Source organism: Fundulus heteroclitus, chromosome 11, assembly GCF_011125445.2.
Source record: "Fundulus heteroclitus isolate FHET01 chromosome 11, MU-UCD_Fhet_4.1, whole genome shotgun sequence".
In the NCBI taxonomy this organism is placed as follows: domain Eukaryota; kingdom Metazoa; phylum Chordata; class Actinopteri; order Cyprinodontiformes; family Fundulidae; genus Fundulus; species Fundulus heteroclitus.
In genome coordinates, this window is record NC_046371.1 from 3,526,371 (window position 1) to 3,587,318 (window position 60,948).

The 60,948-nt window shown below is 40.5% G+C and overlaps 3 protein-coding genes across 5 annotated transcripts in view; 2 read left to right on the forward strand and 1 right to left on the reverse strand.

The window, feature by feature from the left end:
• The window catches only part of htr3b (5-hydroxytryptamine (serotonin) receptor 3B), a 12,196-nt gene extending 3,107 nt beyond the window's left edge, over positions 1-9,089 (reverse strand). Inside the window, exons 1-6 of the mRNA XM_021318550.2 lie at positions 8,852-9,089; positions 7,971-8,134; positions 5,378-5,422; positions 5,166-5,275; positions 3,913-4,082; positions 1,719-1,876 (exon numbers count right to left, since the gene is read on the reverse strand). Of these exons, the coding sequence (XP_021174225.2) occupies positions 1,719-1,876; positions 3,913-4,082; positions 5,166-5,275; positions 5,378-5,422; positions 7,971-8,134; positions 8,852-8,903 (699 nt within the window). The 5' untranslated portion in view covers positions 8,904-9,089. The remainder of the gene's footprint in view (positions 1-1,718; positions 1,877-3,912; positions 4,083-5,165; positions 5,276-5,377; positions 5,423-7,970; positions 8,135-8,851) is intronic.
• A 3,097-nt stretch (positions 9,090-12,186) lies between these two features.
• Positions 12,187-47,354, forward strand: usp28 (ubiquitin specific peptidase 28). 3 transcript variants are annotated; one of them, XM_021318555.2, is made up of 26 exons: positions 12,187-12,362; positions 16,834-16,908; positions 17,490-17,610; positions 18,772-18,859; positions 21,183-21,345; positions 25,836-25,922; positions 26,029-26,166; positions 28,054-28,124; positions 28,217-28,293; positions 28,378-28,526; positions 28,609-28,736; positions 29,478-29,573; positions 29,786-29,965; positions 30,046-30,254; positions 31,871-31,941; positions 32,535-32,763; positions 35,329-35,661; positions 37,173-37,297; positions 38,423-38,719; positions 39,559-39,654; positions 40,648-40,826; positions 41,106-41,184; positions 42,128-42,207; positions 43,599-43,722; positions 45,328-45,526; positions 46,448-47,354. In XM_021318555.2, the coding sequence occupies exons 1-26, from the start codon at positions 12,318-12,320 to the stop codon at positions 46,621-46,623; spliced, it is 3,615 nt and encodes a 1,204-aa protein (XP_021174230.2). In that variant the 5' UTR covers positions 12,187-12,317; the 3' UTR covers positions 46,624-47,354. The 3 variants fall into 3 exon arrangements, with proteins under 3 accessions (XP_021174230.2, XP_035998633.1, XP_035998634.1); XM_036142740.1 differs by having other exon boundaries at positions 37,176-37,297; XM_036142741.1 differs by having other exon boundaries at positions 35,332-35,661.
• Positions 47,355-50,822: 3,468 nt separating this feature from the next.
• Positions 50,823-60,293, forward strand: orai2 (ORAI calcium release-activated calcium modulator 2). The gene is made up of 3 exons (XM_012866627.3): positions 50,823-51,103; positions 57,113-57,348; positions 58,250-60,293. Exons 2-3 carry the CDS (start codon positions 57,118-57,120, stop codon positions 58,844-58,846), a joined length of 828 nt encoding a protein of 275 aa, XP_012722081.2. The 5' UTR covers positions 50,823-51,103; positions 57,113-57,117; the 3' UTR covers positions 58,847-60,293.
• The last annotated feature ends 655 nt before the right edge of the window (positions 60,294-60,948 follow it).

Consider the following 60,948-nt stretch of genomic DNA (forward strand, 5'->3'; position numbering starts at 1 on the left):
GTAGTAGTTGTAGTAGTATCAGTAGAAGTAGTAGTAGTAGTAGTAGTATCAGTAGTAGTAGGAGTAGTAGTAGTAGTAGTAGTATCAGTAGTAGTATCAGTAGAAGTAGTAGTAGTAGTAGTAGTATCAGTAGTAGTAGGAGTAGTATCACATTAACAATTTATTGGGGGAAAAAAGTAGTAGTTGTAGTAGTATCAGTAGAAGTAGTAGTAGTAGTAGTATCAGTAGTAGTAGAAGTAGTAGTAGTAGTAGTAGTATCAGTAGTAGTATCAGTAGAAGTAGTAGTAGTAGTAGTAGTAGTAGTAGTAGTAGTAGTATCAGTAGTAGTAGGAGTGGTAGTAGTAGTAGTAGTAGCAGTAGTAGTATCAGTAGAAGTAGTAGTAGTAGTAGTAGTAGTAGTATCAGTAGTAGTAGGAGTAGTATCACATTAACAATTTATTGGGGGAAAAAAGCACTAGTTTATTAAAAAGTGTTTCACCAACAAGGTTTCATTGGAAAACTGTAAGTTAAAAAACCACAACAAAAAGTTAAGTTACTTAATACAGCCACATATTCTCATCATTAGGAAAAAACTGAAACCACAAAATAAGCACTTCTAAATTCATTATTTAGGAATCAACCTGGTTAATAAGGAGCTGGTTATCTAGGCAGCTTTGCATTCTCCTGGCTGCTCTGTGTTCATTAATAACTGTAGTTGGTTAAGGAAGATTATAGTTAGACCCAGAGAGCAGAACATGAGAATCTGATAAATACAGCCTGCCTGTCTGAGGAAGATCTGTTCAAACAGTCGTTAGAGGAGCTGCTGTACTCATAATCTCTCCTGCTGTCCTAATCAAAGTTTAAAAAAATGAGCATTTGATTTTACAGTGGAGTTTCCAAACCAGCGGACTTTAAAACCGACTCAATTGTCGCTCTGCAAAAAAAAACTCCTCCACAGCGACTGATTGCTGTGAACGCTTAATAAAGGAGTTGCTGCCTGGGGGCACATTAGGATTAGGGGACACTCACTTTTACAGATATTTGATGATCTGAAACATTTAAATGTGCCCCCAAAAAAAGGGTAAAAACAGATCAAAGGGACCCATTTTTTTCATGTGAGCTATATATATATATATATATATACACACACATGTGTGGAAAGCTGCCACCAGCCCTACAATATCTCAGTGAGCCATGAAATGCTCCATTACTGAGAAGCCTTCGTTCTTTGAGCTGAATAAACAGCAGCCCTCCCTGCTCTCCACCTGCAATGGGCTATGGAGCCATTTTGCTCCCAACTAACAAGAGGTCCATTGATCAGGCAGCCACTGAGACAGTCTCATTATGGTTGCTCACCCTGCCCTGTCTATCAGCTTCTCTCTCCATCCGTCTCGTCGCCTGCCAGAAGCAGCCGCCGCCTCATCATTTGGAATTAGCTCCGTTGCTCAATCCGTGAAGGTCGCAGCCAATTGCTTCACGCTTTTACACTTCTACACGCTTTTAAAGGGCCGACACATGCGAGGGCCGCGCTTTATTACAACGAGCAGTCGCAAGTCGTGTCGGTGCCGTTACTCCCTCTGTTGTTCCAGACAATATGCAATAACCGCCAACATTAGGACCAGATTAAATAAGATTACTTTTTTTATGTGAACCACTTTATTGTCTTCCTTTATAATTACTTTAATAAAAAAAAAGCGTCTCCTCGGGGTGAAAAACAACGAAGATGCGTGTCTGCGTACATTGAACTGGATCTGAGCGTAGTCAGCGTCGTCTTGGCGGATCTGCCAGTACTGGGAAGGGATGGCCAGCAGCTCCCATTCTCCATCATTCATGAACTCCCTCTTATCGTTAGCTATGGCCTCTGCACTCCTCCACAGAGCCAGGTCGATTTCCTTCACTGCCGAGAGAGAGAGAGATAAAACAGGGAGGAAAATAAAAACCAGGCACGGGAAGATGGAAACCTAACAACATTTATTTTCTGCATTGTGTTTTTTGCTATTGTTGCACAGGGTGAGAAAGAGCCTGCGTGTTTAGATAAGCTTCGATTTGACATCTCGGGGTGTTACAAGCAAACATCGATGCTTCAAGGTACAGTTTATTTATAAAGCATCTTCTCAGGGCATTTTTAAACAGAAAATTGGAGAAAGCAGCACCTAAAATGTTCCCTAGTGGACTCTGTGCAGTCTTTGCAGTACAGTGCTCACTTAAACAGGATCCTTATTTGCTTTCTGTTGCTTTTTGGACGCCTTCTCCAGGTCATGCCCTCATTTCCTGCCTACATGATCCCATTTCATCCCTTCCGGTTTGTGTCTGTAAACGAATCATTTGGTGTCCATGTACTTAATCGCTGGTGTATCAGTTTTTCTTTCTGCCGCAGAACTAAAAACACACGGTCACATGTTTAAAATTACATTTGAGAAGATAAAAATGACGCAAACTATGACCCACAACAACAGTGATGTTCAGTGATGATCTGATGTAAAACACGTGGTTTCCCACATGTTTGATTGGGTGGAAACAGGCGGGAAATGCGCGGAAATCACCAGATAAAACGTGTGTTACAGAGAGCAAACACAAAGTTCCCGTGTGCAAAATTACACGCCAAATCGCATGTGGTGTCTCACACCACTTGTTCCACGCATGGCAACGCGTGGTGAAACGTGTGGCAGTCCACGCTCATTTCACATGTGCAATTTGGATCACACTGGAACATGTGAACCATGTGTTTTAGCACACGTGCAGACGGTACCGTGTTATAACATGTGAGACACACGTGAAGATCATATCACAGCAACATGGAACATCTGCTTTCTAGCATGTGTTTCACATGTGCTCTATGTTGCAAACATGTTTTTCACATGTTAAAACCTTGTTGGTTTTTTTTGGAACATGAGAAAATATCTGAACTTGATGCATTTATGCATCTCCAGCGGTGGGACACGCCCTGGACAGGTCGCCAGTCCATCACAGGACAAACTACGTCTCACAATCACCTAAAGCAGGGATCTGCAACCCGTGGCTTCAGAGCCGCATGTGGTTCTTTAATTCAATTCAATTTTATTTATACAGCACCAATTCATGAAACATGTCATCTCTTTACACCTTCAGTTTTGGCTCTTAAAAACTTAGAGCAAAAATGCAGGGGGTCAATGTTTCTAAATGTAAAGGTAATTTAAAATTCTGAGCTTTAGGATGCATTTAGTTCTGCAATATATGCATAACATTTCCAGAAAGAAAGAAACTAATGGTGTATAGAATATTTTACCATAGATAAATGAAGTATCTTTTTGTCAATAGGTTGCAAACAACCTGCTTTTTCATCAGTTTGATGTCATTTGCTATAAAAATCTAATGTCCTATTGAAAAAAAATGTGTTAAACCTAAACATAAAAATACTGTTGGTGTAAATAATAAAAAACTGTTGATCTTTTCTACAACAAATTTTCTATAGTATACTATAAAACCAAGCTCCTGTTTCAAAGAGATGTGTAACTTTTGTGGCTCTAAACAACATTTGTTTAGCTGTACTGAGGGCATAAATGGCTCTGCGGTTGTAAAGGTTGCTGACTCCTGACCTAGAGTCCCACCTAAGAGCAATTTATAGAGACTTATTAACCTAACATTCATGTTTTTGGACTGTGGGAGGAAGCCGGAGTACCCAGAGAGTACCCACGCATGCACAGGGAGAACATGCAATCCATGCAGGAAGGACTGCCAGACAACACCAGGGTGCAGCCCTCACATCAACATTGAAGTTGAAAGTGAATGCTTTGTGCATAAAACTTTGGGAACTGTCTTCTTTATAATGTTATTTGACTGATTTACTGATTTCAGTGTCCTTGCATGGAAGATCTTTTATCTTCCTGTCCTATAACAACTAATTCAGCGGTCTGTTGACTCCGTAAACAAGCCCAGAACCCCGGGGAGGCGAACCTGAGTGGAGCCAGCTGCGGAAGGTGAGGCTGCAGTTCTGCTTGTCAAAAGGAAAGGCGTACATCTCCAGGCTGCAGGCCAGCACCGCCTGGATGGGCCGGTAGTTCTTCACAGCGCCAGAGGAGTTGACATAAACGTAGGGGATCGGTGGGGACTTTCCCTCTTCCATACTGAGAAAATGCATGAAACAGAGCAATTAATCTCAACTCCAGTTTAAGCTTTATTGTTGCCCTGTTAGTGCAACGTGTTGCTCCTGCTGCAGCTTATTTAGGCTGAGAGCTCCCTGCACACGGCCATCAGACAGCTTAAAGACTATATTATCTTTTATTTTATGTCTGGACGTGAAAATATTATCACTACTGAGTTTGTTGTTGAATAATGTAGATCACTGCAGGGACTAAATAAAGAAATAAATCATCACTTCAACGCAACACAGATACAGATATACATAATCATTTAAATATAAATTCAAAAGAGATTTTAAAAAGGAAGCAGAATATATTAAATGTGGGCGATATTTAAAAAAATACAAAGTAAATTAATACCAGAATCTTTGATCAAAATTCAAAGTAGTTGCAAATCGAAATAAAGCTTCGCTGCAAAACTAGACAATTAGAATAATAAAGGGTTTTTAAGATAAATAATTATATATGCTTACATTAGTATATAACATTTAATTATTTTATTTTATTTTATGAAATACATGATTTAAGCATTACAATAATTAACAATAAATCCAATGTATTCTATGCAAGTACTCCCAGTTTTATTTAAATAGTTAAATTGTGTTTATATAAATAATTAATGATAGCACTTCCGGCCTAGATACAATTTTAGCAAGAAAACTATTTTATATCCTATCCTATACACTCTGAAGAATATTTAAATTTAATCAAAAGGTTTAAGGTTGTTGACATTAATTATAAAAGTTTACAAACACAAAATCAGGCTTTTATCTTTGCTTTTTTTTCCTTAATATTAGAACAAAGAAACGCTAACATATGTTAAAATGCTCCTAATTTGCACTATTCCTTCCATTCTAATTCAGTGCCATGTTTTTATTTTTTTTTTTTTGTTTTGTTTTTTTTTTTGCAGCTAATCATTATTTTAAGCGTTCAGTAAAGTGAAATTTCTTTATAAATGTAGCATTTTAAATGAATACTAGGCTTCAGTTCTGGACATTAGAGTCATGCTGTTTGTTTTAATCACTAAAGATGAGGAGCAGAGGTGAACAAAGAGAAAATCCATCTCACAATTCGGCGACGATGATATCAGGAACCCAAATAGCATCAGAGGACAGCGAGAGCTCAGTGATACCATCAAAGTCCTCTGGGTCCCAAACAAGGAACTCATCCCTCCAGATCTGAAAACAGCAGAAGAAGTCAGGCTTGGTCTAAAGGCAGGAAAAGCCTTTGACTTAAAGCGAACAATGAGAAACTAATTAAACAGCTGAGAGAACGCCTACCTGTCTGTACCAAATGCTTGTGGTGATGCTCTGAGTCTTTCCATCCTGGAAAACAGAAACAATTTGTGATTGTAATTATAGATTCATTAATTTAAAGTTAGACCTGTTAAAAAAATATTTAAAATAAAGCACTATAGCAACTGGCTTTGATTGACAGGCAGCCTGTCCAGGGTGTAACCCACCTCTCAACCAATGACTATTGGAAATAGGTGGGATGTATGGAACTTGTTACCTTCAGAAGGGATTTGGACATCATTTATTAATTATTAAATCTAGGTGGCAGTGCACATAACATCCGTTACTTTCCTTACAGAACTTACAGGTAACTTATACTTAAGTTATATGCTGTTTTAAAGAAATCAAGTGTTACTTTTACAGAACTTACATGTAATGCTATAGAGCTTCTAGATGACATTCAGTGAACTTTTCATGTTACTGTTAAAGAGGTAAACGGTTACTTTCTTGAATTTACAGGTTTTTTTTTTTTTAGAACTGATGATTACTTTTGAAGAATTTTCAGGTTACTTAGTTTAAAACAACATTTATACTATTATAACAGAGTCCACAGATTACTTTGTGAGACTTGATGGTTACTTGCTCGTTCCTGAAGCTGAACCTACATGGTATGTTAAAGAACTTAAACTTATAACTTGCTTTCGAGAATTAACAGGTCCTATTTACTCAACTTAGAAGACATTTTGCAAAACTAAAAAAATTATTTTTTCAAGAATTCGCTTGTCACTTAAAATTTTCAGGTCACTTAAAATTTTCAGGTTACTTTCCAAAACTTGCAAACTTTCCAGATTACTATTACAAAATTTTCAGGCGACTTTGTAGAACATACTGCTTGTTTTTCTAGAACTCCCGGGTTATTTTTACTTCAATTAAATGTTACTTCGCTGAACTTTCGTATTAAATTATATTTTTATTTCCAAAACCTCCTGATTGCGTTTATTGAACTTTGAGGTTACTTTTGCTTGACTTTCAAGAACCTACAGGCTGGTGTAATAGAACCCACAAGTTTATTTGTCGAACAAAAATCCATAGGTTACTTGTACTTTAGGTTACTTCAACTTCAATTTACAGGTACTTACAGATTATTTTTGCAGAACTTTTATGATTGTTCCTGAAACTAAGATATTAATTTCCAGTACTTACAGGTTACTTTCTGGAACTTACTCATTATTTTTAGTCTAGAACATAATAGAACCTTCTAGAAATTACAGGTTTCTTTCTCTGAACTTTCAGGTCATTTCTACAAGACATAAAACTTATTTACTGGAATTTGCATGTTATTTTTACTATATTCATCAATAAATCCTGATGAATCCAATCAATTACTTTGACTACAGGCATGTCTTAAAGACTTCAAAACCTGGAAATTTCCTGCTTTAAATTCTGACAAGACAGAAGCTGTCATCTTCGGAATATCGCCAAAATTAGAAATATTATGTCCAGAAGTGATGCTGAAGAACTAGTCCATGCATTTGTCTACGTCTCACATATGATGCCCTTAATAATAAAGCTCCATCATATATCAGAGCTCTGATTACCCCGTATGTTCCTAACAGAGCATTTCGCTCTCAGACTGCAGGTCTGCTGGTGGTTCCTAGAGTCTCTAAAAGTAGAATGGGAGGCAGATCCTTTAGCTATCAGGCTCCTCTCCTGTGGTACCAACTCCCAGTTTTGGTTCGTGAGGCAGACACCCCGTCTACTTTTAAGACTAATCTTAAAACTTTCCTTTCTGACAAAGCTTCTAGTCAGAGTGGCTCATGTTACTCTGAGCTACCTCTATAGTTGTGCTGTGATAGGCTTAGGCTGCTGGAGGACATCAGGGTCTATTTATCTCACTCTGCTGAGTTCTCCTACTGCTCTCCAATCTGCATTGTTTGTTGTTATTTCATCTTTTAACTTTTTGTTCTCTGTCATTTTTCTTTTCATAGAAGGTACACCTGGTCTGGTGTTCTGTTAGCTGTGACATCATCAGGGGAGGCAGATCGACCTCTATTACCATCTACCATAGAAAGTACTCCTGGGTCAATGTGAGCTTCTGTGCTTTCTGTGTCTCTGCTCTGTCTTCTCTAACATAGAAAGTACTCCTGGGTCAATGTGAGCTTCTGTGCTTCCTGTGTCTCTGCTCTGTCTTCTCTAAGCCCCAGTGGGTGGAGGCAGATGAGCGTTCACACTGAGCCTGGTTCTGGTTCTGCTGGAGGTTCTCCTCCCTGTTAAAGGGGAGTTTTCCTCTCCACTGTCGCTTCATGCATGCTCAGTATGAGGGATTGCTGCAAAGCCATCAACAATGCAGACGACTGTCCACTGTGGCTCTACGCTCTTTCAGGAGGAGTGAATGCTGCTTGGAGAGACTTGATGCAACCTGCTGGGTTTCCTTAGAGACGAAACTTTCTCACCAACCTGGAGGATCTGATGGAGTCTGACTTTGGAAAGAGCCTTGAGATGATATGATGTTAATTGGTGCTATATAAATAAAATTGAAAGGAATTTAATTTAATTTAATAAGTACTGGTCAGCCAGAAAAGAAAATACTTCATTAATCAGGGAGCGACCTAAGTTCAACCTGTTGAAGCTGACGTACCACATCGAGGACAGACTGCAGTATGAGGTCTATGTGGACCGTTGTGGTGCTGGTCCAGTTATGAACAGGTCGAACCCCGCAGTCATATTTCCTCAGGAGGGTTCTGGTCAGCTGGTTCAGAGTGGATCTCTTTGGCTTCTCTAGCACACATTCGGCCAGATAAACTGTAAAATAAAAGCAGATAACTAAGCAAAGGAACCTGACAGCTAATAGAAATATTTGTCCATGTTATTTGTAAATCTGTTGGTGACTTTGATTTGATTTGACTTCAATTAAGATATTCTTGCAGACTTCATGCATGCACAAACAAAAACAAAAAAAACAATCAAGATGATGATGCTAAAACATATTATAAAACTAATTTACTTATGTGTTTCTGTAGCTTTAGGCTAAATAATATGAAGTAATATGGACTATTCTGTGTAGTTGCCTAATGTTTTTTTTATTTTTGTTTGAAATATTGATCAGTCACTCTTATTATAATACAAGTAAATCCAAGACCAGGGTGTACTTTTAAAGAAATTACTTGTAACTCCTTGAAAACAAACAGCTTATTTTATGAGGCAAAATACAGGCGGTTCCACACAACAGCTTGAAAGTTGTGACACATAATATTATTTATAGGATGCTATTTCAGTACTAAGCTCAGCCAAAAGGGAGCAGTTTAATATTTCCTGGTTTTCCCGTCTGTTTACATCACCCAGTGCTTACTGCTTACTACTACAACCACAATGTGACTGTTTAAGGGTACAACATAAAGGGGAGAATCTTTACACTTTCTGTGTAGAAGCTCTGCATCTAAAATCTAACCAATAGATACTCCCTTTTACAGGTTTATACCTGCAAATTGTAATTTCTCTGATCTTAAAATAGAGTCTTACCTGAGGAAATCAACACGATCCAAACCAGGGACGTCATGTGAAAACCAGCCATCCAGACGTCAGATTTTATCCAGGAGTCACATCCAAATGTTTGCTCTGTTAACAGCAGAAATATCCGCTGTTTGAGCAAATAAGTTCAGCCGTGGTGGAACTGAGTGACGGGCAGGAACAACGAGCAGGATCGTGCAGACATTTTGATTTGGGCTCGTATTGATTTCCCCCAGCGCCGGTAAGATGATACAGATGATAAGGGGAACCTGCAGAGGAGAAAAAGCTCCAGGTTTGCTTTGCGCCGGTCCAGTACCTCGGAGGCTTAAAGGACACGGCTGCAAATTAATTCAAGAAGTTATAACTAAAGGATGAGTCGAACACAAAACTGATTAAGTGGACCAGTTAAACAAACGAATCACCAGTGCAACCGTTTTAGACCTTTAGCTTTACCCTAAAGATCTAGCCCATGGCACTGTGTTAAATATTCTGTTACCAGAAGATTTTAAGGAAATGTCAGGATGTTGTTGAAGCTTAAAAACAACATTGTGAAATTTAAGAATAGGCTTCCGTCTCTAAATTGCCTTTTGGAGTGCATTCACTCTTTCAATCTTTTAATATAGCTCCTACATGTTGTCTATTTAGGTATGTAGGTTCTATTTAAGGAGGGTCCCCTTTTAGCCGGACATGTCCTCTTTTCACATTGTGTCCGGGGCATCCGGGGGGATTCATGGATTGATAAAAATCTAGTTTTTATGATAAGTATATACCTTAATTGACTGAGGTGATGCTTGGAACAGGGCCGCCTTACTTTCCTGTGACGTCATCCCCGAGCTGCTGCCTGGTGGGTGGTGCTTCTCTGCTCACATGGGGACCCGCGGGGCAGCAATGGTTTCTCTGCTGCTGCTGTTTACAAGATATCAAAGCACAAGGGTAGCTTGAACCACAAAGTCAATTTCCTTCATACTGTCCCAATCAGAACAAATGGCCGGTGGAGTGGACTGTGGGCACAGCTGGCATATGTGTGAAGGTTATACACAGAAACACAAATGTTATATAATGTTTAGTTTTGATTTAAGACCTCTCATCAACAAACCTTTATTTCTAAGGAATGTACCACACTTATAATATAATAATAATTTAACTGATGAGTGCGATCCAGCAACTAGAGGTTTATTTTTAAGTGATATTAGTGATCATCTTCCCATATTTACGATTTTGCATAACTTGAAGCTAAGACCTTCTGCTGGTGTAATTTGCCAACTTACACTTTTATGAGAAAAAAGTATTGATTCTTTAAAGAAGGACATAACGCATTGTAATCAGAATGAAGTATATGTTGAAGAGCCCACTGAGGCCTTCTGACAGATTTCAATTTAGATGGTGCCAGGTTAGGGAAAAAAAAATAGGAAACCTTGGTTGACCAAGAGTTTGCACTCTGCTTTTAAAAAGCATGATTTATCGCATAGAAATTTTTTAAAGTTAAAAAAGAGAAAGTGAGGACACGCATTATAAGAACACTGGTTTCCATTAGGAGAAGACAAAAGACAGAGTATTCTAATAAATTATTATAAGATAGTAAAAATAACAATCAAAGGACTTGATATTATTAGAAACAGGACTAACTAAGTTATTTTTAAAATACTGGGGATACAGTGGATGGCTTAAAAAAATGTTACTGAAGAGTTTAATGGTTATTTTCTAGGTATTGGACATCATGTGGCCAGTGAAATAAAAGTGACAGATGCCAAATTAAATATGTTTGGTCATTTCATTAAAAGTAATAATAATACGATGTTCTCATCTTTAAAATAAATATGGTTATAAGTTGTCACTTTATACATGTCATATTAATTAATACTGTATATTCTGCAGTGATGGTATCAAGGCCTTACTTGATTGTATCTGTAATACTTTATCGACTGGTTGTGCTGCTCTTTTTACATGTCTCTTTGTAGGTATAGAAGCAGACTGAGGATGTATCATCGTCTCCCTTTTTTCTCCTTTTTTTCTCTCTTCTACCTTGGTAAAATGGTAAATGGCTTATACTTGTATAGCGCTTTAGCTAGTCTTGACGACCTCTAAAGCGCTTCACTCGACAGTTCTTGTTTCAATGTCCATATAACCTGAAATATTCCCAGAATTAATTATAATAAAGCTTCTTGCATGTATAAATCAAACGGAGCGCTATGGCGAATGTGGTAAGGCTTCACTTGTGAAAGTAAAATCTGTTGGTCTCTTTTTGGCATTAAGATAATAATTCTTATTTCCACATTGCCAGACAGGACACTATTAAAAAATAAAACTAAACAAACATGGTTAATCCACTGAGCTATATTATACACTGGAGTCCTAGTCGCCGGCTGTTAGAACGAGTCGCTTTGAAGCCACCCGCCGCCATATTGGTACTCCCTATTTTCCCCCAGTAAATAGGGAATATGTGCGCTACAGCATCGAATAACGAGGATTTTTTCATGTTCGGGGAGGCTTAAAACTTTTAAAATGTCAAATGCCATAAACTTTAATGTTATGTTCAACAACTGTCAAGTACTGAGAAAGTAATGTGCTGAAATATTTAGCATTTTATTTATTTAAATATATATATAACATTTATAAATATATAAATAACAATATACAAAAACATATATTTACATATATGTATACATATATATACATAAATACATATACACATACTTATATATATATATATATATATATATATATATATATATATATATATATATATATATATATATATATATATATATATATATATATATATATATATATATATATATATATATATATTTAATATGAAAAACATGAAAAATATTTCAGCACCTCATTTCCTAGTAGTTGATAGTGTTAGTACATCCACTGACTGTAGAATTACCTGTGAAACGTTTTCACACAGCCAGAAAACTGCTTGTTGTTGCAACCAAATCCTATTGGATTCTGTGAGAGTAGGGAGTAGCAAGATGGCGGCCAGTGACTTCAGTTTTTCTGCAAAATCAGCACTCCAGTGTATAATATAGCTCAGTGGGTTAATCCCAGTTAATTAATTATTTACAAAGGTGAGTAACTTTATACATACATATGGAGCCATTTTCTATTTTATTTATTTATTTATTTATTCATTTATTTATTTATTTTGTATTTACTTGGGTTATAGATGTCTGATATTAAAATTAGTCTGAGGCTCCGACATCTTTAAGTGTAAAAAAGAAGCAGGAGCAGGAAAAAAAATCCGTCTACATCAGAAATAAACTTTAGTTTAGACCTTTAGATCCACCCACTGGGTGGTGAGCGCGCGCACCTATCCTCGCGCGCGCTGCAGAAAGTGAGCGCGCGCATCGCAGCTGGCTGGCCACTCGTTCCCGGCGCGCGACAGATGGAGTCGGTTTGAGAACCAGAGAGAGAGAGGGAGAGCCTTTCTAAGGGAAAACGCGAAGAAATTCCTATTTTTCTTTTATCTGCAATGAGAGCGGAACAAAGTGAGAATGGAGAAAAGTCAACGCACTCGGTGAGAGGAGGATTAACGTGATCTGTGTCGTCATGGGAATGCCTACTAACGTTAACACTAACCCATTAACCCCCCTCAGCCCTTATTAAGCAAATTCACATCTAATCTAGACTTAAAGAATGACCTGTTCACGTGTTTTGACTGCGACTTAAATTGTAAACCTTTTAACATGAATAAACTGACTTTATATTCTGATTAAGACATTTGTAAATAAATACAGAGCAAATATGCAGCTGTGAAATCCAACATTAACCAGTCACACAGTTTTATTCTGTTCTTATTAAAGGAACGGATGTCTGACTCCCGTCATTACATTACAGTCATTTTCAGAGAGTCACATTTATATTTAAATCCGGCCCAGCAGCCATCCATTAATGTCACTGCAGTATAAACAGATCAGTGTAATTATTCCTGCACAGTGCATGAAATAACCCCCATTTATGGTGGATGTAAGCTCCACAGATAGCTTAAAGTGTGTGGTTTAAGCTGAGGTTAAAAAAAAACTTGAAGTTTTGCTTTATTTCTGTTGGTGTTGGTTGGTGGTGGTGGTGGTGTGTGTCTGGGGAGGAAAAAAAGGCTCCCGGTGCCCAGTGGCATGGTGAGTGGAATGATAAACAGAAGCTTGTGCTATCCATGTCAGTACCCTAAAATAGAGGCAAACCAAGTGGGTCTCAGATTGCCCCCCGGGCTCCATATAAGTCTGCTCCGCCTGATCCTGGCTTCCTCGGTGTGCGTTTGAGAGCGACAGAGATACAATGACATGAGCACCTGCTGTCGGGACAGCAAGCTTTATTTAGCGCCTCTCACTGCGCAGAATTAGGTGATTTATTTTTGAATCGTGTGCAACTCCGGGGTCACTGTATATGGTTTGTGTTGGCAAAAGTCTGGAGATGATGCCGTGTTTTGATGCACAGACTAGACGCCTCCAAGACCTTAAATAAATAATAAAATAAGCAGGTGTATAATGTGTATTTAATGTATTATATTTGGTAGCTCTTTGATCCAGGCTTGGGGTCTTTCTGCATGGAGTTTGCATGTTCTCCCTGTGCATGAGTGGGTTTCCCCTGGGTACTCCAGGTTCATGCCAAAAACATGACGTTTAGACATGTGAGCATCACTACATGCCTGGTTGTGTCTCTCTGTCACCTGCGGTGTCACCTGACCTGGATGAACCCTGCCTGTCGTCCAATGAAAGTCCTGAATAGCTAAATTCATTTTGAGATTTTAATGATTTATTTGAACTGTTCATGTGTCATGGCTGTATGATTATACATAAAAAAACAACTGCAATGACTTTTAAAAGCAGGATTTGGATGTTCGGTTTTGAATTTACTGTGGATTTTCTTGAATGCCCACAATATTAATTACACATACAGGCTTTTAAAGCGAAGAACGCGGTCCATTGTCCAGCCAGAGTTATGTCCTAAGCTTGTGGACGACTGCAAAAAGGATGTACGACATGATAAATGACATTTAACTAAATATTAAGGATTTTGCATGAATTGGTTTGATTCAGCAGCATAATTATGACTCTGTGGATTAGAAAAGTTCAACACCAAACAAAAAAACGATTCTTCCTGTTAAAAACTATTCTCAGAGCACCCCCAACAACCGTTGGTTCAAATAATTCATTAAACCCCCCAAATTAATGAATGTACAGATACATCTCAATAATATAAGTATTTTTACACAATTTGGTTTAATTGTTTGACAAATAGTTGAAACCAGATATTTTCATGCAACTTATCCAAACAAAAGTAGATACAAATGAAATCTTTCCTGTTTCAGCTCAGTTAGGATTCAGAACAACCAGTGTTTTTTATTGTTGGTTTTTCTATTAGTTATTTATCATATTTCAGGACATTACAACTTTTGTACGCTCTTTTGTACTATATACACTCTTTTTATATTGTATTTTATTGTCTGTTGTATTTTATCTTTAATGGCTATAATTCTGCCCTTTGTACTCTGCATAAGATACTGCAACCAGAATTTCCCTGAAGGAGCAATCCCAAGGGATAAACAAAGTTGAGTCTAAGTCTAAGTCTAAATTGCACTTTAATTACATAAGAGAAGCTTTTAAACTTTTATTACCACTGTATTTATGACTCACAATAGTTTGCTGGAGTTTAGGCCCATTCCTCCTGTTAGAACTGGCATAACTGGGTCAGGCCTTGTTCACACGCATCTTTTCAGCTCTGCTCATAAAGTTTCTGTAGGACTGAAATGAGAGGGCTGCTCCAAAACACAGACTTAGTCGTCTTCAATCCTCTTTGCAACTGATTCTACAGTAAGATTCGGGTCATCGTCCATTTAGGGAACCCATTTGTCCCCCAGCTTTGACTTCCTGGCTGAGATTATTCCTGTTTTGAGATTATTTCCACGCAATATTCCTTCCTCATGATGCAAGGCAGTGCAACTTTATTTATACGGCACTTTTTCAGTAACAAGATGGTGTTACACACATAATGCTGCCACCACCATACTTTAGAGCAGTGGTGTCCAAACCTTTCGCCTTCAGGGCCAAAATTGTTAAATCAATAGCGCTTGAGGGCCAAAAAATGAATAAAAATAAATAACCAAAAATACTAACCCTGCCCAACAAAATATGATCATTTTAAAAAAATATACTAAACAGTATTTAGCCTGTTTTATTAAATGCATTCCTATCAGATTTTAATGCACCAAAGTCTGAATTTGAGTCAAAGTCGCCCTATTTACTATGAAATTAAAGCAAATGTAAAAAAACAATTTGCGGTACAATATCTTTTATATTGTACCGAACATTCAATTAAGCATTTAGTTGTAAGATTTGAACTTGTCTATAATAGATTTAACCTAATTAAAAATAAAGTTTCCATCTACAAAAAAATCCACCAGCGCTGATCGACCAAATCTTTCCTGAAATTCAGTTGAAGGGCCGCACAAAATCAGCACAGGGGCCACAAATGGCCCCCGGGCCGCACTTTGGCCACCCCTGCTTTAGAGTAAGGATGGTGTTCTCAGGTTTGCAAACTTCCCTCTTTTCCCCCTTAAAATAACAATGATCGTTATGGCTAAAATACTTTAATTACAGTTTCATCAGAACACATGACGTTGCCTCTGTCAGTCCGCCCCAGGGCAGCTGGGGCTACTAACATCGCTCACCACCGTCAGGGTGTGAATGTGTGAAGCACTTTGGGGTCGTCAGATTTGATAAAACGCTTTAAAGGACAAGCCATTTACCATTTACCATGGCATGTTTCCAAAAACTACAACATTTTTCTCTAACCGCAGTGGTCCTCAACCTTTTTTGCATCATGGACTAGTTTGATGTCAGACGATATTTATATATACAATATATTTTAAGGTCTTGCGAATAAATATGATAAACTGATACAACCTGAATGAAAACTATAATATTTTCTCAATATAACAATAATGAACAACTAATTCACCATGTCCTCATATGCAACTTCATGAGCAGCGTCCTCTGCCTCTTAGTGCTCTATGCTCACTATGGGGATGTTCAAACATGCCTTCAAAATAAGATACACCAATGTTATGTTGCTTCTTCCTCTCTGAGTGGCCTTTCAGCCCGTGATATTTAGGCTGCTTGTAAATGGTTGAGCGGAAGAACGAAGCACCTTCAGGCATCTGGAAATTGAACCTAAGGTTGAACCAGACCTGTGAAGGTCCGTAGTTATCTCCCTGAAATCTTTGTGGAGTTGTTTGATGTCACGCAAAGAAGCAACGTGTTTGAGTTGGTAGCTTAAAATACATCTGCAGCTGCGCCTCCATTTAATTCAAGCGTTGTAAATAAACCTATCAGGAGCCCAAAAGTCTTTGACGTCATCAGTCGGGCTTTCCAAAATGGTTCAAAAGCACGGTCATCTTAGAGGATGTATTGAAAAAAAACACAATAGAAGAATATCTTGTTATTTTTGGCATTTGGAATATAGAAATAATTGTTGGAATCCTAACTGATCTAAAACAAAAGAAATAGTCAGAAAAAGTAAAAAGAAAAGAAAAAAGGATGTCTATTTTAATACAGTCTATTTAAATATCTGGTTTTACCTGTATGTTTCTAACCTCATATGTTCCTTCCCAGTTGTCTTTCCAGGTAGTTGTAAAAATTGTCTGGGGCAAAATGACTTTAGACTTTTCTAAGGTCTTTGTTATAAACTTTAGCTGCTATTTCTAACCTAATTTCAGTCCAGTGTGTGACAGAGGAAGGTTTTTTTTCTTAAATCTGACCTCTAAATCACTCGGGCACTTAAACATCTCTAGGAATAAACCAATGTTGCGTTCATAAACAAATGTAATACCTACTTTCTTCATATACCACATGAATATTGTGCAAGATGTGGCCCAGTGATTGGAAACTTTTGGTTCAGAGCACTTTGAAGTCCGGGTTTTCCCCATCTCAGAGTGTTTTTGGACATGTGCTTGATGGCTGTATAAAAGACCTCAAGTTGTTTTGTGTCCACAGCTCAAACTGCTAATGGAGCAGCTGAAGGAGATCACCGGCATCCAGGACCAACAGGTTCTCTACAAAGCCCTGAAGGTAACACACAGACAGCTGCTTCAATATAGAGATCCATAATATTCAAACCTACTGAGGTTTTCCCCAGATTGTAACATTACAACCAAAAAGCTTCAGTGCGTTTCAATTATGCAGAACAAATTAGTGCATAAATGTTATTAAGTGTGCTGCATTTTTCAGATTTTTATTTGTAAAATATTTTAAAAACCAATAATACTTAACTGAAAAACAAATCACGCTGTCAGAGGCTCGATTGCAAAAGTGTGCACAAACTTTTCACTTTTATATTGAATTCCATCACTCAGTCTTAGCAACATCTCACATGTTGACCTGGTCAAATTTCCCCACTCAGTCTCCAAAAGTCCTGCAGATCTGGAACGTCTGTCACGTTTCAAAACCTTCAGCTTTCAGAATCCTGACATTTTAACGTGGGACATTTTGGAAATACATTCACTAGAACACTGCATTCAAGCATTGAACACAAGAAGCGGGGTAAAAGCCAAATATTTGCATCAATAATGATGCGCTGTACATTTTGCTTCATCTAATTTCTAATCCATGACATTTTATGGGAAGGTTCTTTATTGTGCTCTGACTTTAAGGCCAGCCAGGGGGACGTTGGACATGCTGTGGGACTACTGACAACCCAGAGTGTGGAGGTTCAGGACTCTGCAGAGCCTCAGGACTCAGGGACGTCTGCAGAGACCTGGGACAGCCAGAGAGGTAAACTGGGAATAAAACAGACTCTGGCAAAATCTGACTGAATGATTCTTAAATATATCACAGTGCATGTTTCAATATAGTATAAAAAAAACATACAAAGACAGGATGAAGAACTGAAACACTTTAGAAATCTGAGCATGTTATTTATAAAGTTACGTCTTGTTTTTGTAATGTAAAGAGGACAGACCCACTCAAAAGGATTTAAAATAGAAAAAGCATGAAGCTCAAGCAGCAAAAGCTGAGACACTAACAACACTACTTTTAAGGACTTTAAATAATCGCAGAAATAATGCCATTTGTGCACTGTTTTTGACATTTTGATATTGCTGCATCCATTTGTGAATAAATATGTCCACCTTAAAGCAAAGCCAGCTGTTTTACCAAAGGTTATATTATGTAAAACATCTCGAGTGGCATCACCGAGAAAGGTAAAATATTTCTGGGTGATTTTATGTGACAGACCAACACAAAGTCATGCAACTCTGACAAGGATCCCATCTAAAGAAAAGCATCCCACAGCCTGATGCTGCCACCACCTTGTTTCATGTTGTCCTCTAAATATATCATTTTGCTCGGTGCTGGTTTGGCCACAAAGACTAAAGTCCCATCCAACCAGATGATCTTCTTCCTTGTTTTCTGTGTCCCCAATATGTTCAGTGATGACCTTCAATCGGTATTTCTTATTGCTTTCCATCAACAGTGTCTTTCTTCTTGCTATGCTTCCATAAAGATTAGTATTTTGCATGCAGGACTAACTGTTGGAATATCTGTGATGATACGTGGCAGAAATAAGAAAAACAAAAGGATAACCAACAGGAATAAAAAGTCATACTTAACGTATGTCTCCCAGTTCAGATTTTCAGAGCTAAGTTTCATTTTCATTTAATCTGACATTGATGGGGTGTTTTGTGTTGGTATTTTGCTTAAAATCCCAATAAAATACATCCAAGTTTGCAAAAAAATGTGAGAAAGAGGCATTAATGTGGCTGCAAGGCACCATGGCAGTCTCTGCTAATTTTATAGGCAATGTAAGAGATTAACGTATTGGATGCGTTTATATGGATGTTTTAAAATGTGTTTTTAAAATCAAACGGATATAAAACAGCATTGTTTGCCCACATGTGACATCAATGCTGATCCTTTGCTTCTTGTTGTTTTTAGGACTTCCCAAAGATGAGCTGCAGACGGCCATCGAACTCAGTCTGCAGGAATCTCACAACGCAGAGCAAGAAGAGCGTGAATTCCACCGGTAGGACGAAAAGAACTTAGATGCTCCTGTTTTAGGATGAAAAGCTCTGATGCTGTGGACCATGACAGGGTGCAGCTGATACTGTGAATTATAAACTGACCAAAAAAATACTAAACAGCAAATACACAGAGGGAAATAATTTCTAATGTACATCTGTGTAATTTATCTTTCCTGAATCTCATCTAAAACAAGTTTTCCCACAGGGACATAAAACGTATTTTGAATTTAATTAAATGGAATAAGACTGTAGTCAAATTTCTGGGTTGTCCAAACAAAAACATTTAAGCTTTAATTATTTTTGGGAGCCTCATAAAAAACAAACATGACAAAATACATTTAATTCAATGTTTCTGTTTCTGATAGAGTTAAGCTGCATTTTCTATTCTTTCATTTTTCTCAGATGTGTTTAAGCCACAGTTTGGTCTGATGACCTGATGGAGCAGATTAGTTTCCACACATATTCCCCCTTGTAACATTATTAAATGTGGTATTTTGCATGTATCCCCATAAATAGTTAAATGAATTACTGCTGAACGGGAACTGTATCCAACCAGGGATACAGATATCCTGGCAGGGATAAGTCGTTTGGCACAACGACACCTGTTGCCTGTGCTATTCTAGCGCAGCAGGTCTTGTGATATCACAGTAAATTGGGCAAAAGTCTGGGCTATTTCTGCCCTGCGATGGACTGGCGACCTGTCCAAGTTGTACTCCGCCTCTCTCCCATTGACAGCTGGAGATAGACACCGGCACCCCTCGCGAACCCAGCAGGGATAAGCGTGTTAGAAAATGAATGATGGATGGATGGATGGATGGATGGATGGATGGTCTGGGCTATTTCTTTTTCCTCGCCATCAAGATCTCTCTCAACTGGCACCAAAAAATGCTATTATTGGGCTTTCTTCGTCTGGAAACAGATGCATACAAACATCTTACGGATGCAGCCATGATGAACTGGTAAACTCGCACAGCTGACAATACAGCGGTCTGATTGGCTGAGCAGCAAAAATCGAATCACGTGACCTCTTGGACCGGAGCGCCACAGTTTAGATTTTTTTATCGGCTATAACTTATTAATGTGCAAGTGAAAACGTGGGAACATTGGTGTTTTGAGATCATTGCTATGTGTAGCAAGAAAGTTGCCCCCTGACAGTTCATACGAAAAGTCATCCTACAGATTCTGGCCCACGGCCTAAATTTTAGCTTCCCTTCATTGGCTTCCTGTTAAATCAAGAATAGAATTTAAAATTCTTCTAACGTATAAAGCCCTTAATAATCAAACTCCATCATATATCAGAGCTCTGATTACCCCGTATGTTCCTAACAGAGCACTTCGCTCTCAGACTGCAGGTCTGCTGGTGGTTCCTAGAGTCTCTAAAAGTAGAATGGGAGGCAGATCCTTTAGCTATCAGGCTCCTCTCCTGTGGAACCAACTCCCAGTTTTGGTCCGTGAGGCAGACACCCCGTCTACTTTTAAGACTAATCTTAAAACTTTCCTTTGTGACAAAGCTTCTAGTCAGAGTGGCTCATGTTACCCTGAGCTATCTCTATAGTTATGCTGCTATAGGCTTAGGCTGCTGGAGGACATCAGGGTCTATTTCTCTCTCTCTGCTGAGTTCTCCTACTGCTCTCCAATCTGCATTGTTTGCTGTTATTTCAACTTTTAACATTTTATTCTGTCATTTTTCTCTTCATAGAAGGTACACCTGGTCTGGTGTTCTGTTAGCTGTGACATCATCATGGGAGGAAGATCATCCTCTATTACCATCTAACATAGAAAGTACTCCTGGGTCAATGTGAGCTTCTGAGCTTTCTGTGTCTCTGCTCTGTCTTCTCTAAGCCCCAGTGGGTGGAGGCAGATGAGCGTTCACACTGAGCCTGGTTCTGGTTCTGCTGGAGGTTCTCCTCCCTGTTAAAGGGGAGTTTTCCTCTCCACTGTCGCTTCATGCATGCTCAGTATGAGGGATTGCTGCAAAGCCATCAACAATGCAGACGACTGTCCACTGTGGCTCTACGCTCTTTCAGGAGGAGTGAATGCTGCTTGGAGAGACTTGATGCAACCTGCTGGGTTTCCTTAGAGAGGAAACTTTGAGATGACATGTGTTTTTGAATTGTGGCTATATAAATAAAATTGAACTGAATTGTGTTTTTGTCCACTTCTGATTTAATTTAAACTATTTTAGAACCTTGAACAGATCAGATGATTTACACATTAAAGCGCTGGATAAAATGTGTACTTTATTCTTCTTCTTTATAAATCCACTTGTATTTCATATAGCAGTCAGTTTGATTCTTTCAAAAAGGGTAATTTGCTCTCCAACAGGGCTCTGGAGGCCAGTGCTGAAGAAAATACTGCCCGTATGAAGAGGAAGAGGTGTGAAGCACAGAGCGAGATGTGCAGCCCTGCAGACTGGATCCGTCAGGACGACTGGCCCGTCGGCATCCGCAACGTAGGGAACACCTGCTGGTTCAGTGCCGTCATCCAGGTGAGAGTAAACAGCGCCACCTGCCTTGTTAAAAACAGAAAACCTGGTGATCCACTGAGCATTTAGCTTCCAACGTGCTTCTGTACACACTGCCTAAATAGCTGCATTACAATTCAACTGTAATGATGACAATGATCAAATATTATTTCCCTAAAACAATAGCGTAAAGTTGAACATATGTTTTCATATTGTTGTTGTATTTTTGGCTGGATAATGAAATACGGGGCTGAATAGTTTTGCTTGGCAGGAATGTGGGGAGAAATTGAAAAAATTCAGTTTTATTCAATTTACTTTTTTAAAAAGCAAATTAGTCCCCATTTGACATGTTATTTGATGCGCAAGGTGAAATGAGAACAACATAAATACAGCAGCCTCCAGATTTCTTAGCAACACAAAAAGCCTTGAATTAAATTCCTCCTTCATTACAGAAACACGATCCAACCTTTAATTTGAGTGCAATTATCCAGTGGGAGAAAAATTATTTCCTATGAAATACATGTAACTGAGTCATTTTTAAAAATAATTTATTGCTTTCATTTTCAAACCATTTAGCAAATAATAATTAGAGATCCATGAATTCTTGTTTCCATGGAGTAAAACTATAACATTAGACCTTTTTAGAAAGAGATGGATGAGAGGCCGGGACTCCATAACAACCATTAGATTTATCTTTGTAACTCGATTCATTAAGTGAAACACATTATGGATGTTAATTGCACACAGAATGCTGGTTTTGAGCCTTTATTTCTGTTCGTTATGATGACTTTCTGCTGATAAAAACACATTTAAGATTAGAGGATTAGATCAAACCAATGCTGAACCGTTTCTTATAAAGAAATGTGGACTTAATGAGAAGTATATTTGATACCAGCTTAAAGGTTGTTATTTCCTAAAGGTACTTTTAATCAGACAGGTGAGCTTCATCTGGACACTCATTCTACTTCATTGAATATATGTGGAAACTATTTGTTTAGTAGGAAAAGCCTTTTCTGTCAGATTCTTGGGGGAGTGGTGGCCTAGTGGTTAGAGCACAGAGCTTTGGTCCCAGAGGTTCTGAGTTCAACTCCCACAAGCTGCCATTCTGGGTCCCTGAGCAAGACCCTTAACCCCTGATTGATCCCCAGGCGCCGCACAGTGGCAGCCCACTGCTCCCCAAGGGGATGGGTTAAGATGCAGAGGTGAATTTCTCCATTGTGAGATCAATAAAGTTCAATTATTTATTATTAAAACAAGACTAAGTTTTATGATTATTAATCTGTCCTATTACTTTTGGTCCCTTAAAAAGTGGCAGTCACATATACACACTGTTGTAATTCCTACACCGTTCATCTGATTTGGATGTAAATACCCTAAAATTAAAGCTGAAAGTCTGTAGATAAAGCACATCTTGTTTGTTCCATTTCAAATCCATTGTGGTGGTGTATATAGAGCCAAAAAGATTAGAATTTTGTTGATCTCCCAATATTTATGGACTTGACTGTACCTTAAGATTCTTCACACACAACATCCACCTTCTGCATGACCGTCTGCGACCGCAGACCCACAGAAACCGTCTGCGGCGAGGTGAAGAGACGGGATCATAGGAGAGGATCCAGGAGTCACACGACTTTTACTCGTCTCTGCTTCAGTCCACCTGACCCACAGAATGAGGCAGAACTCTGCAGAGTTTGGCTGCGTACTGATAGGGCTGGACGATATAGAAAAAAAAGCATATCGATAGAATAGAAATCATATCAATGGATATCGATAATTATCAACAAATTCTACACATATCTTTTAAGTGCAGCCCTGGCCATTTTATGCTGTTGCTCAGCAACCAATTTTTAGATAAAGACACAAACACTGAATTCAAACTCAACCCTTTATTCAACCACACTGCAAAATGGAACTAAAAGTAAGTAAAATGTTCTTGAAATTAGTGTCTTTTTCCTTGATTTGAGCAGCTAAATAAGACTATTTGCCAATGGAATAAGAGTTTTGCACTTAAAATAAGAACATTTAATCTCCATCATCTTATTTCAAGTGCCGGATATCTAATTATCTTATCTTAGGGGTAAAATTACTTATTCCATTGGCAAATAGTCTTATTTAGCTGCTCAAATCAAGGAAAAAGACACTCATTTCAAGAAAATTTTACTTACTTTTAGTTCCATTTTTGCAGTGCAACTTTTTACCAAAACTGCAATTTAAAAAAAAATTATAATAATAACATGTGCTCTTTGCACTCTTTGAAGGGGGCAGAGCTTCCTGGGTCTGATTGTGATTGGTTGGGAGGATGTAACGGCAAGGCAAGGCAAGGCAAATTTATTTATATAGCACAATTCAGTACAAGACAATACAAAGTGCTTTACATGATTAAGATATACCAAAATAATAAAATGTAGATAGAAAATAGAATAAAAGCAAGTAGGGATAGAATGTAGTAACAAAAAAGAACATTAAAAACAGTAAAACTGTTTAACTAGAACAGTCAAAGGCAATTTTAAACAGATGTGTTTTTAATCTTGATTTAAAAGAACTCAGAACTCAGTAACGACTGTTATATTAACTGACATGGCTAAAATGTAAAAGGAAGGAATTCTATTTAATTCAATTTATTCTATTGAAGTTTTTATTGAGTTTTTTTTATATCATCAATACACGTTTATCGATCATTGTATATTGTTGTTGAATTGTCGTCCAGCCCTACGTACTGATGGGAGGACATCGGCCTTGAGGGTATTATATGTATCAGTATCAGCTGGTAGCAGATATTGTTCAAAGTGTTGAGCTTATCTGGTTCAAACACAAGTTTGTCCTTGAGTCATTGTCATCGCATATTTTACGAACCTCCCAAATCCTTAAGGTTATCGTTGCGGTTTTGTTATTTTCAGGGGGGGGGGGGGGGGGGGGGGGTGTGCCCATTGTGACCTTAAACCATCGATGGCGCTGTGATTTAGGCAGTGATGTAGCTCAGATTTCCTTCTCAGTATTCTCCTGCTAATGAGGTTAAAAATCGACCTGAAAGGCGGACAGGAGAGGTCCGGCCCTCTGCTCAATTAGAGCCAACAGTTTGGATGTCGGCTGCTAATTGCATTATAAGTCCATTCCTGACTGAGCCCATCCAGGGCTATCAGGTGGCTCGACAGAAACCAGAACCCTCTCTGAGGTACGCAGGCTGAGCGGTTAATTAAGCAGCGAGCGATGCGAGGACGTCGGCGGCAGACGGAGAGGGGAGACGTGATTGTTTGTGTCTGTTACGCTGAGATATGCTCCGTTTAGATGTCAGGCGGTAATATCTGAGGAGCCGGCGTCAGAATACCAATGCTCTTCTGTTTTCTGCTGCTTCTTCTGGCTGTCACTACAGCAGTCTCATTTAAAAAAAAGGTTTCCATGCTGTCAGATCCAATGGGCAGCTCATAAATTACAGTAAAACGGAGATAAACCATAACTGGATTTCATTCTCAAACGGAAACGCTTAGAAGTTTCCATCAGGTCCCGACGCCAAGTATCCTGTTACAGACCTGCTCTGGTTGTTGGCTGCTGGAACAAAACTCTTTGACGTTTGACGAAAACATTATCAGCAAATCTGGGCTGATAAAAAAAAAAAAAAGTGGAGAAATTACGTGTTTTTAAATCTCCTGAGAGGTAAACAAGCTGTTTCCAGCAGGGTCCCAGTTTTTTTTTTAGCTTAAAGACAGTCGTCGAGTCAAATGAGACAAAAATTTTACGTTTTGGCCACTATGTGTGAAAACAAGTTAACATACGACACCCTGAATATAATATCCTCACTATAAAACATGGTAGTGGCAGCATCATGCTGTGGGAATGCTTGTCTCCAGCAGACAAGAGATTCTCAGACTGAAATACATTTAAAGTTTCTATTCAATCTTAATTAGATTTACCCCAAATGCAGTTTAAACCGCCTCAGCGTTTTCATACTGAGGCAGTATGAACAAAATTAACGTTTTGTATTATTTTATTTTTTTATATATATTATTTTTTTCTTTTATTTATTTATTTATTATCATTTTTTAATGTTTTATTTGTTTATATATTGTTTATATATTTTTATTTTTGTATTATTTTGTATTGTTTATTTGTTATATATATATATATATATATATATATATATATATATATATATATATATATATATTGCTTTTTCTTACCTACTCCTTTTGATCCATGGTATAACGAGGACACACTGTGTATATATTTGTCCTACTCGACTCCTCTTTCCTATGACTACTGATTACTGAGCCGATGTGACATGTGAATTACTCCAATGTGAGATCAATAAAGACTATCCTATCTTATATATATATATATATATATATATATATATATACAATAAAATAAAAAATAAAAAAATATATATATATATAGTAAAAAGAAATGTTTTGTATTTAGTGAAATCACAAGACTGCTTCACTTCTGTCCAATCCCCTGAATTTTCCATGTCTGGGCGTTACTTTAAGGTTGATTTAATGCTGCTCGTTTTGTCGCAGTCACTCTTCCACTTACCCGTCTTCAGGAGGCTGGTTCTCAACTACCATCTGTCAGAACAAGTTCTGGAGAAGTGTAAGAGCCATGCGGTGAGTAGCAGCACAGCTCGGGTTGTTCTGTCGCGCTCGGGTTCGCCGAGTCATGCTTTATTCTCAACACTCCCTCTAAAACCCGTCTTTGACTTTATGACGACAGGACAAGAGGAACATAGCTTTCATGCAGGAGCTGCGCTGCCTGTTCGCCCTCATGTTGGGATCCACTCGCAGGTTTGTGGACCCCTCCGCTGCGGTGGAGTTACTGCGAGACGCCTTTAGGACCAGCGAGGCTCAGCAGGTACAAAACACACACGCAGCTCCTGCCATGGAAACAGCGTGCATGGAGGATCCACCAGTGGATCCAACCTCACTTCCAGATAAAAAAAATACAGAGTTTTATATCTCAACAACACCTCATTATCAGCTGTAGACCAGTTTAGTGTTCTGCTTTCCCAGGAATAAGCCCCCCATTGCTGCTGCAGTGGCCGGAAATTTAATGCCTGAATACATTCCCAAATTGACAGATAGAGAAGAATAAATCCATAAATTAGATGCTAATTTCATATCTGACATAGCTAACAGAGCAAAGTAACTGTTGGAAAACAGCATCACAAACATTGGTAACATTAAAGACTCAAGAGCCAATTTAACTGCTTATTAACACGACTAGAATCAACCAATCACACGGCAGCAGCTCAGAGCTGAAACTGGCATCCAGGCGCAGCAAAGACAACTTTCTGAAGTTCAACCTGAGGATCAGAAACGGAGAAGAAAGGAGATGGAAGTGACTTTAAATGTGGCCTGGTTGTTGGTGCCAGATGGGCCGGTCTGGGTGATCCAGAACCGGCTGATCTTCTGGGATTTTCACCCATTCACAACAACCTAGAGCATATGTGTCAAACTCAAGGCCCCGCGGGCCGAATCCGGCCCGTCAAGGCGATTTATCCGGCCATCAAGAGCCAAAAAAAGGCATATCATGTCATAAAGTAGAGGCATATATACTTTTAAAGTGTATAAAGTGGCTAAAACTGTGCCTATTGTAGAAAAAGTGGATTTTTTATAACTGTGTAGTAACAGCATCCTGCCACTAGGTGTCAGTTTTCCCACAACACATTAAAACAACCCAGAAATGACCAAAGACAGAAAAAGTGATGCAGAATGATGAGTTTAGAGTGTAACTTACCCAAATATCATATTTTTTTGCAGATAAACCTTTTAAAGACTAAGGGTGCTACTTTTATGTTACTGTGCATTTTCTTTACATTTTTATGTGAACTTGAATGAAATTATGAAATCAAAATTGTCATCTATAGGTTCAACCGGCCCTTTTAATGATTTCATGACGCCAACATGGCCCAATGTAGAAATGAGTTTGACGCCCCTGACCCAGAGAACGTCTAAAGCTATTAAGGAAACAGTAACTAATATGACAGCTGTTAAGCTTTTAAACAGTTATGGCTGCTCCTCGTGGTATAAATGCATGAGGGATGTTTTCTTGGCACTCTTTGGGCCCCTCGGTACCGACACCATTTAAGCATCACAACCTACATTGGTGTTGTTGTGGATCGTGTGCATGCCTTTACGACCATGGTGCACCAATCTTCTGGCATTTACTTCCACCACGTCACAAAGATTTCCTAAACACCACAAGGACTTCATGTTACTCAAAGGTGTCTCTAGTTTCCTGGGATCAGTCCAGCAAAGCGGCTTTAACACCTGCTGGAACAGGAGACGGATGTGAGCCTTAGAGGTAGGGTGAGGAGCTCAAAGTAGAGCCGCTGCTTCTCCGCATAGAGAGGGGTCAGTTGAGGTGCTTTAGACATCTGATGTTTAAACCACTTAAACTGACTCCTTTCAGAGGTTTTCTGGACACGTCCCACTGGGACTATATATGTTTATATATATGTATATCCCGTCTGGGCTGGGAACACCTTAAATTACCCAGAATGAGCTGGAGGATGTTGCTGGGCAGAGAGGGATTTCTGGGGTTCCTTTCTGGACCTGTTGCCTCGGGTTAAGTGAAAGAGAAAGGACGGACGGACTACTGATTAGGTTTAGGGGGGCGATTACTTTTCACAAAGGGTCAGGATGGTTTAGAAACTTTTTTTCCCTTCATATATGAAATCATCATTTAAAAAAAACGTCTTTTTTGTAATTCCCTGAGTTATCTTTGTCTACTTTGCAGGATGTCAGCGAGTTTTCCCACAAACTGCTTGACTGGTTGGAGGACGCATTTCAACTGGCAGCCAATGGAAAGTGAGTCATCAGTTAAAGATGTCAGTGTCAGCCATTTTTATTTTATTTTTTTGTTACTTCCTAATGGCTCAAGTGTCCAAATCTACGTTCAGGAGCGCAGAAGACAAGCAGCAGAACCCACTGGTCCAGCTGTTCTACGGCACCTTCGTGACAGAGAGGCGACATGAAGGTACGCGCTTCATGACTCTTCACGCTCTCCTGGTTCTGGTTCTGGTTCTGTCTCAGTGCATCTGATCTGTGTGGCTGGGTTCAGGCAAGACGCTGTACAACATCGAGCAGTTCGGGCAGTACCCCCTGCAGGTCAACGGCTTCAGCAACCTGGATGAATGCCTGGAAGGCGCCATGGTTGAGAAGGAGATCGAGTCGCTGCACTCGGATCACACCGTCACCTCTGGACGAGAGGTGAGCCGTTCAACAAAATATGAAATGTGCTGTATACTCCCGACTTCCTGCTGAGACCCGCTGTGTCTCGTCTGCTTTGCAGAGGTGGTTCAAGAAACTGCCGCCGGTCCTGACTTTTGAACTTTCTAGATTTGAGTTCAACACTCAGCTCGGGCGTCCGGAGAAGATCCACAAGAAATTAGAGTTTCCACAAATCATTTACATGGACAGGTAAGCAAAAAAAAAAACTTCAAATTCTTCATAAATTTGAAAATCAAGGAATTCAGTTAAACTCGTTTTTGTAGATTTCTCACTCAGAGCAACATAGTTCAAGTGTTTATTTAATTGTTTTTATTTAAAAGTATACTATGCAACCGGTATTGATTTTCCAGCGAGGCTCCCCCCAGAGGGCGAAAGTGAAAGTGAAAGTGAAAGCCGCGGCCGCCTCGCCAACATTAAAAAAAAAATAAAAATAAATAATAATAATAATAATAATAATAATAATAATAAAAAACTTGATATGCTTGCATGTTTATTTGACGTTAACACGCGGTTCTTTGTTGTTGCTTTCGCGCTTGCATATAGTGAATGGCAGGGCAAAAACACATGGAGTTCTCCCCGTAAAGCAAGACCGACTCTCCTGGTCTTGCTCAGACTTCTGAGCCTGTGGTTGCGGGCTGAGGGCTCTTGCTATAGCAAGTACGGTATTTCCCCCACAGACCACCAGGGCGGCCGAGAAAACCTTTGTTCAACCTGAAATGACTCATTTAATCATCCAAAACGGTATGGAACACATTAATTAACTGAAAAATGTTGCATAGTATGCCTTTAAATTGGTCTGGTTTAATTTTCAGTGAGCCAAAATCAACCAAATGAACCAACAGTGTCACTCTGTGTGAAACGGACGAGATAAAATAACTTTTCTGAAGCATTTTAACCAACCGAGATGCACATGGATGTTTTATTACACAGATATCTGCACAAAAACATAGAACGGACCAATGAGAGGAGAGGCGAAGTGAAGAAACTCAAGGAGCAACTCGCCGTCCTTCAGCAGAAACTCGTGTGGTGAGAAATATCCACCTTTAATGAACTTTCTGAACAGAAAAATAAATAAATGTTGCTTTTACTGACAGTGATGAGAATCTGGCTCACTGTGTGTCTAAAGAGAAACAAGAAGTATGATGAGGTGTAAAAACATGAGATCTAACCGAATATGAAAGGCCAAGCAACAGACCATCGTAACTCGTTATCTAATTGTCTTTTGTCTCTTGTCAAAGTTATAAAAACTACGGCTCAGGACCGGTGAAGTACCCTCTGGCCGACATGCTTCAGTTCGTTCTGGAGTTCGCCACCACCAAACCCTCCAGCGTGTCCCCAGCCGAAGACCCGCGACTCGCCACGTCTTCACCGCCTCCTGCGAGCCACCCTCTCTCCGAGGCCACGGCCAAAGACAGCAGGTGCGTCGGCCTTCTCCTCCGTGCACAAACGCAGACGTACGTCGTCCTCCGGGTTAACATTAAGATGTTGTTCCCACCAGTGAACCCGGAGATAAAGATCCGTCAGAGGGTCTGCCCTCCAGCGTCTCCAGCTGCCAGCAGACGCCCATTTACAAGCCCTTCACCCAGTGTAAGCTCCCCTCTGACTGCCCGCCACACCCGGCGCCTCACAGCGCCACCGAGGAAGAGCTGCACTTCGTTAAGGCCTGCCTGCGGCGCTGGAGGGCCGAAGTGGAGCACGACATAAACGGTACTCGCGATGTTCACAGTGCAGCTGTCACGCTTTGTCCTGAGTGGCATAAGAAGCGAGCGGGACATAGAGAGAAATAAGGTTGAATGTTTCCAAGAGTTTCAGCTAAATGTGGCTAAATGTTCCTCTCTAGCTGATGCGACAAATTATTTCCAGCCTTTAGTGAAAATGGACCCGGTCTGTGTCTTTAAGTTCTGACTGATGTTATTTTACAAAAATAGAAATATGATGAAAAGGATCAATATTTATTGTTCCCCATTTCAGAAAGTGAAAGTTATACACTGCAAAAATGAAACCAAAAATAAGTTGAATTTTCTTAAACTGAGTGTCCTTGATTTGAGCACGCAAATAAGACTATTTGCCAATCAAATAAGATTGTTGCACTTAAAATAGGAACAACTCATCTCCAGCATCATATTTCAAGTGCAGGATGTCTAATTATCTTATTTTAGGGGTCAAAATACTCATTCCATTGGCAGATCCTCTTATTTACCTGCTCAAATCTAGGACAAAAACACTAAGTTCAAGAAAATGTGACTTATTATTAGTGCCGTTTTTACAGTGTATATTAAATACATAAGTTTGACCGGGTTTCCAAATACGGTTTAAAAAGAAATATCAGACTCCTGAACAGTATGTTCACTTCTCTGCACTCAGTACCGGGTCTGGACTCATTGTGCTTACATTCCTGCATCAATGCTGCGTGGCATGAAGGAGGTCAGCCTGTGGTTCTGCTGGCAGTCCGGGTTGCTCTCCTCCCAGCCTTCAGGTCATCTGCATCGTTGGTTCTGGTGTCTCTCATCGTCCTCTGGACAATGCTCCGTAGATTCTCCACGAGGTTCTGGTCGCACCACCATGGTGATTGGACCAGCTTTTGGTGCCTTGGACAGTGTGGGTACCAAGCCCTGCTGGTCGGCATGTTAATAAAACTCCCGGTAGATGGTTCTGTTGACTGTGGCCTTCAGAAAACCCAGTGGACCAGGATCCATCAAATGAATTAATTACCTCCTTAGATGCTGAGGAGGTTCTGAGGTTCTGATAATTTGTTGAAGCAAAGACGCATAAAAACGTTGCAGGACACCGGACCTCGTTTGACACGCCTGATCTGGATGCTTTGCAGGTGTTTTGGGTTAATTGGCCAATTAGGGTGTGACGCCATGAGCTTCCTATATCAAAAGATTTTCACAAGGTTTTTCATTCTCAGTGGGCAATAATCATAATAATAATAATCAAGCTGCTTGGAGAGACTTGATGCAACCTGCTGGGTTTCCTTAGAGAGGAAAGTTTCTGACCAACCTGGAGGATCTGATGGAGTCTGACTTTATAAAGAGCCTTAAGATGACGTGTTGTGAATTGGCGAGATATGAATAAAATTTAATTTAATAAAAAAAAAAACAAGAAATAAAGGCTTGAAATATTTCCCTCTATATGTAATAACTCTATATAATATATGAGTTTCACTGTGTGAAATAAGGGACGAAGGTTATTATAAACTATTTTCATGATATTCTCATTTCTGAGCCAAACGTCTGAAGCAATAATTTCATTGTTTATCAGAGGGAGAGTTTTGTAAAGTCTGTATTCGGTCTGGGTTTGTGTTACTTTTTCTCTTACAGAGTTAAAGACCACCATAGACAAGCTCACTCAGACGCTGGAAGGCATGTACTCAGACAACAGTCTCTGCCAGGTAAGATGTGCTTTTCACCTGCGCAGTGGTTTCTAAATGTTTCCACACCACCTGAACTGTTTTAACGTTCCGTCAAGTTGCAACCTCAAACTCTATAACTCTATCTCACTGGTAGCAAAAAGAAAATTATCTGTAGTTTTTAAAGTTTTTTTTTAAATAATACTAATAATGACTTTACTTATGTGTTGGGCCCAATTTAACTGATGACTATAGGGGTGAAAAGAGCCAAATTTGAGACCTAAATTCATTTTAGAATCAGTGACTTAAAAGATTTATGCTCAAAGATGCTTTCCAGTCTGTTGAAGATGGAGCGATTTTGCAAAATCTTGACTCTCTGAATAGAAACGCATGCTATGGCTGCACAATACGATGCATTTATGATGTCACTACAATATATACGTGTATGTAATGGTAAAATTGGAATATAAAAAAAAAATAAAAATAAAACACCTGTTGTTATCGCTCTGCTTCACAATTTACTGACTACTTTCTGTTGGTCATTTACGTAAAATCTTAATAAAATACACAGAGGTTTGTGGTTTGCGACAGTGGTCATAAGCCAATGTTTAAAGACATTAATCCCAATCCGATAGGTGCCCTACAGACTGCATGCGGTGCTCGTTCACGAAGGTCAGGCGTCGGCGGGTCATTACTGGGCGTACATCTACGACCACGCCAACCGCCGCTGGATGAAGTACAACGACGTCAGCATCACCGAGTCCTCGTGGGAGGAGCTGGAGAGAGACTCGTTTGGCGGGATGACCAACGCCAGCGCGTACTGCCTGATGTACATCGACGACCGGCTGCCCCAGCTGATCACAGGTACACAAACAGCATGATTTACATCGCTCGAAATGCAGATTTTATTTAAAGCAGCTCCCCCGTTCAGAATCTGATCGTCAAATGAATCAAATATGATGTCTGCCACCTCAGGTGAATATAAGATGCTTTGACCTTTTACTGCAGTAGCATTATCTCGCTACATTTCTACGGATCCAACTTTTGAGTTTATTCAGTGGGAGAAAAAGTCAAACAGTGAGAAGTACACGTAGAAATTAATCGATGCCACATATGTTGGCACTTCTGGCAGCAGGACAGCGCCTAGTCTTCCCAGACAAGGTCTCACTGAGTCTACGTCTGTATAGAGACGGATCTTTGATCCATCTCCAGATGGACCAGAGTCCTGGGACATCCCTGATGCTCTCGGCTCCTCAGCTCATCCACCAGGTTTTCTACACTGGTCTGAGGACTGAGACGTTCATGGAAAGTTAGGTTCAGGTCTGGTGATCCATTCCTTTGTTTAGCTGGATCTTATCTGACCTGACGACCCATTTCCAGTTTTCTGGCTGGGGAAGTTCACTGGATGACAACGTCATGCACTCTAACAAGGTTCCCACACTTTTGAAAACCGTTTATTTATATATTGTCAAATTCACAACAAATGGCTGCAGCAATCTCTCCTCCTGAGCAACCATGGGGCGACAGTAGGAAGGAACGACCACTCAAGGAAGAAAGCTCCAGCAGATCCCGGCTCTGTATGAGCGCTCATCTGCTGCCAATCACTGCAGCTTTGAGAAGATGGATCAGACACACACAGTGGACACATAAACAACGACGCATGCATGGGATGCTTTCCCACTTATTCACCTTTGTTAAAGGTACATAGCCATTTAATTTGTTTATTAAATCAGACCAAAAACCATTTAATCATGATAAAATAAGGTTATATACACCAAGCCGCCATCTGAATAGTGTTTAGATGGTCCTTTTTGAGCTGAAAGATAATTTGCTGTCAGGCGCGATTAACAAATATAAACAGACGTGGCGCCATCTAGTGGCATTATTGCAGAACTATCATAAAGCCGGTTTGCTTAATTAATAAATCATTTATAAATAAATAATGCCGGACCGAGCGTGACCCTCTGCAATGCCTCACAACAAAGCAGCAGCTCACCGTGATCAAAGACTGTTATTAATTAAATAAACCGACCTACAACAACTTTAAGAGCCTCATATCAGAACATCTGAGCCTCGGCAGGTTTAACGTCCGCTTCAGTGAACACCAACGTTCAGACTGGATTCCCACAGACATTCCAGGTTTTCCCTCTTAGAATCATATATTTTGCGTTTTTTTCACTGGATCTTGGACCTTTCTTCATTGTTTCACTGGGAGATGCTAATAGCCGTTAGCCACTTCCTTGTTTTTCCCCTGCTGCGCATGCGCAGTACGTACTTCTGTTATAATCGTAAATAAACACAAAAGGTTTTATTAACAAATTGAGCAAGAAAAAAGCATAAAACACCAAAATAACAATTAATACACCAACAGGATGTGATAATCTTTCATAAAAACCCAAAGTGATGCACTGACGTATAAATAAATAAAAAAAATTTAAGATAAGCTAAGAGAAACAAGCCTCTGTGGTTTTGCTAAAAACATTTTCTAACATGAGATCTTTTCCCCCACTAAATAAATGCAGTCACATCAAGTAATTAGTTTTTTTAATTTTCTTAAACTTCCAGTGTGGGGTCACACTACAGCAATAAAAGATGAATTTCAACCGCTGTCTCCTCAGAGTGAGCAAAACAAATTATTTTTACAGTCATAGCCTCCATGTAGGCCTGCTTTGGCTTCATTTCATAACTGATTTGTTGTATAAAGAATTGAAAATGTGTAAAATCAGCTCCGTTTGTCATATTGGCACCTGTGTGCTGATAACAAAATGTATTTGGGAAATTGTAAAAGATGATTATATAATTCTTGAAAAAACAGAAATTATTTGGCATGAATTTGGAGTAAAAGCCTTCAGATTGGGATCAGGAGAGTTTCAGTGCCACACATTCCCAAACCTTGTATCATAGACATAGACATAGACGGCTTTATTTGTCATTTTGTATGCACAATGTGCGTACAGAACGAAATTTCGTTTGCATACAGCTTGAAAAATCACAGTAAATTGCACTAATTTTCAGGGTAAAGATGCAGCAGCGATTTATGTAAACAATTTGAAATATAAAACAATGTAATAATGTAAACAATGCATGGGAAATAGACAGTGCGCTAAATGTTGCTAAATTAATGCTAAATTAACAAAAAGAGTAGTTCATTTTTAGCTTAGACATGTGTGGTAAATGCAGATGTTTATTAATATTGTCAGAGAGATGCTCACTGGGTCACATGAGAGTATCAGAATATAAAATGTAATGATAATTCCCAGCTGGACTTAAATTTTAGGTACTGTAGTCTAGAAAAATACATAAATATCAGCTGCAGTGCAGCAGTGAGGGAGTTTAATTATTTATAGCGACTTTAAGGATTAGTAGAAGGAAAACCGAATAGGTTTGTTGAGGGAACCTTCCATCTAACCTTATGCTCGCTCCACCCAGAAGACACAGATGATGAGACGGGCCAGGTGCTCCACGGCATGGACTCCCTGCCGGCCGCCCTCAGACGCTACGTCCAGGAGGACAACCGCTGGTTCCAGCAGGAGCTCAGCGAGTGGGAGGAGCAGTTCTGCCAGACCGCCACCCCGCAGGAAGAGTCCGCGACCGCCGCGGGGCCGCCAAGCTCCGGCGTGGAGAGTCCGCAGCAGACCGCCGTCGAGCCGGCGCCGCAGTCTGGACCTTCACCTGAAGAGCCGGACCAAGGAGCAGCTTTAGAGCCGCGGTCAGGTTCAGAGGAGGAGACTGCAGACGGTGATGCCAGAGAGACGCCTGAAGGTGCGTATAAAGTCCAAGTTAAGAGGAGCTGAGACCTCGCTTTAGTTGGTACGCTGTGGTTGTAACAGGTTTGACTCCTTCAGAACTGCCTCAGTTCATGAGGGCAGCCGGGTCGGTCCGCTTTGACTGGATAGCATCACACGGTTGGCGTAGATGGTAACTTTAAATAGTCTATCCATTCACCTCTGACGTGAACCGGACCATGTTCTGTAAATCTATGGGATATTTCTGGGTGAAAAGCCCAGCAGATCAGAGGTTTTTGGAAAAAAACTCAGATCAGCCACGTTCAGAGTCACTTAAATGTCATTTCTTCCTCCTTCTGATGCTCAGTTCGGACTTCAAGAAGTCGTAGATGATAAAAACAATGATAAATGATAAAAACAGATACGGTTAAAAATAAAATGTTACTGCAGACTTTGCTAAACTTCGTTTTTCTCTTGAGTATTTGTCTATTAACACAATGCATGAAGGTCCCTAACAGTGCGTCTCATGGATATTTTTGAAAAAAATACAAAATGCAGTTTTGACAAGATTCATTAATTTGGGCAAAAAGAAAACAGCTATCAAATCTGCCGCTGTGAGGGAAAAAAAAGTAATCACCCCCTTGTTTAATAATGAATTAACTTTTTAACTTCATTTTGGGGAAATTAACTGATTTCACTTGCCTGATTACTGCCAGATCCGTGGAATATAGACATCAATAAAAAAAATAACCTGTCTGACCACCTGAAGCAGAATAAAGATTTAAAAAAAGATTTAAAAATGTCCCCTGAACTGTAGAAATTCAGAAACAATAAGAGAAATGAAGTCACTAAGATCTAGCATTTTGGAAAGAGTCCATGGGAGAGAATCAAGGCTGACCCACAAAAAGTAACACAAAAGCTTATCTTGCTTTTACCAAAAAAGATCCTGACGATCTCCAAGACTTTTGGGACAGAAGTGGACCTTTTTGGAGGTTTTAGTCCCGTTACATCTGGTCTAAAATGAACAACCATCATTTCTGTTCACGTCTGAAAGAAACAAAACAAAAAGGCAATCAAAGGTTTTGGAGTGGCCTAGTCAAAGCCTACACTTAAATCTGATTGACATGTTGTGTTATGACCTTAAAGCCCCTTAAATTCGTGTAGTGCAGCTGAATTTAAACAGTTTAAACAAAGAGTGGGCCATAATTCCTCCACAGGGACGTATGGGGGTAAAATACCTTTACTACATAGAGGCAGCCTGGCTTGGTTTGCTGTTTTTATGCAAATGAAGTCACCATTTACAACCTATATTTTATATTTACTGAAGTCATCTTTGCTCTTTATTAAGATATGTTTGATGCTCTGAAACATCACAACAAAGCAAAAGCAGAAGAAACATGTAAGGGGGAGTGAATACTTTTCCACCAGCATTTTATTTATTGACAAGATCTGTTTTCTCCTTATTGTATGAGACTCGTTTATGTCGGTCTGACAGTGAACTTTGCCAGCGGCAGCATATCGGGTCTAGCCTCTGTCCGTCTCGTTCAGCAGCCGAGGATTCGGAGCTGTCGCCTCCATCGGCGAGTCCTGATGTCCAAGCAGACGCCACCGACAGTCCCGCTGTCAGCGACACCCTGGAGCCGGGCCCAAACCCAGCGGAGCTGCAGAGTCAGGTGGGAAAGTCCCCCCCTCACCCCACAACCCTACTCATATTATCCCTGTGTGATAAGTGGGTCAACAGTTCTGGGTCACAGAAATAAGTGTCTGAGTCCAGGATCCGTTTGGGCGGTTCTGTAGATCACAGTCATTTTCAGTTCTGTTTAGACCAGGGGTGTCAAACTCATTTTGGTCGAGGGGCCGCATTCAGCTTAATCTGATCTCGAGAGGGCCACACGAGTTAACTCATTGCAAGATTAAATAGAACTGATAAATGTGAACATGTCGTTGATTTTCATATTAAACGAATTTCACTTTTACACAATATATTATGAATAACCTCAGCGTTTTTAAGAAAAGTAAACGATACTTTTACTCAGTTAAACATTTACTTGTGCATTATGCATAAGAACTGATCACAGTGATTATACAATGTTGAAAAACATTTATTCACATTTTTTGGAACTTAAAAACACTGTCCTGCATGACAAAATACATCAAATAGATAAAAATTAAGAATTGATTTAAAATCAATTTTCCACATCTGAAGCTCAGTGCTACCATCTGATGATTAAACCACAGCGCCCCTCGTGGACAATATAGGAACTGCAGATTTTCAGTAATTGTTTTATCATTCTCTTCCTTTTTATCTCCTATTTATTTCACCTTTTCTTTTGTTCTTCTTTTTCTTCCTTTCCTCTTCTACTTTCCCATTGTAGTGTCCATATCATTTGAGATATTCCCCGCATGAATCATAATAAAACTATTCACATTCATAAATCAGGCGGAGCACTATGGCAAAAGCAGTTCTGCTCCATATGTGAAAGTCAAATCTGATGAGCTGTTTTTGGCATTAAGACAACAATTCTTATTGCCACATTGCCAGACAGGACACTGGGGAAAAAATAAAGAAAAAAAATATATCTACAGTTTTTTTTGTTGAATAATGATAATGCATTTAGCCACCGGGCCGGACTAAATTGTTCGGCGGGCCGAAACCGGCCCGCGGGCCGTATGTTTGACACCCCTGGTTTAGAGGCATATTTTTTATGTTTCACATGAACATCTCAGTTGCTCAACTCTATTTGTCATCATAAATAAAGTTAATAGATGTACGATTTTGTTCCTTATGTCCTTCTCAGACCCGTGGCTTGGATACGGACCTCGGTTATCCGCCGCCGTCTGAGCTCCATGTGCGTGGGGAGGTAGCGGCCCTGACCTCCGACCCTCCAGATGAGGCCGAAGCTTCTGGGGAGGCTCCTGGACACGGAGCAGACTTGGGAGACAAGGAGCAGCAGGAGCAGCAGGAGGAGGAGGAGGAGGAGGAAGAGGAGGCTCCAGCCAGGCAGAGGCAGCCTGAGAACGAGGTCTCAGAGGTGGAGATCCCCAACGTGGGCAGGATCATGGTGAGGGCGGATGCTGATGGATACAATGAGGAGGTAAGGAATGACCGCAGTGTGGAAAGTAACACCACGTAGGTCCACATGTAAGCCTAAACATTTTAAAGAATATTAATATATGCCTGTAATGTTACAGCCCCGCATGGTAAGGACAATGGATGGATTGACATTAATGTTGCAGAAGAAAAGGACATAAAACCTCATTGGTCCTAAAATAACAATCATTACATCATAATTTTCTCTCAGTTTCTAACAGGGGCTTTTAAAAGTGTTTAAAATGTTCAAATGTTATACCAGAGTCATCCACTGCTGCTTCTATTGTTGTTTTTGTGAAAGACAAAGAAATAAAACACTTAAAATTACCTGACCTGAGCACCGTTAAACTAAGATCTTTGATTTGAGGGTTGCTGAATTTGTTAATATATGTACTGATATTAAAGCTTTAGTCAGCTCTTTATCATTTTTAGCCAATATCATTAAGAGTCATTGTGGCAGCCATGGTAAGATAAGATAAGATAAGATAAGATAAGATAAGATAGACTTTATTGATCTCACAGTGGAAAAATTCAGTACAAGCTACATTTTAAGTAAGGAGCAATTCCTCATACAGGCAGATTCACAAAGTCAAAATGCTGTTTCTATTATATAAGATGATCACAACCTAAAGGACTTTTATAGACTTTCACTAATACTGTGGAGGAATTTTGTTTGACTTGTTTTCATTCAGCATCTTTAAATCCGAAACCAGCTCAGGAATAATTTGCTCTGGTTTCATTTTCCAAGTCAAAAACGAAAACCTGAGATTGTGATGTGTGTCTCACTCTGTCGCTGCATGTAAATCTTGACGTCGTCGTCTGCCTCACCGTATCCTCTCCCAGATGATGCTCACCCCGGCGATGCAAGGTGTCATCCTGGCCATAGCCAAGGCCAGACAAACGTTTGACAAAGAAGGCCCCGAGGCGGGCCTCATCAGGGTAAGACAGTCTGAGCTCATTCCAGCCTCAATGCATCAAATTACAACGTGAATTAGAGTTTACAGTAGGGGTGTGCAAAATAATCGGCATGACGATGCATCGCGATTCTAATTTTCGCAATCTACTGCATCGATTCTTGATGGCAAGTATCGATTATTAATTTTAAAAAAATGTATAAATAAAATTGCATGAATGGTTGGCGAACATCAGCGAAAAACAAGTGGAATACAACTTAATCAGTTTAAAGGACCACTGAGGCCATGTAAACGACACTGATTATCCTTATTTAGTTATTTTAAGTTTTATAAATCCTAAGCACTTTTTGTCAGTGTGTCCACTCCAGTAATAGTAATATCTGTGTCCAGTAACAGTAATATTAGTTTTCATGGCAATACCTCCAAAAGTTGTTTTAATAAATACAGTTATGTATGAATTCAGTTGCTTTCAGTTATGTATCAATTGAAGACACTATCCAGATCATACACAGCCAGTCAGCCACTGGTAATGCCTGTATTTTTTTCTAACAGTGTTCAGTGAAAATATCGCAATGCATCGCAATAATTCAAGTATCTCGATGCACTGTGATAGAATCGGATCGTGGCATGTGAATCGTGATTCGAATCGAATCATGACTTCTTTGGCAATACCCACCCCTAGTTTACAGTCACGTCAGGACAGGCACAGCACATTCTCTAATTACAGTCGTGTTATTTCTTCACTCAAAGCTGATAACAAGCGTTCTGAGGGACGTGTTGCACATCACGGCGTTTTAATGTTTTTTCACATTTATATTTATGAAGTATCTGTAGGAACAGGCATGCAATAAGCCCTCCATTAAACTCTCCATCGAGCTTTAAACATAACGATGATAACAAATTATTGCAGTAAACCGCTGAGCATCAGGAGCCGTCACATCCAGTCGATGTTTGCTTTACATCAAATCTCTCCTTGTGTTTAGAGATTTTCTATCTAACTTCTCCTCTGCTGCCACAGGCCTTCCATGAGGAGTACTCCCGCCTGCACGAGCTCTCCCAGGAGGAGATCACGCCCCAGGAGGACGCGCGTCTGCAGCACGCTCTGGTTTACTTCTTTCAGAACAAGGCGCCCAAGCGCGTCATCGAGAGGACGCTGCTGGAGCAGTTTACAGACCGCAACCTCAGCTTTGACGAAAGGTGTGATGGCGGCCCCCGTGGGTTCGGTCATGAGATGGCTCTGCAATTTAAAAAATAAAATAATATAACACACCTAAATCTCTAATAAGGGATGATCCTCTCTTTTTAGAGAGCGAATACCGGTTTTAAATGTTTTTCTAATGTGCAGCAGCGCCTCATAACTGAGAGGGTGCCGCCAGCGTCGCTCTTCTGCCACCTAGTGTCCAAAGCAGAGAACTGCTGGATGTGAGAATGTCTTAACGGCGCCGGTAAACCTCTGCTTTCCTTGTGTGTGTGCAGGGCCATCAGCATCATGAGGGAAGCCCGGGCCAAGCTTCGCCTCATCAAGCCAGAAGACATGGACATGGAGGAATACATGGTACTGTCGGGTTTGTCCAGTTCTGTTAGTTAAACCCAATTTATACCTCCTTGGTATAAATTTATCCTGTCAGGAACCGCCAATCAATGTTTGTGATGTGAATCTGGGAAAAATTATGGGAATTTCAGCCATTATGTGAGATAAAATGGCAGGAAAAAAATTACTAACTTCAGTGCTGTGAAAATGTATTTGCTCCCTTACAGATTTCTTCTGTTTTTGTCACATTTATTATTTCAGATCATCCAACAAATGTTTGTATCAGATATTACCTACAGCTTTGGTTTAGGTAGCTTTTTTTTTTTTTGATAAACAAAATTATGATTTTTTTGTATGTTTCTCTGTTATTGACATTTGTTTTATGAGTTTAAACATTCAAGAATAAATCTGTAAGGGGCTCAATACACAGTGATTGATGATCATAGGTCAAATTAGAAATTTTGCAAGTAAGAGTTGTGAGATTTCTGTGTACAAGGGTTTGATATTTTAACAATTTGAGTGTGCAAATGCCTAATCTTGTTAGTTTATTTAAATCCTTAATAGAGTATTTAAGGCCTCTGACCTTCAGTTAAAATGAGAGCTATGTACCGTGTGTTCCAGGATAAAAAGACAGCTAAAGAGATGTGGAAATTGTTTTAACTGTTCTATACCATTTTAACTATATTGTTAATATGCAATGATTTAAGATTGCTGAAAAGGGGTTAATACTGCTATTTTATTTTCAGCTGTAGCTGGCATCCAGTAGCTTTCTCTTCAGAGATCATAAAACTGTGCATACTGAAGCACAGCCTGTAAATCTGCTGTAAAACGCGACAAAGAGGATTTTTACATTCAAACACCAACTAAAACTAGAACTACAGAATGTATCTACCTACTGTTTACTAACGCTGTAAAAGAAGAGGCAAACTAAACAGTTGTTGGTTACTGGCTCTGTGTTTTCTTCCAGCTGTGGCATGACGCCTACAGGGACTTCAGGACGGTGTTTGTCTATTTGCTGACCGGGCTCGAGCACTACCAGCACGGAAAGTAAGAGACATCTATGCTCCGACATGGCGGTGGCAGCATCATGCTGTGGGAATATTATTTTAGGGAGGGGATGGTTCAACCCTGGTCCTCAGGACTGCCTGTGCTGCATGTTTTAAATGTGTCTCTGCTCCACCACACCTGAATCAAATGATTGCATGATATACTCGCAGCCTGCAGAGGCCTGGTAATCACCTCCTTATTTAGGTCAGCGAATAACCTAAAACATGCAGGACAGGATGAAGACCCCAGGTTTAGATAAATGCTTGTTCATCTGTTAGAATGGCCTAGTCAAAGTCCAGACCTGAATCAACTTGTAAATCACGTAAAAAGTGTTTCAAATCCATCTTACTGAATGACAGAGAACGGAAACAGCAAAAAAGAAAAAAAAGTAGGGGCTTCTGTTTGGTAATTCACTAACTTACTTCAATTTTAAACACTAAAATGCACTGTGTATTAGGGCTGGACGATAATTCAATAACAGTATGTATCGATCGATAGACGTAAATAGATGATATAAGGATAAAGGATCAATAAAAAGTTCAATAGAAGAACAGTTTTCCTTCCTTTTGCATTTAATAGGTAGGTTAATATTACAGTCATTAAATCCTTCCAACCAATCACAAACGCAGACCCAGGAAGCTCCGCCCCCTTCAAAGAGTTCAGAGAATTCAGTGTTTGTGAGTTCTTTATCTAAAAATAGGTCGCTACGCAACAGCATAAAATGTCCCTTGGACTTATTTAGTTTGGCCCCCGGCCGTTCAAGAATGGTAAGAAAAATCGAAAAGAACAGAAGCAGATGGACACTTTTCGTAACTTTTGAATGTTGAGTACTAAATAAACATTATTTTATTAACCGTGTTTTGTTTTTATATTTCATGTTAATATCATAGTAAGCAGATCTGCAGATGTCCAGCTACTGTTTACTCAAGAACACCATTTACTCACCCATTTTTTTAACTTGCTAAAGTACAGCAAATGTCTTCAGAAAAGTTATTTTATTTGTCGTTGGGAACAGACTAAAAACATTTTCTCGACCAATAAAATAGAAGACATTCTGCCCAAAAAGTTAGGAAACTATACTCTATTCTCTTATTGAGAAAAACGTTGGTGACCCTATTTTGGATCTACAATAATTTGATCTTTTCTACTTTGTTACAATAAAATATTACATATTTAGTTTATCGCAGAGCAGATAAAAAGAAAATAATTGACAGTAAAACAATTCTTGCATTTTTTATTATGAAAAAAGAATGGCCCCCGAGTTCTCTCAACTTGGCAAGGTTGACCCACGGTGCAAAACGTTTGGACACCCCTGAAATATACAGTGTGTATACAGATGTACATATATAAACGTGGTTTATATATGTATATTTTCTCTAACTGTGCCACAGGACGCGAGAGGCTTTGAACTACTTGGCTCATGCGTATGAGACTAACGCCACCCTGCTGAGAAAGGGAGAGAAACGTGGTGTGGACAAGGCTCTCATCGCAGTTTACAGAAGAAAGTGCCTCACCGTGAGTAAAGCAACACTTGTAACCGGAGCTGATTCAGTCTTCAGCCTGAAACAGCAATTTAATTAAATGTTTCTATTTTAAATTGGTCTTAGCTTGCACTAAAATCATTGCAGAGACCCATCATAGCTCATCTGAAATGTTCTGACGTCCAGCCAGCTGTTGCTGAAGTATTGGTTGGGTTAGCTTCCCCGCGACAAAAATGTGTGCTTTATACACAAATTTGTGGTCTACTTGATTATAAACTGGTGTTATTATTATAATTATAATAAGTTCTTAGGAAGCAAATCAATTATTCGATTATATTTTTGTTGCTACAAACTTTACCTAAAAGTTTAACATGGCTCTAGTCCAAGTTCAATCGTTTAAGTTTCTTTGATGAGGGAAGGCAGATATATTACCAAGTAACCGTTCCTCTGCACACAGTTTGCAGACCCAGTCCCTGTTTTGGATTTTGAGAGCTAAAATAAACTTTTGCTTTCAATAAAATGTCACTTTTGTTGCGGAAATAAACGAGGAGGCTCTCTGCTAGCCTGAATCCTGAAACCTGGAAAACCAGAACATTTTCACTAACCTTTAACCTCATTATCCAATATGGCTGCCACGTGTAAACATGTTTAATTCACAGTTCTGCCAGTTTGAGTTTCATTCAGTGTTTTACACACGATTTACACACAGCAGAGTACTTCCTCAGGGAACATGTTTTATTTTTAGAATACATTAAAAAAATACACTGCTGTTAGCTTGCGTCGCTAACAGTGGCTAGCTTGTCATCGCTAGCTAGTCTCACACTGGTTGATATATTTTAAACTGGCCCGTCACTCAGTTTGGTGAGATGTTTTCCGAGATTTGTAAGGTCAATAAATGATTGTCTGCTTCAGTTTAATTTAGCAGGTCCCAAAATACTATAGTTTCTGTTTGAATCAATCATCTTTTTTGCTCGAAAAAGTATTTTTTTTGGCTGCTTGTGGCCGTGGTCTCCTAGCGCCGTCACTTTAAGTAATCTCAGTATGATTTCAGATGTTCTGTTTCTGGCCTCAGAGGTTTGTTAGAGAACAACCAGCATCATGAAGACAAAGGAACCCAGCAGACGGGTCAGGGAGAAAGTTCTGGTCCATTTTAGTTAGGATTAGGTTCTACAACAACATTCCAGCTTTGAACATGTCCCAGAGCTCTGTTCAGTCCATAATCTGGACCTCCTGCAGACCTACCAGATCATGGACGTCCACCTGGCCTGACAGGCTGGACCAGGAGAGCATTGATCAGAGAAGCAGGAGGACCATGGTGGCTTTGGAGGAGCTGCAGAGATCCACAGCCCAGGAGGGAGGAAGACGTTTACTTGGCTCTCCACAAAGAGAGTGGCAAGAACAAAGTAATTGTTGAATGGAAGCCATCAGAAGTCATGTTGGCAGTTCTGACACCGCTGTGCAAAGCATTCATCCACCAGTCTAATGGGTTTTGGCTCAAGCTTCATATAATCGCCGTCTACAACGCTTCAGAAGAATTAGGTTACACGGTGCTATAAAACTATGTCTGTGAGAGGATTTAAACTCGACAATAAGATCAGATGTTGTGACTAAACGTTTGCTGTTCTCATCCACCAAACAGGCGCTGAATGAGAGCGCTTCCCGCCTGTTCTGCAGCGGAGAAGACGCCAAGGTGGAGGAGGGTCTCTCCATCATGGACGAGGCTGTCATTCCCTGCCTTCACCTGATGAGCCGGGACACAGCTTTATCTCAGGAGGACCGGGATGCTATGGAGAACATCCGCAGCCACTGGTGCTGCTGCCTGGGCCAGGACATGGACGGTGAGTTACCAACATAAGGAGCTGCTGGGCCTCCTGCGCTTCTACTCAGCTGTTCGTGTAACTTTTATTTAGACTTAGACAACTTTATTCGTCATTTTGTATGCACAAAGTGAGTACAGAACGAAATTTCTGTAATGAATTGTAAAGGAAGAACCCAAATGTTAGCCGGACACAGAGCTGATGCTTAAAAAGGGGTTTATTAACAAAAAATCCAGGAGGCAAAAAGAGCTGGCTTCAGGCAAGCAATAGAACAAACTCCAAAAAACAGGCGAGCAGAAAACTGAACGGGCAAAACTGGCAGGCAGGCTAAACTACAACAGACAAGGGTGAAGTGCTCTTACCGAGTAGATTGCACAAGACGTCCTGGCAATAAACAGAAAACTAAGGTGGGCTTAAATAGGCGAACGGAACAGGAGAGCAGGGCGGGACTAATTAACCAAAACAGGTGGAGATGATAAAAGGAGCATACAGACTAATAGACAATAAACCTAAGGTAGAAAACCAGACAAAGACTAAACAGACAAATAAAAACTAAGACTAAAACAGGCTAAGCATAAATCCAATACAAAACAAGAAAACAGAAATAAATCCTAAGACAAGAAGTGGCTAAACTGAAAAACTAACCTGAACCACAACAGAACGTTACAATTTCGTTTGCATACAGCTTGAAAAATCACAGTAAATTGCAGTAAATTTCAGGTTACGGTGCAGCAGTGATTTATGTAAACAATTGAAATGTAAACAATGCAGGGGAAATAGACAGTGTGCGATTAACAGTGTACAGGTGAGTATTATTAAAACCGTGCAATATACGAATGTGGTACAGAATCCATTTTGTGGCTTTTTTATATTTAATTATTCATGCAAAGATAAAGAACTCAACGGCTAATTTTTACAGGTTTTTTTATCTGTTTTGTTTAGATTCACTGCAGGTAAAGTTGGGTGAGTTGCTACCCCGGGTCCTGGACGGTTCTACCGGCACGGTCGTACTGAAAGATCCTCCAAAAGTCCACTTCAACCAAGCCCACGACCTGTGCAGCCGCCTGGCTGCTGTCATGGAGTCCATTCACAACACCACCGTGGTAGCTGTGAAGTAAAGTCCTGATGGAAACCCACAAGAACGTCTGGGAACTGAACATCTTCAGCAGCAGCAGCAGCAGCTCAGCAGGCAGAGCGGTCTGAACTGAACGGACAGTAGGGTTGAGACCAGCGTGTGGTATCTAGTGTCTGCTGGCTAGCAATTGCACAAGTAGAAAATCTGATGTGACATATACGGCAATCACTCGTCGTGGTTAGATAGGAGAACATGCACAAATACACGTTCATCGACAATAAAAAAAAAAGAACTGAATCTGAAGTGGCTGAAGAAAATGATTCAGTCCCTTCAGTTTGCTTTCTCCCTGCTCACCTAACGAAGCGACCTCCATCCATCACACAAACACTAACAGTCCTTCAACCTTTTGCAGGCAAAACGAAAGATGCCCGAAAGGCCACCTAATTTCTCCTAAAGTGCCAACGTATGTTTAGTGACCAATATCACGTCGCGTCTGTATGTTTTACACTTGAATCTGTCGTACACACACAAAACTGATGCCGAGTGTAAACAGTGAAAGTCCAGTAATGGTGAGAAGAATCTGAGGCTTTTGCATTTCAGGACATCATAAAACAAAATGATTGGGCCTTTATGATTCAAATTTAACTCCAACTGATTCCAGGTTCAATATTTTCTAAACAAAGATGGAAACAAAATGGAAAAGCTGCGTGGCAATCACCCGACTGACCGGTCAGCTCTGTAAAAGCAGGAGTTACCTGGTCTGGAGCAGCAGGTGTGTCTAAACGCGACGGCAAAAAGGAAACATGTCAGCAACCGTTGCCGTCCATCAACCTCGGTAGGGCCGTAAGACCTTAATTCAAAGCTAGTTTCCCAATAGAGGATCCATCCATTTTCTAAACCGCTTTATCCCTCATGGGGTCGCGGCCAATAGAGGATGTTGCTATTAAAATGAGAAAAACACTGAACAAGTATGGCTTGTTCCGAAGGACTACAGGGAGAAGGTATTTGGCAGCGTGCAGGGGACACATTTCATTTCAATGTGCAAAGTTGCAATGACAAACACAGATTATTACCACTATATTATTTTAAAAAACATCAATGACCTTAGCCCACAAAGTCGTTGTTGGAACGGCTCCCATCTGAGCCCTATATCCCATTGCTGAGGCTTAAGCCACAACTCAGAGATGAGGGGATTGTCAGCTAGCAGCGCCTCCAGCAGGACAATCCAGGCTCTTTTCATGATGACCATGATCATGGGATGACCTGCTGCGCTCCACCAGAACACGGGAGTCTGTGTGTCTTCAGGAAAGTCCTACCCTGTACTTCCCTACCCACTCTACTGCAAGTCCCTCTATGCCTGTGCTCTTTTTCCACTCTCTGTCACCTCTGACTAGTGGCCTTCCCTTTAAGCGGCTTATTGGTAGCTTTGATGTTAAATGCATTTTACGTCCTAATTTGTAATGTTCACAATTCACAGAAATGTTTCGCTGTGTACGAAGACGTTTAAACTGTCAGGCTGTTCTGCAGGAAACTGCTTAAATTTGTGATGCTGAGCCTGCTCACTGCACAGTGAAGCTGTTTAGGCTTAAAAACACACTTTGTTCTGCACAGTAAAAAAAATGCTGGGGTTTTTTTTGGTACATGTTTTATATCATCTCTAAAACAGAAATTAGGATTGACAGAAAGTTATAGATTAAGGGAAAGTTAGGGACGGCACTAGAGTGACTAATGAAATGTGAAAGGTTATGAGTGTGAGCGATGAGCCCTCTAAGACGGGGGGGGGCTTTGGGTCGGCTTTGTGCCTTGAATTCAACTCAGCCTCAAAATACTGAAATCTCTGATTCCAGGTCCTAGCGGAGGACTACGAAGCTACTCATCAAACTGATTTCACAGACATTTCACTTGTACTTTATGATGATACTCAATAAATGTTTGAAATAATCTCTGTAGTGAATGTGATTTCTGTCTTTTTTGAAAGTTTGGCTGATGTATGCGGCCTCTGAAGGCGTAGTCGTGGGGTGGAGGGGTTTAGGAACGTCAGGGTTGATGCGGTTCTGTTGTCTTCTTCAAGCCGTGACATCCAGTGTGCACTGGAGCGTCTCTCTGCAGTAATGCCGGCACTGCTCCATACTGTTGCTGTAACGAAAGAGCCAAAGCCAAAAGGAAAAGCTCTCGATTTATCTGTCCGTCTACGTTGCTGCCTTCACCTATGGTCATGAGGTCTGGATCAAGACCAAAATAATTAAATACAAGTGGTCAAGCTCAAAGTAGAGCCACTGCTTTTCATATATGTATAATATTTAGCATAATATTTGTGCACATAAGGTCAATATTACCTAGCCTTGCAAAAATATTCGTACTCCTTTTTATACTGTAGACCAACACATGGTTGTGCATAATTGTGGATGAAACGGGGAAAATCATCTGTGAATGTTCCATTTCTTGCGTATAAAAATCTAAAAAGTGTGGCGTCCATTTATATTCAGACCCTCTGAGTCGACGCTTTGTCGAGTCCCCCTTCGCCGCAGTTACAGCTGCAGCTATTTTGTGGTTTGTCTCTTCTGATTTGCATATAAATAGACGGAAATTACTGGCCATCTTTCTTTGCCAAAAAGCTCAAGCTCAGTCATGCAGGTGGGAGAGTGGGCGTGTGTGTGAACCAGATTTTCAAGTCTTTAATGCTACAGATTCTGAATTAGATTTAGATCTGAGCTTTGACTAGGCCATTCCAACATGTGGATAGACGTTTATCTAAACCACTCCACTGTCCTGCTGGAAGCTGAACCTGCACCCTGGTCTCATGTCTCCTGCAGCCTGTAGACGTTTTGTTCCAGGATTGTCCTGGATGTCCTGGGGGGCATTCAGAACAAATGTCTGAGCTACCTCAGCTGTCTCCTCTCGATGTGGAGGAGCAGCGCCTCGACTCTGAGTCCCTCCTGGGCAGTCGAGCTCCTCACCCTACCTCTGGACATCCTGCGGAGGAAGCTCATTTCAGCCGCTTGTATCCAGGATCTCGTTCTTTCGGTTATTATCTAAATTTCATGATTATAAATGAAGGTCGGAACATAGGCCGATCGTGATAGGACACGTGGGGAAAAAAAACTCTGTGACCAAGGTTGCCCTGCAGAACCGCCCCTATCTCTAGAACGAGCCTGGAGATATTTTCTCTGCAGCTCGACAACTCTGAGTGGATTTGGGAAATCCAGAGGTTAACTCTTCTAGGAAAGAAACAACTGAGTTACTTCCTCAAAAAGGACTAATGCTGTGTTCCCTTTTCCTCGGACGTCGGAAATAGGAGCTGGGAATATCGTAACACCCGAGTCAACAACGTTCCAGTTAATATAGTTAATAGTAGTCAGGATTCTAAAATAAAAAACAAAAAAATAAAAGGTCAGAATGCAAATATTTTCTTCTTCTTTGTGCACAATTGCCTCCAAAATAAGGTAATCTTTAAGTTCTTGAACTTCTATCTACTCCTTTTGAGCACTACTAACATCTCTTAACATCTCAATGTAAATCTTGCTTGTATTGTTGCTCAGAAATTGAAAATAATATGCCGACGGCCAGGAAAGCTGTTGTTTTATTTGCATTACCATATGATTGTTGTTAAAAGCTCTACTTTCCACTACTCTACTGCAAACACCCCTTTTAATTTGAGTTGAGATTTGCAGCAGCTACTTGTTACACTTGTTACACTTACAACAGTGTAACGCTACCTGGAGAAAACTCACAGGGAGAACGTGTAAACTCCATTCAAAATCCAAATCAAAACCTTCATGCTGCAAGGCAATAGTGCTACCAACTGTTCCACAGCGTAGCACATTATAACAATTATTATAATTTATTGTTTAAATAATCCTAAAGTAACCTAAACTATTTTATCTAACTGGAACAATTAACTACTTTGATTCGCAGATGGGGTCTGTTTTTTAATTAATAATTACAAAATTATTTCATTTCTTTTTATTAAAATAATTTATTTGTATTTTTACACAAATAAATGTTTCCATTTAAAAAGGAGTCGACCTTTAGTGTTTCTTTTATTTGGAAAACCCTGTTTCCAAGCAGACTTGTGTTGGTTTCCAACGGGAACCTGCCACTCACAATATGGCGGAGGCGCTGACGTACCATTTTTTTTTTCGGACCAACTGAGCCAATGAGGCGTCTGCTTATACGTCACGCGTCCTTTGCGAGTACCGTGCGTGCTTTTATTTTGAAAACCACACACCTAACCGGAAACCGTGACTTTTAAAGCTTTTCTTCTCTGCTCAGTCCCACCCGATACCACCGAACCATAGCGACCGGGTCCCAGGTGGAGGGAAGTCCGTATTTTCGCTCTGGGTCCAGACGGTAAAGTGGCGGAACCGGGTTTTACCGCAGAGGAAGAAGAAAAACAAGCCGTTGGTGCCTGCAGCAGAAAAAGCAGGAACACGTTTAATCAGCGGTACTCAAACCGGGTCGAACCCACGGGAGCGTTTACTTTCAGCTTACGTCTGAGATTCCTCTGCCACCTTGGAGAACAGGTGAGACGAATAAACGTCATTTAATATTTTTTTCCCCCTTTAAAATAGTTAAATTTGCTGTTTTGAAACTGTTGTTTTGTTAGCTTTATTAGCTAGCAAGAGGAGTCTTCTTGCGTTGCCAGGAAACTTGCTGAGAACTTTTAGACGTTTAACTCTTAAATTCATGCTGCGGAATCTTTTCATTTTACCTCCTTTCCGCTTTTCCTCCTTCGCTTTTCTCGTTAAACCCGTTTAGCTTCAGGACTTTGGGCGAACTTAAGTCTAGAAAGCGTGTAAATGTATCCTGCGGACCTCCACCGGGGTTCTAAATATACATGGAGGCGTAAAGGTGCTGATATCTGCCGAACACGCAGCGAGGCTCGTTTGGCCTGATGGACGGATTTGATTTACTTCTATAATTATAATTATACAAATAAATCCCTCTGCAAATTTTCCTGTTTGATTGTTTTACCATAGCTGAAGATATGGGGTTTTCATGCAATGTTAATCTTCCATTTTTTTTTATAAATATACTGTAAACATTTATAGAATTTGTTTTCTAAACTGAACAGACTATGTTTGCTAAAACTGCCATTTAAGGGGTGAAAACAATCCAAAGGCTCATCAATATTTCTTCTTCGAGGTGAGATTTGTGTGGGCCAAAGTTCCTAAAATGGAGCCTTTATTTGACAAACTGCTTTGTACAAGGAATAAAAACTGATTTCATGCAGTTTGCACATACAGCCATATTCCTAAAAGGCTCGTTGTCAGATTAAAAGCACATTTTTGAAAGAAAAACGGAAAGAAAAACGATTGGGGAAAAAACTTTCAAGACCATATTAAACAAAGTTTTCATTAAGCCCCCATTTCTAAATGAAAAATGTTGTCTTTTGATTGGTCTGGTGTCTTTTGATCAAGTTTACTCGAGAGGATGCCAATGACAACAAGCTACCTTTTCTCGACTGTTTGGGGAATTTGGAAGGAGATGGAAACCTCAACATTGAAGTGTATAGGAAACCCACCCACACAGACCAATATCTTCTTTTTGACTCACACCACCCACTGGAGCACAAACTTTCCGTCATCAGAACCTTACAACACCGGGCCGAGCATGTCCCGACTAAACCAGAAGGGAAGCACAAGGAACAGAAACACATCAGAGATGCCCTCCAAACCTGTGGGTACCCTAACTGGGCTTTTGTCAAATCAGCAAGAAAATCCAAAAGACCCGCTGCAGAACATAATGGTGAGAAGAATAAACGCAAAAACATCGTCATCCCATATGTTGCTGGAGTCTCTGAAAAACTCAAGAGGATTTTCTCCAAACATAAAATCCCAGAACATTTCAAACCAAACAGGACCCTCAGACAGAGGCTGGTGCATCCCAAGGACAAAACCCCCAAACCTAAGATGAGCGGAGTGGTGTATGCAGTTCAGTCAGTGAGGAATGTTCTGATCTTTATATTGGAGAAACCAAACAACCTCTCCACAGACGCATGGCTCAACACAGGAGAGCTACCTCCTCAGGTCAAAACTCTGCTGTCCACCTACACCTAAAGGACAAAGGACACTCTTTTGAGGACCAAAATGTTCACATTTTGGACAAAGAAGACAGATGGTTTGAAAGGGGAGTGAAGGAAGCCATCTACGTCAAGAGAGAAAAACAACCTTAAACAGAGGAGGAGGCCTTAGGTTCCAACTCTCAAAAACTTACAACACAGCTATAGGATTAATTCCAGCCAATCGTCAACTTAACTCTCATCCTCATTCAGGTGATTAAAACATTTTTCCTTTAAGCCAGGCCCATAACGACCCTAACGACTCCTCGTTACAGAGGAGTGGACCAGTTTGGGTCCAATCTGCTGGCTTAATGGCTTTAACGACCGCCCATTACTAAGGGGCGGACCTGTTTCGATTGAATTTGCATGTTATCTAAGCCATTACAAGGCCTTTGTTTGGTAATGGTATAAAGCTTGTTACTCATCATTACTCCAGACTTTTTGAATTGAGAAAGCTTCCGGGAGAGGAAGCGAAACGTCTTCAACTACGGAAAACAAGTCCATTTGCTTTGTTTTTTACCTTTTTTTTGGAAAGTCTGGTGCAATATTCTAATCTAAAATGCTGTGTTTTTATCAGCTGTGTGTGTTTATTTTTTTATATATATATATATATATATATATATATATATATATATATATATATATATCACAGAAATAAAGGCTGAAAAACCTCCTCAGTCTGTGTTTCACTTACTGAAATAAACAAACTTTTCAACAATACTCTAATTTAAGGGTAACAGGCGCAGCCCACAGTAAAGACGTCCCCCTCTATCTTTAATGGTTAGTTTTTCCACTTGATTAAGACATAAACGACAGCGTGACTGAATATTCACAGTAAAATATTACAGTAGAATCTGGTTAAAGTCTTACCCTGAATTTCTCATCTCATTAACACAAAAGTTTTCTTCTTTTCTCTTCCATCCGTTCTGACTCTTCTGAAGAGTTTCTCTATACTTTCGTCTAAAAGGCTAAATCTAAAAGGAGTCAGAGGTCTTGTGGCGCACCTCACACCGTAAACATGGCGCCAGTCTGGAAAGGCGGCTGGTGGAGCCTGATTTCAAAGAAAAGACTAACGAGCGGCGGAAACGGGGTAGAACCTGCCGGAGAACCACGGATGTGGGGCTTCAGCTCTTAGAGCAGCCGCTTGTTGACGGTTTAAATCCAGCTCATTCAGGACTTAATAAAGATCATCATTAAAACATCGCTCAGCCGCCACCTGGACTGCTATGGTTACAGAAAAGCACTGCTGCATTGTGGGTAAAGAGTGACGCATCGTAAGCCCCCTCGCTGTGATTGGCCCGCTGCTTTTTTGATTGAAGCCTGTCTAGACCGACGAGGCGTGAATTAAACAAACGGCCTAAAGCTGCTCTGGACGTTCAGGGAAATCTGAGCGTTGACCAATCAGAGAGAAAAGACTCCGTGCTGTCGTCTGCGGTCAGCCGAGCTGCCGCCACAGACACCGTGAAGGACCTCGCCTGGAGGAGGACCAGCGAGGAAGTCTGGACCTCTGGCGATTAGGGCTGGGCGATAAATCGATTTAATCGATTAATTCGAATTTACAATTCTTTAAGATTTCATTTTTGGAAAATCTGGATTTTATTTTGCCAATACACTCATTGGGTTTCCATGAAGAGAACAGCATGTGATGCTGAATATATGTTTAGGCAAATGTATTGTCAAAATATTGTTAAGTAGAAACTTTTTTTTACCATAATACGAGGTACTTCATTTACTTTTTTTTAACTTAGTTTGAAGTTCACAAGTGCAGTGAAGCCTGTTCTTAGCTCAATGTGTAATACCACTAGCAGCAAATGTTTTGTTATATTTTCATTGTTTATAATATCACGGCTGCCATCTTGTTTTACATGTTTCACAGCTTGTTTTTAGTTGCACTTTGAATTCAGGTCGACTCCCTGACGAAATGCTTGACATAAAAAGCAAGGTTTTAAAATAATTTCTTTTTATGAAACAAAAAGGAGGAAAAAATCGATTCATAGGATTTGGTATGATAAAATCGGAGATTTATTTTTTTAATCCATATCGCCCAGCCCTACTGCCGATTTATCAGAACTTTTACTTCGGTAAATATTTCCCCGCATCTGAGGAACAGAGCAGACGGGCTCCTCTGTGACGCTCCAACGTCAGAGCTGAGGCGCCGGAGAGTCTGAACGTAGCATACGTTTTCATTTCCATTTGAAAAAGCTGAAGCTTAGGTGCCTTGCTCCGAGGCATGTTGACGTGTGGCCGGAGGAATCTGGAATCTAACCCACAACTTCTGGAGTGCAAGACGACGACGACTCCTCCCGCTGGTCTGCTTGACTGAACCTCTTGTTGACTTCCTGTTTCCTGCTGCTGCGTTCCCATGATGCTCCTCTGGGATCCAGCCCGCAGCTCAGCGATGGACTGTGGGAACGTCTGAGCGTCTGTGGGAGCAGGAGACGGACAGGAGAAGACGGAGGGTCAGAAATAGCTGCTGCCGTTGTTTGGAGCGTGGGATAAACGCTGCCGTCGTCGCAGCAGAGAGATAATCTGGTTTTATTACTTGTTTTAGAGTTTATATAATCATCATTTTTACCAGAAACGTTCAGGAATGTCACCACAGCATTAAGTAACGGTCAGTCTAGGATTGATGTCCAACTCAATTAAAAGCTTTTCTCTTGAATAATGATATTCTGATTAGTAAAGACAGTTAAATTTATTGTTTTAAATAGTTTTAAATGTTTACAAACATCTTTATCTACTGGCCATTTTTGCTGCTTGTGTTTTTAATGCAGAGAAAAGTCTAAATTAAATTGGCAGTCCTGCCACCACCATAGCTGACAGCAGGGCGGCGTGTTCTCGCTGATTTGCTGCTAGTCGTTCACCACAGACTGCACAGACTTCCATTTCTTACTACAGAAATGTACGACTGGAACACCACGTTATTCAGAAAAACAACAATAAGTATTTAACAATAGAGGCTATATTTGGAGAGAGTGCTTATATGAACAGATTCTCCCTCCTGAGCCGTGCAGCTCTGCAGCTCCTCCAGAGTTCCCATGGGTCTGTTGGCAGCTTCTCTAAATCAAGGGTGTCCAGTTTGTGCGTCCCACAGCTGCAGTTCAAGACTTCTTTGGCCGACCAGCAGGGATCATTTTTATTTTTAACGAGAGCAAAATTATCAGGCAAACTAAAATCTTCCTGCAATTGAAAATGTTAGGTATGACACAAAGTATTCATCTTTTAATTACTACAGCTTTTGCGTTCTATATATTTTCAGAGCAAAAAGGACCCCATCTTAAAATAAAGCTTTTGGTGGGGCACAAAATGTGCCTTTAACTCGTTTACTAGCTAAATACAGCAAGTGTTTCCAAAGAGACAGTGACCCAAATCCTGTCTTTGAGGCTGAGATTAAATAAAAATGTATTTTATTTATTGACTGAGACGTTCGTCCAGTTAGACTTAGACATCTTTATTTGTCATTTTGTATGTACAGAGTGCATACAGCTTGTAATGAAAAGTAAACAATTGAAATGTAAACAATGCAGGAGAAAAGGACAATGAAAACCATTTGTATGTGCAAAAATGATGGTGCAAAACAATTTGTACACTGGATGATCAGTTTTTAATAAGCTTTTAATTCTGGACCTACAATGATTTATGTGTCTTTTTCCTACAGAAAATCTGACTTATTAGTTTAATAAAAAATATTGCATGATGAAATTTTGTGGAACAAGTAAAAATCCCAACACAGTTTTTTGGCTAATTCCATTTTTTTTTTTTTTTTTTTTTTTTTTTTTTTTTTTTTTTTTTTTGGCCCTCAAATACTGTAGACTTGAAAATTTTGCCTCAGACTGCTAATTTATTTTTAAGGGAACGTTTTAGGAATCATGGCCTGTTCAGGTCAAAGCTAAGCTAAAAAAAAAGGGCTACTCCGTACAGCGTACCAAATGTGCTCCGCCTCGGTTATGTGCAAAAATTATGGTGCAAAACAATTTGCACACTGGATGATCAGTTTTTAATAAGCTTTTAATTCTGGACCTACAATGATTTATGTGTCTTTTTCCTACAGAAAATCTGACTTATTAGTTTAATAAAAATATTGCATGATGAAATTTTTGTGGAACAAGTAAAAATCCCAACACAATTTTTGGGCTAATTAAATTTTTTTTTTTTTTATTTACTTTTTTTTTTGGCCCTCAAATACTTTAGACCTGAAAATTTTGGCCCACTTGACAAAAAGTTTGGACCCCCCTGGTCTAGGCGGACGTCTGGATCCTGGTAGCTTTTATTTCTTATTTCTTATTTGCACAGAACCTTTTTTATCAGCTGGACTTCTGGAGCTGTGTAGTTTTCTTGCCTGGTTTTAAAAAGTTTCCCCCAGATTAGATCCAAGTGGAACCAGAGCTTTAAGGTCTTCCTGTGGTCAGCTGATAACGGCGCCTAACGAGAACCGCTCTGATTGGTGCGTTGCCTCTCGTTATGCCGGCAGGCGCCATGAGCAGAGAGCTGAACCCGCCGATGGGGTCTCCCGTCCCCGGGGTCTCTGAGCGGCCCCCCGACAACGGCGGCATGGACTACAGGGACTGGGTCCGCCGCAGCTACCTGGAGCTGGTCAGCTCCAACCACCATTCGGCCCAGGCGCTGTCCTGGAGGAAGCTCTACCTGAGCCGGGCCAAGCTCAAGGCCTCCAGCCGGACGTCGGCGCTGCTGTCCGGCTTCGCTATGGTACGTCTGTGTGAGTTAAACGTTTAAAGCGTTCGCTTCTGCTTCACAGCCACAGAGCACGTTAGACCGCGCAGTGGTGGATGTCGGGTTAAAAATGTATTAAAAAAAGACTTTTATGTTGTAAACGTATTACTTTTGTTTAACACGCAGCAAAAAGGGAACTAAGGTAAATCTTATTTAAACGTGTGTATTTGTCCTCGATTACATCCTCCATCATTTCGCTAAAGCATCCCTCTCATCATTCATTCACAGAAAAAAAAAGAACTAAATGTCACATTTTCTTGAAACGAGTGAATTTGTCCTCGATTTCAAGCAGATAAATAAGATCTGCCAATGAAATAAGATTTTCACACTTAAAATAGGAACAACTCACCTTCGTCATCTTGTTTGTAGTGCAGTATATCTAATAATACTCATCCCATTGGCAGATAGTCTTATTTACCTGCTCCAATCACGGACAAATACACTAATTTCTAGAAGATTTTACTTACTTTTAGTTCTTTTTTTGCAGTGCAGTGGAGAGATATTGATCATTAAAGAAGTTGTGTGTCAAACAGGAAATGGTTTTAGGTTTCCTCTCCACGGCTTCCTTTCTGTCTGGTGCAGCGTTTTTGTCTAACCAGCGATGATTTCGACAGTCCCTTCATGTTCTGTTGCACACGAGGTTCACTAAACGGGCCTTTATTGTTAAAATGTGATATTTTCTGACACATCGTTATCTCTGCTGCTGCACGGCTCTTAGTTTTCTACAGGAAAAAGATAAAAAAAATCAGAATTTAAATCAAAGTGTGAAGCAGCAGCTCCAGTTTTACGCGTTGTTCTTTACGTTTGGAGCCGGTTCTGCGACACGGCGGCGTGTTTCCGTCCTCTGACGGCTCTAACGGCGTGTTGTGGCTCTCAGGTGGCCATGGTGGAGGTGGAGCTGGACAAGTACTCGTACTCCCGGGAGCTGCTGATCGCCTTCAGCGTGTGCACCACGGTGCTGGTGGCGGTGCACCTCTTCGCCCTGCTCATCAGCACCTGCATCCTGCCCAACGTGGAGGCCGTCAGCAACATCCACAACCTCAACTCGGTCAGCGAGTCGCCGCACGAGCGCATGCACCACTACATCGAGCTGGCCTGGGGCTTCTCCACGGCCCTGGGCATCGTGCTCTTCCTGGCCGAGGTGGTGCTCCTCTGCTGGGTCAAGTTCCTGCCCGTGGACGCGGGCGGCGCCAAGGGGACGGGCGTCTGCACCGCCGCCACCACCACCGCCGCTGCGTCGCCCGGCAACCAGACGCGGCCCACGAACGCGCCGGCCTCCAACAGCGGCTGGCAGGCGGCCATGGCCTCCACCATCATCATGGTCCCGGTCATCTTCATCTTCCTGGTCTTCACCGTGAAGTTCTACCGGTCGCTGGTGCGCCACAAGACGGAGCGCCACCACCAGGAGATCGAGGAGCTGCACAAGATAAAGGTGCAGCTGGACGGCCACGAGAGAAGCCTGCAGAGCGTGTGAGGGCGGCTGCAGCGGCTCCTCTACACGCCTCAGACTGCTAATTTATTCTGAAGGGAACGTTTTAGGAATCATGGCCTGTTCAGGTCAAAGCTAAGCTAAAAAAAAAAAAAGGGCTACTCCGTACAGCGTACCAAATGTGCTCCGCCTCGGTTTTATCCCGGGGTTTTTTTTTTTTTCATTCTGAGAGGAAACGGTTTCAGAGCTTTTCTTCTTGCTTCCACGCTCAGCCAAAGATGTTGACCGTCTGGTTTAGTCCGGACCGGGCGGCGCCGTCGCCCAGAACACGGATCCGAACGTTAACCACCACCTGCACCGCATGGAGCAGCTGTTACACTCGGTGGCACCAAAGCAACGTCTCTCAGTCTCCTCCAGAACCCGGAGGGTGTCGTCCGTCCCGGGTAGAAGACCAGAGTCAGACTCTGTGTCCATAAGCCATACGGCCAGAGTCCAGCGTCCTCTCAGTGATTCTCTCCTCAGAGTCCACAGCTGAACGAGGTGGACTGCTTTAACCCAGCGGTTCTGGTTCTGCTCACCTTGTTGGGTCGGTTACAGGCGCATCTCAGTGAGTTGGAAAAATGTGTTTAATAGTGAAATAAATTCAGAAAACCCCATGATTGAGTTCAGTTTCTCAGAATTACAGCATCACTGCTTCAGTACCGGCTCTGGGCTCCTGCGTGATTTACTGCATCAGCGTGGTTCTGGTGAGAGGTTCTGGAAGCCCAGGCTGCTGCGACGTCTGTTCTGGTGTCTCTCCTCTGAACAGGTTCCCTGTCCGTTCTCTGCTTGGTCCGGGTTAATCCTGTCAGATTAGGAGCATTTAACTAAAGGAACGCCGTAGTTGCAGCTCAGGTCCTCGTCCAGTGGGTCTCCCCCTTTTTCCTTCCACTTAACTTTCCTTAAAGGGCCGGCTACTTTAGCAGCGATCGTGCTGAACAAACAGAACCGTAACACTTCTTTTTTTTTTTTCTGTTCTGATGCAATATTTTAATTCTCAGAAACTAAATTGTGGGTTTTCATCCAGCTGCAGGCAGTAAATGTCTGAGTTTCAGTCTTAGGTTTGAAACACTGATGCTCATATTTTAACTTGTTGAGATGCGCCTTTATTTCTCGTCTCTGTCGCCGCGTTTGGAGCGGCTGAGTCTAAATTAAAAAAAAATGATGCATTTATTTGAAGTTGGGCTGCAACCGACTGACATCACTGTGTTTTTATAGTTTCACAGACAAAGTTACTGATTTTAATCCACTTTTGCTGCCTGTTGCTACAGAAATGAAGGTTCCTGCACATCATGCTGTTTAAAACGCCTTACAGAGGAATTGCCTCCGGTTCGTTGGATGTATTGTCTGTGTTTTTATTTTATTATTTTTTTTATGTACCAATCTGTCGTCACATTCCCAATGACACGACTGACCAAAGTGTCGCTCGCTTCGTGTTTTGTTTTTTGTTTTTTTCTCAAAAGAAACTCAAGTGCACTTTTTCATTTTCGTCCGTTCTTGTGATGTCATCGGTGACCTAGTCTCGTCGTTTCTCGTCTCTCGCAGGTCACAGTCTGAAATGTTACCGCTGAATAAAACAAAGATCTGTGTTTTCTTTGTCTTGTGTGACGACTTTGTCCGTTTATTCAGAGGCAGGTCCACACGGACGCCCTCCTGTAGAAACAAAGCATGTGAATGTAAACCGATACCCGTGGAAAAGCAGCAGAAGAAGAACCGCAGCGTTATGGTTAGAGTGCAGTCTTAATTTATATAAACATATAGGCCGTAAAACAAGCTGGTGGACAAGATCTTTGGCTTTTCTCATCTTCATGTATTACTCAACCAAAGGAAAGCAAACCGTCTCCATGAGGCCTTTTCATCTGTCGTTTGAAGTTTCTCATTAGTGTGAACTTTTTGAGTTGACAGCGAGGTGGATGGAGCTGCAAAATAACTGAGCGTAGTGTGTGAGAAGAAGACCTGTAACCGTTTATTACAGGTACACCCTGCAGAGAGCGTACCTGAGCGAGGATCTGGTGTTTTCATGCAGGGAAATGAAATCAGCGTAGAGCTTCTTGGTCCTGCTGTGGATTATGACGCGACTTTACGTCTCATGCAGCTTGTAGAAAGGA

Excerpts from the sequence above, each read along its gene's own strand:
- usp28 (XM_021318555.2), top strand. The coding sequence starts at position 12,318 with ATGAGAGCGGAACAAAGTGAGAATGGAGAAAAGTCAACGCACTCG. Across the intron at positions 12,363-16,833 it reads GAGAAAAGTCAACGCACTCG|CTCAAACTGCTAATGGAGCA; the intron begins GTGAGAGGAGGA and ends TTGTGTCCACAG. Across the intron at positions 25,923-26,028 it reads AGAAGTGTAAGAGCCATGCG|GACAAGAGGAACATAGCTTT; the intron begins GTGAGTAGCAGC and ends TTATGACGACAG.
- orai2 (XM_012866627.3), top strand. The coding sequence starts at position 57,118 with ATGAGCAGAGAGCTGAACCCGCCGATGGGGTCTCCCGTCCCCGGGGTC. Across the intron at positions 57,349-58,249 it reads TGCTGTCCGGCTTCGCTATG|GTGGCCATGGTGGAGGTGGA; the intron begins GTACGTCTGTGT and ends TGTGGCTCTCAG.